At 38.2% G+C, this 72,089-nt stretch overlaps 4 protein-coding genes across 5 annotated transcripts; 2 read left to right on the forward strand and 2 right to left on the reverse strand.

The window, feature by feature from the left end:
* Positions 1 to 6,213: 6,213 nt before the first annotated feature.
* On the reverse strand, positions 6,214 to 15,861 carry LOC134752872 (LHFPL tetraspan subfamily member 2a protein). Its single transcript, XM_063688641.1, has 5 exons — positions 15,547 to 15,861; positions 14,026 to 14,144; positions 10,853 to 10,963; positions 9,084 to 9,197; positions 6,214 to 7,703 (listed from the first exon to the last, which is right to left on the reverse strand). The coding sequence occupies exons 1-5, from the start codon at positions 15,720 to 15,722 to the stop codon at positions 7,561 to 7,563; spliced, it is 663 nt and encodes a 220-aa protein (XP_063544711.1). The 5' UTR covers positions 15,723 to 15,861; the 3' UTR covers positions 6,214 to 7,560.
* A 509-nt stretch (positions 15,862 to 16,370) lies between these two features.
* Positions 16,371 to 46,301, forward strand: LOC134752797 (cullin-1). Of its 2 annotated transcripts, none has more exons than XM_063688514.1 (21): positions 16,371 to 16,593; positions 19,677 to 19,861; positions 21,870 to 21,952; positions 24,586 to 24,712; positions 26,735 to 26,830; positions 27,074 to 27,220; positions 27,622 to 27,768; positions 29,361 to 29,540; positions 31,574 to 31,708; positions 32,861 to 33,019; positions 35,299 to 35,428; positions 36,025 to 36,158; positions 36,890 to 36,997; positions 37,954 to 38,025; positions 38,643 to 38,795; positions 39,997 to 40,115; positions 40,428 to 40,548; positions 41,120 to 41,220; positions 43,636 to 43,741; positions 44,398 to 44,511; positions 46,172 to 46,301. In XM_063688514.1, the coding sequence occupies exons 2-21, from the start codon at positions 19,805 to 19,807 to the stop codon at positions 46,250 to 46,252; spliced, it is 2,370 nt and encodes a 789-aa protein (XP_063544584.1). In that variant the 5' UTR covers positions 16,371 to 16,593; positions 19,677 to 19,804; the 3' UTR covers positions 46,253 to 46,301. The 2 variants fall into 2 exon arrangements, with proteins under 2 accessions (XP_063544584.1, XP_063544585.1); XM_063688515.1 differs by lacking the exon at positions 16,371 to 16,593 and adding an exon at positions 16,667 to 16,844.
* Positions 46,302 to 47,784: 1,483 nt separating this feature from the next.
* Positions 47,785 to 48,828, forward strand: LOC134752577 (uncharacterized). Its single transcript, XM_063688245.1, has 2 exons — positions 47,785 to 48,063; positions 48,605 to 48,828. Exons 1-2 carry the CDS (start codon positions 47,785 to 47,787, stop codon positions 48,797 to 48,799), a joined length of 474 nt encoding a protein of 157 aa, XP_063544315.1. The 3' UTR covers positions 48,800 to 48,828.
* A 12,115-nt stretch (positions 48,829 to 60,943) lies between these two features.
* LOC134752713 (uncharacterized) lies at positions 60,944 to 64,244 on the reverse strand. The gene is made up of 2 exons (XM_063688398.1): positions 61,956 to 64,244; positions 60,944 to 61,028 (listed from the first exon to the last, which is right to left on the reverse strand). Exon 1 carries the CDS (start codon positions 64,114 to 64,116, stop codon positions 62,035 to 62,037), a length of 2,082 nt encoding a protein of 693 aa, XP_063544468.1. The 5' UTR covers positions 64,117 to 64,244; the 3' UTR covers positions 60,944 to 61,028; positions 61,956 to 62,034.
* Positions 64,245 to 72,089: the final 7,845 nt, after the last annotated feature.

Here is a 72,089-nt window from a genome sequence, read left to right on the forward strand (position 1 = left end):
ACGGTGATTTGTTAGCTCTTGTAAATCGATAGCTAGACTTTACAAGAAGCACGTGGACCACCGGCCGCCGACTCCAAGATGGTGGTTAAACGCGCTTCAAAATTAATTCTCCATTCACTGCACACTACCACATTAGTTTACTGTATAATAAGCTATCGATATTACACTTTAAACAATATTAATGAGCAAAAAACAAAGTAATTAATCACGATGCTAACTATCAAGATGGCGCTCGAACCGGAAGTCCCATGTGTGAGTTTAATAAAATCAAATTCAATTCAAATTCTCGGACTGTCAAGGAATGAGGGCTAGCGTTTTTCTGCTCACCAGTTGTCACGGTTGATGGTGGTCCAGAAAAACAGATCTCAAAATTCTTCTATGCATATTTTTATAAAATCTATACGTTGTAAAATACGCAAAGGTATTTTAACGTCTAAATTAGCCGTTTTTTCAACATGTTTGTTGTTGTTGGCACTTGGCACTTTTAGACCTCCATCTACACTAGCGCCGCTAGCGGCGAAATTGAGCGCGATAGCGACAGCCCTCATTTAGTTCATTTTAGTACCATTTAATACTAGCGGTACTAGGAGGATATAACCAAACGGAGTAGCCATTAACAGGCGTTCTCCTCTTTCGAAAATAGTCACAATGTATGGACTGACGTTTATCTGACATGGCTATTTTTACGTTACGTATACATTCGACGTTCCGTACATAACTTAAAAGTATTAGTTACATATACACTTTCTTTATCTATATGTCTGTCTTTCTTTATCTGTTGTGACGTTAAATATAGTACATTTCGATGCTAGTGCGGAAAGTATGTCATTACCGCCGTAGGCGAGTGGCAAGACTCGGGACGAGTGAAGAATGACATTTCCGCACGTGTATCGAACGACGTTTTTTAATACAGTTGCGAAAAAATAAGAAAAGCAACAAATAAGGAACGGAATTCGAATTATATTATTCATTCTGTGACATCATTGACATTGACATTATGAAGAAGTGTTTTTCTAGCTTTTATTCGACTAGAATAGATTTGGTTATCCTATTGAACCCACTTCAATGAAAGATTTTTGTTTTAAATGCATGTTCTATAAGACAAAAACAATTGTAAATATTAAAACATTTTACTATTATTACCTAAATATCGATATTTATGATTATTTGTGTATCGTATATTTATAAAAACAATATCGAATGTTGCCTTTGGAAACTTAAAACATTTTTGCAGTAAGAAAATACGCCTCTTCTTTGACAGGCGTTCCGTTCCATTCAGACAACTTATTAAGAACGGTTTTTCAACATTAAAAAATAAACGTGTTATAATACTTATAATGATGAAGAGGTAAGTAATAAAATATGAAATACGCATATTTTTCGTATTCTTACATTAACAGTAGGTTTTTATGTTGATTACGACGTTTAAAGGAAACTAATATTAACACTCATCAATAAGTAGTCATGAATTGGAACAAGTAAAAATTTTAAAAAATTGGCAAAGTAAAAAGCACTAGTTCGCGAAAACCAACTTTCCGCAAGCTAAACAGCCACGAAAAGTAGCACTTTTTGAGCAACTGTATTAAAACATGTATTTTCATTCTTTCTTTTTTTTCACTTTCTTTAGAAGTAGTTTCTGAAGAAAGTGTATCTGTAACTACTTTTAAGTTATTTCGCTTTTACTGAACTGTGACGCGGTGGGCAAAGTTATGTTGAACGGGCAATGTTATAGTGTTTTACATATAAAAAAGTGTTTCCTTTCTTTCTTTCAACAGTGGGCTACTACATGCAGTTTTTAGGTACGATTGACGAATACCAGCAACGGTACAAGCGCTTCCAAAAGTACAGTAGGACGTGGGAGATACAAGATTACGTCCAAAGATACCTTTTATCAGGAAACATCACGCAGCATCCTTACCACTATACTAGTACTTACGCATCGCGAGAAGAGTAAAGGATTGAAATGAAATGAAAATATTTATTTCTAGGCGACTATTGACCCTACCTTAAAACTAGCATACCTACATATTATTATAAAATATACCTTAAAACCACCTTAAAACTAAAAACTCGCTCGTACAGCGTCGTCGTAGCTCGGAAAGCGGCTAAGTTGAAATGGGAATGGGCTGGTCATGTCTGCCGAATGCCGGACGACTTGAGGGCCAAGTTAACCATGGAGTGGGAGCCCCACGAGTCTAACTGGGGACCCGGCAGACCTCGTCGGCGATGGCGGGATAACTTGGACTCCTTTTTGAGAGACTGACCAGATATAGCACTAAACAGAGACGAGTGGAAAAAAGGGGGGAGGCCTTTGCACAGCAGTGGGACACAGTGGGCTCTGAATAACAATAATAAAACTAAAAACACAATTATGGCTGCGATACAGTTCCCAACCCCGGAGCCGGCCGCTGAACCGCCGAAACTTGACACTTCGGCCAAAACTCCTTCTTGGTGAAGGTCGCTATGTTCAGCAAATTCCCACTGTGTCGACTTCCAAATTCCAACTTCACGACCCTCTGGATATATGTAATCCTAATCATTAACTTAACTCAACTTAATCAAAAAAACGACCAAGTGCGAGTCGGACTCGCGCACGAAGGGTTCCGTACCATTACGCAAAAAACGCCAAAAAATCACGTTTGTTGTTTGGGTACTTAAATATTTATAACTAGTATTTGTAGTTATAGCGCCAACAGAAATACATCATGTGTAAAAATTTGAACTGTCTAGCCATCACGGTTCATGAGATTCAGCCTGGTGACAGACGGACAGACAGACAGCGGAATCTTAGTAATAGGGGTCCCGTTTTTACCCTTTGGGTACGGAACTAAAAACGGTGAGGCCATTTAATTTGTTTTACGAGCACGGTTGTTCCCGAGTTACCGGATATTCGGTTACTATCCGGTGTACGGCCTATCCGACCCTTATTTTAATATCCGGCCGGATACCGGATAGTAACTTTGCTTGATTTCGGAGTAAATAAATTGGATTTAAGAAACAGTCACGGCCATAATTGTACTCGTTTATTATTTTAAAACAATTTAAACATTCCACTCACTTGCACGCGCACTCATTTCGAACCAAAAAATGGGTGCGCGCGAACGTTCACTACGAAACAGGTCAAAACCTGCACAATGCGCACCTAAAAAACCGAAATGTAGAAATAGTTCCGTCAATATTCGGCCGATGGTGAGGGCGAACATCCGGTATCCGGCCAAACAACTATCCGTTGCATCTCTAGTCAAACTGTATTCCGTCTATTATGACCCCTTGTTTGCCACCGACGTGGTATAAAAAAAAGTTGAAGAAAACAATTTGCTCAGTCCACAAAAGTATATATTTTGTAAATTATGTATAGACAATAATATTTTGGATTACAAAATTCCATATAAAAATATATTCATAAATCTAGACGTACATATTACTTAATTCAATTGTTAAACACAACATTTATTACTTATAACATATATTTTGTGATTATGTAGACGTTTTGTGCCATTCTACGGATAAAGGTATCTTATGGCGCTTGGCGCTTACGCTATTATGAACAACGCTCCAATACTGAAGCGGTGTTACGCGAGTTACGCAACGTAAGTGCCGATTGCCACAAGGTACCCATGGAATTTCACATGTTATTTTATGTCTATAATTACACAGTAAATCTAGGTCATAAATGCTGTTTCATACTACAATCAGGTTTAATTACCTACCTATATGTAAAAATACATATTGTAAATATATGGGGCATTTTCTATGAAAAGGGACCATTGTCGATGGCGCTTACGCCGCACAGCATCGCGCGGCATTGTATTTATATCGTAGCATCGTTTGGCGTAAGCGCCATCGACAATAAGGTCCCTTTTTATAGAAAATACCACATTAGGTATACCGTAAAACACTATAACTTTGCCCACCGCGTCACAGTTCAGTAAAAGCGAAATAACTTAAAAGTACCCAACTAGGGAACAAATCAAATGATTTTTATGAAATATTTAGATTTGTGTTTATTAAGTAATCAATAATCATACTACTATGTATACAGGATGGCTAAAAAATAAGTGCAATCCCGTTGCCAGGGAGGTTTTGGGATTTTACTAAGCAACTTTTACTATTGGACCAACCACGAAACCGAGAAAAAAAAACCCTCCCATAGAAAATGGACCAGCCAAAATCTGAAACAGCAAAACTTTTTTTCGCGATTTCGGGGTTGGTCTCATAGTAAAAGTTGCTCAGTATAATCCCAAAACCTCCCTGGCAACGAGAATGCACTTATTTTTTAGCCACCGTGTATATCTGGATGACCCCAGGAGCCATGTCTGTGAGTGATCGATGAAATGCCAATCTGCCATTGGATTATACAACCATTGCAGTCTATCGACTGCAATGGTTGTAAGATACTACTAGGAAAATGCTGTGGTTAATGATGATGATATTGAGGTATGAGGGTTTCTATTGTTTCCCCGCATTGTTTGTCTGCATATTCGTGAGTCATAATTTGGTTTTTCTCAGAAACGCGTAACTTTTCAGGATTACCATAAAACAAACCTAACCTAGCCTATCTATAGGATAACCTTAATACAAAAATCCAGAAAAGTTAACGGTTTCAGAATTATGACTAATGACAATCTGACATCGTTACATTATGACACATATGACTATCAATAATTATGTCAAACAAAGGGATCCGGATGTGTGTATCTACAGTTATTTGAATGTATAATAAGTAACAATAATCAAAAATTTATTGAAACACGCTTAAAAAAAAGAGATTTCTCATTCTTTAGTCACGATTAAAATACAGAACCAAAAGTTTCTGAAAAGGAACTAAAAATAATACTTATTTTAATTCAATAGCCGAATTAATTTCCCTGCCTGACGCCTGTCGTCTACCAAGCTGCCAAAAAAAAGCACCCCTATCTACCCAGGCCGGAGATTACCGGCCAGTAGGGAATATTACGCAAAACTCTGCGTAGAGGGCGTCACTAGCACAATCACAGGGCCTGCCGCGAAACACGAAAATCGAAAGTTCGGTTTATGCCTATCACTTGCATATTCGATCGATAGAGACTATAGAGTATAGAGAGGCAGATGACGAAATTTCGATTTTCGCGCTTCGCGGTAGGCCACCTGTAAACAAACCGCCTTGATGCATCAATGTCATAGTGAAAACTTGCCAAAAAACTGTTTAAGGCATAGTATGTATAAGTTAATGTATGGTTTAGGATGTGCACTAGTGCTGCACTCTGGCGGCAGATTATTGCAGTAATATTCCCTATTGTTTGTTGCCCTTGTCTCCACTCGCGTGGGCAACCCCGGTGTGGCTACCACCACTTTGGCGCTGACATAAAATCGATCGAGAACGTAACTTACTTTCTATGCATCTTGCTCGAACTTATATTAGTGCGAGCGAGATGTATAGCAAGTAAAGTACGTAGACGTTTTGACACTGTCAGTGACTCGTGGTACGGGTACAGATTTGTTATAACGGATTTTTTGAACCTGAGCAAATTCGCAGTCGAAAAGCAGCTTTATTTTGATTTTAATAAAACTGCTTTTCGACTGGGCTTAAAATGGCCGGAGATCTCCGTACGTAACAAATACGGGGCACAAAAATTTTGGCCTTTTTTAAATTTGCCGATCTTTTCTACTGACGGTAATACCTACTATAGTTTATCAAAAAAATATATGGCGCAGTACAAAGCTATCTATAGTGCGACATAAAATAGTAGAAATTAAATAAAATTGAACTAAAAAAATTCCATACTAAATTGTTGCCATGTTACATTTAAATTGTTGCATTTTACGTCAAAAATGACGGTTCGGTACAAAGTGGCGCCCTTTCTTGTCGGACTATCGAAGTCGGAGTCGGATCGGAGTTTTCGAACTAGAGCGTACATTTTTTCTTAAACTTTACTTCTCTTTTACAAACAATTTTTAATAATACAGCTTAAGAGTCCCCGGCAAGCTCGGCCGAATTTTACCTTCCCATACAAACGGAGTTTCGTTCTCATTTCAAAACTACGTGTTGGATTGTAATTAAACTTTGCACATACAATGACATGAGATATATATATATATATGCCTGTAATTAGTTTATATAGCTCAAGCTTATATACCTAAACGAAATAGAGCAAAAACAAGTTTTGTATGAAATCGCTGTATTTTTTTTAACTATGGTATCTGAAGCTACATAAATTACAGACATAGATATACCTTATCCTATTGTAAGTACAAAGTTTCAGAGCAATCTAGCTAGTCGTTTTAAAATGAGAGCGGAACTACGTTTCTATGGAGAACCGAGCTTAGCGGGGACCCTTAACTATTTCGATACAATTATAGGTAAACTTAAAAATAATTTTCAAAATTGTTAATACTGCAATTTTAAATATAAAATTTGATTAAAAAAAAAATTATGACACACATGGATATTGAAACCCGTTGACTTACTTCAATTTAAAATATAATCTAAATATTAATAACACAATATTATGAGTATTAAGACACATCTTTGTTTCCTTAAATATAATTTATTTTTCATTATTTACTACAATTAAATGTATATAGTTCCACCCATTTCCAAACCACATGTAAAAAAATATGTATAAAATATAAATACAGTTTGGAAGTTAGTTTCAGTCTATAGTTTCACATGGGAAATATATTTTAACTATACTGTGATTCTTATATATTCTAGTTACAGAAATGACAGTTCTATTGACCTAACTTGCAAACAGTTTGTCATTTTAATACAACATTGACAAAAAAGCAGGATGATTGAGTAATAATATTACATTACGATACAAGTGCGAAAAACAGTTAATTCGAAACAAGCGGCGATAAATTGCGAATTAATTATTCGCACGTGTATCGTGCAACGTTTTACAGTACACAATAGCCCTTTGGCCCAACGTTTTACAGTACATAATCGACAAAGGCACGAAAAGTGCTTATTTAAGTGTGTATAGTGAGGGAAAGTAGAACCATATATTATGTACTGTAAAAGAAATATCATTGCACACGATGTAGAAAGATCATATTGAAAACCAGATCTCCCTAGCGTTTTATAGAGCGCAATAAGTATTTTTTTAATCCTCTGAGCTGCAAAAATGGCACTAAAGCTGGCTTTAGAAGTGATCAGGTCAAGCAAATAAGTTGTTTCCCCTCGTCGATAAAGCACTTGCTAGGAACACTTACGCCATGCCCAGCGTTTCTACTTAGGAAAAACAGCCCTATTTTGCCTTAGTCTCGTTTTTGTCGTTTTGAACTACCTTTGTTGTAAATACAAATTAGTTCCTAACCAAAATATAACATGACTAAATGAAATGTTTTGTATTCTTTGAATGCTTTCAAACGCGTGTAATGTTCCTCTCTCACGCGCAAAATACACAAAAATATTGTAAAATAGTGGTTAAAGCTACGAAGTATATGTCGATAGTGTAAAAGTAATAAAACAAAATCATTGTAAAGCAATTAAATAGTCAGTTAGTTCGTCGTGTATGCACGACATTGGCGTTATTTCCGTTTTTGATTGACTTCTATAGCAGTCTAAGGCGTCAGAAGTCAGGCCAAGCAAATGAGTTGTTTCCCCTCGTCTATCTGGAACTGTACCTTCTCTGAGCCGGCGGCGCGGTCCGCGCTGCGGGACGCGGCACTCGCGAGGAACACCTGCGCCACGCCCAGCGTCGTCACGTACAGGGACCAACCTGGATTATAAACAGTACATATGGTACATACATACATACGTTTAACAGTACATATGGCCCTTTAAATTTTCTACATAGGCACATAATTGCTAATTATCGCATGCGGTAAAGTAGCACCATATGTACTGTAAAATGTATTTATTTATTTAGGCATCAACCCATTACATAGTAACCACCGACTACGCTCCAGCTCCGATCTTTCCCTCTCCTTCCCGATTCACAAACACCGATCATATAACAAATCATTCACCGTATATTCTGCTAAGCTTTGGAACGCGCTACCACCTCCTTTGAGACAGTGACAGTGTCAAACAGTGGCATCGCTAAAATATAAACTAAAAAAACTATGGCTCTTAGACGAGGAACCCACTGACAGGTAGGAAGATGTGTGCGGTCATAATATATATTTATATTTATTTATGTATTTATACAAAGATATTTATTTATATATAGGTAGTTTATAGTATTTAATATTATATATCTAATTACTTTAGGTCTAGATTTTAATAACTTCTTTAAGTTAACTGGAAGAGATCCCTCTTAGGGATAAGTTCGCTTTTGTACTACTTTTATTTTTCGTACAATAAAGTGTTTACTTACTTACATTAAAATAATATACACGGTATTTCATGACCCACTGAAAACCTATAATCAGTTTGATCAGAATCGAAAAAACTAAAAATAAATGTCTGAAATAGGACAACCGATCGCGCTGTTTTAATGGGGGTAATTTTTTTTATTTTTTTACATGCCCATTTTACAGGTTTGTAATGCAACAATATCATTAACTAGCATTTGACACGTTATTTATTTTGTCAAAGAGCAACACCCTTAACTGGCCATTGGTAAACCTTATCTCGTTGGAGTAAGGTATGCATATGGTCTGTTAACAGTGTTTACAATGGTAACTAGCAATTGTTTGATGTCACTAAAACGACGAAGCATCTTGTGTAGAATTACCAATCGAACAGAATTGTTAAAAGAACGAAACAACTAATATTTTTTTAAATATTTATCGGATTAAAGAACAAATACTCAAGATGAGTTCAAAATAAATAAATAAACTGTTGGGGTGTTCAGGTATTCAGTGGCTCAAGTAACACCGTGTATATATACCTATATACTCGTACATATGTCAGATCTTCAGTTAACAATTGTTTCAATACATGATATTATATATATACTTAAATAAACAGATAAATCATCCATATCCATCCATCCAAACAGAATATATGATAAACGCACAAATAAATGCCCTACTCGGGAATTGAACCAACGACCTCCAGCTTCGTTCACTACTGACTAAGTAAATAAGGTGACATTTGTAAATCGAGAAAAGGGGTTTTAAAGGTGAAATATTGTCTGTAATTTAATATTTACCAATAGAACAGTCTCCTGGTATGTAAGGCTCCGAGTTTTCCCCGCAAAGCTGTCGGACGCGCTGGGTTCCCCAACCCCAAGGGTACAGCAAAAGGCCTAACACTCCGAATAACCCTGGAAATAAAGACCATAAAAACTGTAAGCATACTTCTAGCTTGTGATTGGTAAATACTTTGTACCGAAAGGTACAGTCGCCAACCGATATATCGGTCAGGATGTTCACAAATATCTAGAATAGAATAGAAAACAACACATAACAACTTAGGGTCCCTTTGTTTGACATAATTATTGAAAGTCATAATATTATTAGTATTCGTGTTAGTATTGTGTATAATATTATTAGTACTATTAGTATTGTTGACGACCGGTCTGGCCTAGTGGGTAGTGAGCTAGTGACCCTGTCTGTGAAGCCAATGGTCCTGGGTTCGAATCCCGGTAAGGGCATTTATTTGTGTGATGAGCACAGATATTTGTTCCTGAGCCATGGGTGTTTTCTATGTATTTAAGTATTTTTATATTATATATATCGTTGCCTGAGTACCCATAACACAAGCTTCCTTGGGCTTACCGTGGGTTTAGTCAATCTGTCTGTGTGTGTGTATGTGTGTGTGTGTGTGTGTGTGTGTTGTGTGTTATTTATGTAATGATTGTCAGATTATCATTAGTCATAATTCTGAAACCGTAAATTTTTTAGGATTTTCGTAAAGTTATCCTATAGGTAGATTAAGTTAGGTTTGTTTTATGGCAATCCTGAAAAGTTGCGCGTTTATGAGAAAACCCAAATTATGACTAAGGAAAATGTGGATAAACAATACATTATGACTTAAAACTTTATGGGAAACAATAGAGACCCCAACTTAACATATAACTATATAAGCCACAGCGCTGGTTTTCCGTGGCCATGATCTTGTGCAGCACGAAGTGTAACACAACACAATACACACACAACACAATCTGAACAACGTCTTCGTTATCAAAACTAAATTGTAGATTTGTATTGATTTAATACAATACTTAAGAAAGGGCAAATGACATAAAAAAAATTCACTCGTAAACTAGACTATATTTGCGAGGGTAGACTCTATGCTTTGCCCTAATATTGCATGCGCGGTGATTCTAAAATATAATGTTGAGCGTAGTGCCCTAAAACACTACAACATTGCCTTTTCAATATAACTTTGCCCTCCGCGTCACAGTTCAGTATAAGCGAAATAACTTAAAAGTAGTTACAGATACACTTTCTTCAGAAACTATTTCTAAAGAAAGTGTATATGTAACTAATACTTTTAAGTTATTTCGCTTTTAGTGAACTGACGCGGTGGGCAAAGTTATGTTGAAAGGGCAATGTTATAGTGTTTGTGATTCAAGTGTTAAAACCCAAGTTGGTTTTTTTCTACAATGTGACACATACTGCTTTTCACATCACCTACGGGAAATTATTGTTTCAAACTATTAGGTATTTAAGGTAAAAAAAAATGTCCTAGAACTGCAACCTTGATCCCTATTAGTAGGGAAGAAAAAGCGCTTATCCGAATCGGTGCCGTGAAAAGAAATCTATAACATTTTAAGTATAATAGATAGCCTAATAAAACTTGGTGTTTTTGATAAGTCCACTGTGTGCATGGTATACTAAAAATTTCAGCTCTCTAGCATTATCAAAGCTGAAACTACGAGGGTTCGAAAATAAGACGAAACGTGCCGAGAAAAAATAGGCACTGCCTTTTGCCCTTTGTCTCGTCTTGGCGGAGGCACGGCCGTGCAGATTTTACCTCCCAAAGCTTGAGTAGCGCCAGCCAATGATATAACACTCTTCTTGAACACGGACTGAACACAGCACGCCATCACGCCGGCTAGCACCGTCGAGAATTGTATGGCTGCACCTGTAATTGATAATTATTATGATCTACACGGGCCTCACTACTTAGTGCCAGTTGCACCATCCGCACTTGACAGACTGATCAACGACACCCGGCGCGCCGCGGCAGTTTACTATGAAACTTTTCATACAATACAATTTAGCGAACTCTTTAACGATGACAAACAGTTGGTGCAACCGGCCCTTATACTAACCGGGATATGGACCGCGATTACCTTTTGTATTGTTTTTGAGCTCCCGATATTAGACCAACGAGTGTGAATGCGACCGGTGGTAACGTTGAAAGCGAACGCAGCCAACGCGCACGAACGAGGGTAGACCGAGCGCGGTCTACATAACTTTGACACCCACCCGCTATCTTCAGTCACCCGTGAACAAGATGCATGTAACTGCGTCGAAATATTGGGAGCTCAAAAACAATTCAAAAGTCCGTATCCCGGGCAATATAAGTCTAGTGAAATTAACCGTTTAAAACTCCTACACGGGCCTGTTTAACCAAGGTAATAATTGTCACCTAAGGCCGCGGACTGGCTGGTCAATATCCAGAGAGGAAAAGGAGTACTACGTTTGTATGAAAAGGAGTCCTTCACTTTCGCCTCGCGAGATTGACCATCTTGTCTGACCAATGTAACGTAGTGGCATCAATGACCGACAGGGAAAAAAATTCCGAACGTCATCCACCCAACGAGCCAACGGACGGCAGTACAGGAGTGTGCAGTAGCTGCGCAGTACCGTAAAACACTATAACATTGCCCTTTCAACATAACTTTGCCCACCGCGTCACAGTTCAGTAAAAGCGAAATAACTTAAAAGTATTAGTTACATATACACTTTCTTTAGTAGTAGTTCCTGAAGAAACTGTATCTGTAACTACTTTTAAGTTACCTATTTCGCTTTTACTGAACTGTGACGCGGTGGGCAAAGTTATATTGAAAAGGCAATGTTGTAGTGTTTTAAGGTAGTGCAGTAGATCGGTCGGTCGGCTTGTAATTACATAATAAAAATATTATTATACAATAGGCCCCAGGTTTGGAATGAGGATAGACAATTTATTTGGTAAGTGTAAGACAAATTTTACAAGCATGGTAATTGAAATATCTAAATAAACTAAACAGTCACGTCATACAAATAATGTTAACAGGCACGTCGGAAATACTATTTATATAATATATTAGAAATTAGAACCAGTAAGACTTGGGAGTACATTTTTACTTAAACGCTAGCTTTTGCCAGCGACTTCATCTGCGTGAAATCACATGATGATGATGATTGATAAAAAACCGGCCAAGTGCAAGTCGAACTCGCGCACCGAGGGTTGCATCTGTGAAAATTTCAACTGTCTAGCTATCACGGATCATGAGATACAGCCTGGTGACAGACAGACAGACAGCGGAGTCTTAGTAATAGGGTCCCGTTTTTACCCCTTGGGTACGGAACCCTAAAAACTATCCTGTGTCCTTCTCTGGGCCACAAATTATGTCCATACTAAATTTTATCTAAATCGGTTCAGCAGTTTAGGCGTGGAGAGGTGACAGACAGTTAGAGAGAGTTACTTTCGTATTTACAATACATTAAAATTAGTCAGGGTTGAATCTTATCTTATCTTACACCTTTAAACTAAACGAAGATACTTGTACATATATTTATATATTTCGGGGATCTCGGAAACGGCTCTTAGGATTTCGATGAAATTTGCTATAAATATAGGGGTTTTCGGGGGCGAAAAATCGATCTAGCTAGGTCTTATCTCTGAGAAAACTCGCATTTTTAAGTTTTTATATGTTTACCGAGCTCTCCCAGATATTTACGTTTATCGGAACACAATTATTTTCGGAAATTCAATCTTTGAGGGCGAAAATGGGGTGGAAAACCCTACTCAATATTATAACTACGAGTTACTCCGTCTGTCTGTTACTCTTCACTAAAAGCTCTATAAATATCTATTTCTATTATATAAGGCTAGCATACACTGGGCCCAAAATAGAGCGGCTTGGACAGCACTGGTGAAGAGTGTCCACACTAAAGATGCCACGAATATTCGGCAGCTGTTCGGTATTCGGCCACTTTGTCGAATATTCGGTATTCGGCCGAATTTTACACATAAATACATACAATACATATAAACTATTAAATATACCTAGTTTTTGATTACTTTTATCGTGTAATTTTTCTTTTTAGGTAGGTATAGACCTAAAAAGAAAAATTTCACAGTAAAAGTAATCAAAAACTAGGTATATTTAATATTTAAAATGTATTCCTGGAAAGTTGTTAAATACGAAGACCCTTTTTAAGCACCTGTTGATTAAATGATTACAAATAATTTTTTCACCTCAGCAGCTCGAACAAGCCTACTTTCGTCACTCCCTGGAGTGAGGAAAGTGCGACTTTCCTCACTCTAGGGAGTGAAACAATGTAGCTTTTTAATTTAGTGAAGGCCATGAACTTCATACTTTTATTACATTTTTTTTATGGTATGGTACGGTACGGTACGGTACGGTACGGTACGATCCGGTCCGGTCCGGTCCGGTCCGGTCCGGTCTCGTATCGTATCGTTTCGTATCGTATCTTATCGTATCGTACATATTATAATACTTTTTTTCTGTTTATTCTGTGTAATTCGAAATACATTTTAACCTTTAATATGTTCTCACTACTGAGGTGAAAAATTATGTGTGCAACACGAGAGCAAAGTTATTTTACATCTCGTGTTTTTGAGTCCCTCGCTACGCTCAAGATTCTACCTTAGAATCACTCGCTTCGCTCGTGATTTAATTATAGAATCTTTCGCTTTCTCGGGACTCAAAATAAACACTCGCAAGAAAAACCAACTTTCCTCTCTTGTTGCACAAATAACTATTTCTCTATCATAGCAAACATGCTTTGTTGGCGAACAGTTTTCATAATAAATGTGACTCTAAATGTTCGCGTGTCATGCCGAATATTCAGCGCTTCGGCCGTGACGGGCCGAATATTCGGTATTCAGCCAAAACCACTATTCGGGCCATCCACAGTCGTGATGTCAGGATGATACGACAAGGAAGAGAAGACTTAAAAAAAAGTACTTACATAAAGATAAGAAGAACAATGCTGCTTTCCACGGGGTAGGGTAGCGGCTCGGATCAGTGGCGAAGCCATAGAAGGAGAAAGAGCCACAGTCATCGCGGCTGTCCTTTATACGCAAGCATCTGAAATATGTGAATTATTTGTTTTATATAAGGTACTTTTGTGTATGATTTTGTGTTTGTAGCCATACAATTAAACAAATAAATTGTTTCCTGGTTTAAAATATGGAACAGTCGTCCCATTAAAATTTAAAGTGCCAGTCTTCTCTGCATTGATTTTATAAGTCTTTCTGTGTGCATTGTCGGCTTCGTTCGGCCCAGCATTGCTACGAGCAATTATTAGAGAACTTTTAATAGATTTTTTTTACATTTTTGTGAATCAACATAGGTAGCTTATTAATTATTGTCATATTTATCGTATATCTTTATTACTTATATAGCTTTAGTAACTTAATTTTACAGTGTATTGGCGCCCCTTAGCTGTAATGCTGTAAAATTTTATTTCAATAAAATATCAATATCAATTAGGGTTGGCACAACTTGACGTCACAACTTTATCCCTAAATGTGACGCTTTCAACCAAAAGGTACCACATTGTCGGTTGTCAATAAGGTTGATTTCTAATTGAAGCTATATAATACTAAACATATATTTAAGCTTTATGTGTACTAACAACAAATTTAAATTAATATATGGAAAAAGCGCCTTACTGACAAGCGACAACAAGTACCCTTTTGGTTGAAACTGGCACAAATTGTTAAACTTGAATGCACTAGTACAGTCAAGACAAGTGTGACAATCATCATAGTCACATACATCACACATCATACTGAAAAATATGTCCCATACCTCTTATGTCAGTGAATTAAGAACTATGGGACATATTTTTGAGTAAGTTGTATGCACCCATATTCTTACACTTGACTGTACATACTAATTCCAACTGGCACCCACTCGCTAAGGAAGGAGGAATAAAGAGATTAAGTGATTGAAAAATTGCTTACAAATCACATGAGTTCAATAAACGTACAGTTACGTTTAAGTATGATTTATTGTATCAGTTGGTCTATTAATCTTTTATTAGAAACGAGTCGGACTCGCGCACCGAGGGTTCCGTACTTTTTAGTATTTGTTGTTATAGCGGCAACAGAAATACATCATCTGTGAAGATTTCAACTGTCTAGCTATCACGGTTCATAAGATACAGCCTGGTGACAGACAGACGGACAGTCGGACCGACGGACAGCGGTGTCTTCTTGTTAATTTATTTCCAAATAGGCCACATTTATGTCTGTGTTTTATATCTTAGTAATAGGGTCCCGTTTTTACCCTTTGGGTACGGAAAACTAAACACTAATGACGGTTGAAACAAATATTAACAGCTTCCTTGATTAAGCTAGACTTGACCAACTTCATTACTCGTCAGTTTGCAAGGATTCTCCATAAAAACTTACTGAGAAACTATATTTTACTATATAGTTTGTTCTGAACCGAAACTAAGTTTAAAATAAGTTTAGACGCTTACCTATTGTATATCCCGACACTAGGCACGTAGAATCCCGTAATATTATCCCTATTTTGCACCATAGGCTGCCCTAACAACCACTTGGGAGTCATTATGCCGGAAAGAATTAGCATAAAGGCTACCAAACTCAGCAGGAGCCAAGCCAAACTCCGCCCTGTGATGATCACGTAGCACATTTTATGTGTAATGTGAGATAAAAACTGTAGTTTAAGTTATTGTGTGTGTGCTAATAAGGAAAATAAAGCGTAGAAACTGGGCCAGCACCAGCACAAAGTTACGAAAACAAAAACTTGTGAGATGAAGCGAGATGGGTAACCGGATGGAAGAGCTCGAGTTCAGACTCGAGTCAGTCCGTCAGTCATCCGTCAGTCGAGCTGAAAATGGACATTTGACAGGTTTGTTAAAAAAAAATGACAGCTGTTCTAGTGTTGCTGGTGTGAATATGGTCATTCCTTTTTAATCCAACAAATGTATAGCTGGTCAAGCAAATCTTGTCAGTAGAAAAAGGCGGCAAATTTAAAAAATGTAGGCGCGAAGGGATATCGTCCCATAGAAAATTTGAATTTCGCGCCTTTTTCTAGTGACAAGATTTGCTTGACCAACTATATTTTAACGCACGGTTTTTTTTTCTGTAAATTTAAAAATTATCTTATTGAAAACTTATTAAATGAAATAGCCGTTCTTGCGTGTGGTAACAGATTTGATTTTCTATTCGTTCGAAGTTACAAAAGAAATCGTCTGAATGACAATGAAAACGGTACGCCCTTTCACTTTCTTTAAACGGTATTGAACCACATTGAACGCATCCTGTAGGGCGTCACCTGGCGGAAAATAAACAAAACCCGGAAATCTGTCTGTTCGTGTTCTTTTTTCTCTACGTGCGTGAAATGGTCAATCGAAAGACCAAACTTTATTTGCAATATTGTATATTTGTATCAATTAGTGCTTAAATATATATAGTTAATAATAATAAACCTCGCATTTAATTGTGTTGTGTGCTAGATCTGAAGTGAAGTGAAATGTGGTCGATGACAGTGTAAAACTAATGTAAGTATTACCTGACTAAATTATCATACACGTCTGCCTATTGCGCACCTTGTTAATCAGACATCTGTTAAATTTTGTAGTATAATATAGCTTGTCATTGTAATGTTCACATCTCTGTAAAAAGGAATCGAATCGACGTATTTGTACAGTTATTTTAGTCTAAGTCATTGTTTTAGTCTAATATGAAGTGTATATCAATAGTGCCATGAGATATTTCGACATACAAAGAAGTGGTGTCGAATCGAGAATAGGTAAGGAAGAAATAAAAAAACATGTTACCATTCCCTTCTTTGGTTGCTAAATCTCAATCCTTTGTGAGACTGAGACGTACTTTTACTTTTTGTCATTAACTTCTGATTCTGTATTTCTTAACTCAATTTAAAGTTATATTTAAGTAGGTAGATTCGAAAGTAGAATTACGTATCAAAACCTATTTTTTTACGACTTGTTTAGAGACAAGACAATATGATAAACAGCCAATGCATTATGTAGGCTAAATAAAAAATGCTACCTGACTAGATCTTTATCCTGTTTTACTGTTATGCTGTAGATTGATTAACTTATACGTTTATATAACTGGTGTTTATTGGTGCACTTTAAGTGGGAAAGTTTTTTAAACCCCTTTTACTTGGTTATAGCCCAGTGGTTCAGTTAATCATGTTTATTTTTTTTATATTTTTTTTTTAATGGCATCGCGCTCCTGGCGCATTCAGCCAAACAAGTAAAACGGGGAAACGGAACATGTAGTAGTAGTAGTAGTAAAACTTTTTATTGTACAAAAATAAACATAAAACAAGAGAAAAACGCATCATTTGTACAAAGGCGAACTTATCCCTTTCAGCACATGCACATGTCTATTTAAGCAGTATGTCATCAAAGACTAAGGTATTTTTTTATTTGTGTAGAATAGAACTGATGCAATATGAATGTTGCAATGTATTGTCATAAGAAGTACTCACAAATTGCAAAATAAAATCGTGTAACTAAGATGGCAATCATATTATACAACATTTCGAGCATTGTAATGTTTATCAAAGTAATACAGTATGTAAAAGTTATTCAAATGTTATTCATTGTCTGCCACAAAGATTCCAAGTTTATTGTTTATATTACAATGTCTTAGAGATTTAGTGGAAAATTGTGGGCTCGGGCCTCAGTCATTCTTTAAAAAATGCATAAAGATTCTAGCATGCCTACCAGTAGGACCGGTTCCTGCCCATAGTTAATTATTTTAATGTAATATAAACAATATGCTTCAAGCAACACCGGCTTCCGACATGTCGGAACTCGGAAGGGAGTAGCCCAAGGGATACCTTAATGTACAAATCATTCTGCAATTTTTTGCAGGGAGAAACGTGCAAACAGTTGCACTTCTCACTCACTACATACAAAATCCAATGTAATAATGACACAAATACCTACATAGAAAATTACACGCGTCAAAGACAAATCTTGCACCCCTCAATCTCTTTTTGTGTACGGACGAGTCACAAGACGCACCACCATAGGTACAGTTGTAGGTGAATATAGTATGAATGCCGTCTCCCTTTCCCAGTGGCGATATTTTTACTTGAAAATAGTTGGATTGCATAACTACTAGCCTTATGAACCGATTTTGCATGTATAACCAGCCTTAAAGTTTATAGTCTATGATGGTTCATTATTATTTGTAGTATGTGGGTATTTTTGCACTTTGTACTTTTTCCTCAGTCACCCTGTTGACCACGAACGCTGTAAAGGGTTCGAAACATCTGGACGTATTATAAATTCAGTATACGCGATATAATCTGCTTTCATAGTTTTATTTCATGAAATATATATTCACAATGATAGGACTTAATCGCGTAAACTTAAGTTTTAAATTTACCTACGTTTCGAGGACGGCGTTGTCCCCGTGGTCCCAGAGAAGGCTGGCTAAAGTTGAGTTTAATTTAGGTGCGCAAAACGTTCAATTTAATAAACAAAATCAGAACAGGTGCGGGTGGTTCGAAAAACTCGCGCCTAGAAGATGTTGATGTCATCTTTAGCCAGTCTTCTCCGAGACCACGGGGACAACGCGTCCTCTAAACGGAGGTAAATTGAAAACTTAATTTTACGCGATTAAGTCCCGTCGTTCTGACTGAGTAAAAATCGTGAAAGTTTAAACTAGTTTTAATTGAAATTGACACCAAAATTACTGAAAGTATCTGATAAAATATAACTTTAATAATAAATAGGATTTGTATCACAGTAACACATACGGACATACCTAGTATTAGGGCCTTTTCTAATGACAAAAACCGACCAAGTGCGAGTCGGACTCGCGCACGAAGGGTTCCGTACCATTACGCAAAAAACGGCAAAAAATCACGTTTGTTGTATGAGAGCCCTACTTTATTTTATTCTGTTTTTAGTATTTGTTGTTATAGCGGCAACAGAAATACAACATCTGTGAAAATTTTAACTGTCTAGCTATCATGGTTCAGGGATGTTGCGGATGCCGATGTTTTGACATCCGCGGACGCGGATGCGGATGCGGATTTTTAAAGGATGTCGAGATTAGGCTCATAAAAAACGTCTTATATTACACTTTAGTAATTTTTATTAAAAAAAATGAAACTTGTTATTTAAACAAGAATATAGGTGCCCCACAATCGCATTAGTATACTAAAGTTCAAATAAAACAAATTATTCACTTCTTGTCGCTGTCTGCCATAGGCTAGTGCTCGATCGACGATCACAACAACGAAACGAGATTCCTATTGGCTAATGACGAAATTACCTAGCACTTACGCCGCCGCTAAGACATTCCTGTACCTAACTGTTCCACATCCGCATCCGCATTAAGCTCAGCATCGATTTTATGCAGATGCGGATGTTGAAAATAATGCGGAAGTTCCGCGGTTGCGGATGCGCAAGCGAATATTCGCAAACATCCCTGTTTTCTTGATTTCCGAGGCACGTTTTTTCATTAGACTGTATTTATCTTATACGGAGTTACATAGGTCTTTGGTTCTTACTTATTAAAGTATAAGCATAGGTGTATCTCCATAAAAATATTTATAACTTTTTACCAAATTAACATTATTTTTTCTTTGTTCCAGAAAACCCCAGCAATTAAATTATGTTATTGTAAATAACAATATATCTGTGATCTCTTGTGTATAGCCGCTAGTTTATTGTACACGTTAATCAGTGTTAATTAATTATTTAGTTTGTTTATGAGTCTACGATGAGTGGTGTTAGCTTGAAACCGCCGCCGCCGCTAAAGCAAATTGATTTGGATCAGGTAAGATTTATTTTAATATTTTAAACTAAGAGCTCTTTCACACTGACGTACAGTTTCTTTGCGGGTACGGTTTTTTGCAGGATCCAGTTTTCTGTAGTATGCGTCTAACAATTGCACACAATGGCCGACCGCTCGCATAAAAGGAACAATGGCTTTAGTTGAACAGATTACCGTCTTAGGCGTAAACTCTAAAAAAACCGGCCAAGTGCGAGTCGGACTCGCGCACGAAGGGTTCCGTACCATTACGGAAAAAACAGAAAAATCATGTTTGTTGTATGGGAGCCCCATTAAAATATTTATATTATTCTGTTTTTAGTATTTGTTGTTATAGCGGCAACAGAAATACATCATCTGTAAAAATTTCAACTGTCTAGCTATCACGGTTCATGAGATACAGCCTGGTGACAAACAGACAGACGGACAGCGGAGTCTCAGTAATAGGGTCCCGTTTTTACCCTTTGGGTACGGAACCCTAAAAACATTTGAAAAGATGCAGACTAAACCATCCTTTGCGACGCGATGTTGGGTTAAAAGTCTAATAAGCTGTTCTCAATTTGCTAAAACTACAATACAAGCAGACGGCACTGTTGACACACTTTCCACAGTTTCGTCATCACAACTGTTCTTTGCTAATTTAAATACGAACTGTGCAATTATTGATTTTAAGTCTGGATCGATATTGTAAAATCGGAACATGGCTTGTGGGTGACCTAGATCGCGTTTCGTAAAAGAAAATCGCGTCTATAAAAAAGTTTTAGTCTTTGTATTTATTTATATTTGCATAATCATGTACAATTATAGCGGCAACAGAAATACATCATCTGTTAAAATTACATCTTTCTAGCTATCACGGTACATGAGATACAGCCTGGTGACAGACAGACGAACAGTGGAGTCTTAGTAATAGGGTACCGTTTTTACCCTTTGGGTACGGAAACCTAAAAATTTTAGTGAAATTCCACAAAAAGGTCTACTATGTCGGGGACGTGGCGCGTATAGCCCGGTTCACATTTGTCTGTCGTTGTGTCGTGTCGTGTTGTGTTGTCGTCTTATGGCAGCTACCTTAATTACCTACAGAAATCTGTATTTTATACGTTCAATTTACTGCTAACTTATCAAACGTTATCATGCCGAATATCGGCTTCTTAGCTTTATCAGGTGATCAGAAGTGTTAAAATAGTAACGTCACGTACACCGTACACGTACCTACCTGACACTTTTCGGGAATGCCCCTGTAGTATCAGCAATGTACGCTTGATTTATGCTCAATTAGAACTATTTCATATCGTATCGTATTTCATATCGTAGAGAGTATCATTTCGTTCCATTTGGAGTTGAAACTCTAGGTCCATGGGGTCCCAGCGCGCACAAGATGTTTGCAGAAATCGCGAAGCGTCTGGTTGACGTAACTGGTGACCGAAGAGCTGGCGGCTTCCTCGCACAACGTATCAGCATTGCGATACAGCGAGGAACGCCGCCAGCGTCCTCGGTACAATGCCTCAAGGGCCCATTTTAGATTTAAGCTAGTTATTAATTTTGTTTACGTAGTACCACTGTATATATCTTGTATTTCATATAATTTTATTTTATATTGAGCATAGATAAATCGTTCGTCTCAGACATGCCGAGGTCTTCTTAGCCATGCCTTGGCTTCTAAGATGAAGGAGTGATTAGTTATTAGCATGCCTAAGAACGCATGAGGAATGCCGAGGCATTCCTAAGCACACCTCGGCATTCATGTGATGCCTCGGCAATAATATATGCCGAATGATCCCTTGCCGTGCCATACCGATAGTGGGCGCCGGCCCTTAGAATAATATTAAATTAAATTAAATATAAATTATTATCAGGCAACGAAGGCCCATAGCTACATACATACAATAATAAAAAGCCAAAAATTATATTAAAGCTGTAGTGCTTCACTGTGGTTAGTTTTATTTTAACAAAATTTAATCGCGTCACCTTTTTGTGTGTGTTTTTGTCACAGTTTTTTTTCACCGTTTTTCAGATATGGGGCGACCTGCGCGAGGGCATAGAACATGTCTACAGGAAACAACACATGGAGAGGAAGAGATACATGGAGCTGTATACGTATCCTTTATTATTACGAGTTTTTATTTAAGGCCCCGTAGGTTCGTGGTCTTCTATCACTCTCCCTGAGCGTAAGCGTGAGCGAGATGAATGTGCGTGCTGAGGATTTTCGTACACTTACCCGTCAGTTGCCATCTCTATTGCACACGCATAGTTACATTTCTATCACGCTCAGAGCGTTTTCACGTTGTCCGATCCGATATCGGATGTAGGATCCTACATCCGCGTAGTCAGGCCGCGGGTGACGGACAGCGATTTTGGACTTTAGTATAGTAATACGATTGTAGGGCACCATACACCGTGTTTTTATTGAATTCCGTTAACTTGGGGGTATGGTTAAGTACGTTTAAGAAAATTAAATGGCAGTTTTTTTTTTTTTTTTTTTTTTTTTTTTTATAAAAAGTAATTAAATGTTGCATATAGCGTTGTTGTATCATGGGCATTACATTTCACTCAACCAAACAATTGAATACTGTGACATATCAATGTCATTTCGAACATCGATCGTCCGAGATAGTACTTATTTAAGTTTAGTAGCAAATGTATGAACTCATACTAAACACTAAACAATATGTAAACAAGCCCTAAGGCAAGTGTACTCGCTCGTAGGGCCTAATCAGAAAAAAAAATTGATTATCTCCGAAATGGAGTTAATTAGAATACCGGTGTTTTTAAGAAAGTTACTTGATTTATGCTCAGCCGGGCTAGCACATGATTGGCGCGAGAGTATCTCGCCGCGACATAGACTACCCGTCCACCTTTAATTCATACATACATATAATCATACATACATATAATCACGCCTATTTCCCGGAGGGGTAGGCAGAGACCACGGATTTCCACTTGCTACGATCCTGACATACCTCTTTCGCTTCCTTCACTTTCATAACATTCCTCATACACGCTCGCTGGTTTAGGGTGCTCTTGACCTGGCCTTTCTTCAGGATTTCCCCGATCTGATCAGAGAAAGTCCGCCGAGGTCTGCCCCTTCCAACTCCCGTTTCTACCTCTCCCTTATACACTCTCTTTGTTAGCCTTCTTTCACTCATTCTTTCCACGTGTCCAAACCATCTCAACATACCTTTCTCAATTTTTGTCACTACATCTTCGCTCAGGCCACACTTTTCCCTTATCACACTGTTCCTAATTCTATCTTGTAATCTCACACCACACACACTTCTCAACGCTCTCATTTCCACTGCATTCACTTGGCTCTGATGCCTCTTCTGCCATACCCAACTTTCGCTACCATACATAAGTGTAGGCACCAGCACCCCTCTATGCACAGCCAACCGTGCCTTTTGCGACACCTTCTGGCTGCTCATAAAAGCGTTAAGTGCCCCATTCACGCGATTTCCAGCACTCACTCTCCTTTCAATATCTTTATCATGCTTACCGTTCCTAGTGAATAATGTTCCCAGATACACAAACTCTTTCACTTGTTCTACTCTTTCTTGACCAATCAAAATTTCACAGTTTGTCATATATTCCTCCTTTTCAAATACCATAACTTTCGTCTTACTTACATTTATTTTCATTCCTTTCCTTTCAAAAGATCCATGCATTCTAGTTACCATCTCCTGCAACTCTTCACCCGACCCTTTAATTCATACAGTTAGTAAAAGACGGGTAGTCTATCTCGCGGCGAGATACTGTCGCGTCAATCATGTGCTCGGCCTACAGGTCCCTACCCTTGAAATTAACGGAAAAAAAACACGGTTCAAATACTTAGTTTCGTTATTAGGGTTCCGTAGCCAAATGGCAAAAAACGGAACCCTTATAGATTCGTCATGTCTGTCTGTCCGTCCGTCAGTATGTCACAGCCACTTTTCTCTGAAACTATAAGAACTATACTGTTGAAACTTGGCAAGTAGATGTATTCTGTGAACCGCATTAAGATTTTCACACAAAAATAGAAAAAAAAAACAATAAATTTTGGGGGTTCCCCATACTTGAAACTGAAACTCAAAAATAATTTTTTTTATCAAACCCGTTACGTGTGGGGCATCTATGGATAGGTCTTCAAAAATGATATTGAGGTTTCTAATATAATTTTTTTCTAAACTGAATAGTTTGCGCGAGAGACACTTCCAAAGTGGTAAAATGTGTATGGGGGGGACACACATTACACATTTTACTGTAACTTCTAAAATAAGAGAATGATAAAACTGAACAAAATATATTATGATGTACATTACCATGCAAACTTCCACCGAAAATTGGTTTGAACGAGATCTAGTAAGTAGTTTTTTTTTAATACGTCATAAATCGTAAACCGCAATTTACCTTTCATTCAATCAACTCAAATATAAAAATAAATAAAAAGTACGGAACCCTCGGTGCGCGAGTCCGACTCGCACTTGGCCGGTTTTTATAATAAAAGAATACTAAAATGTAATATTTGACGTTTTTTATGTGCCTAATCTTGACATCCGCGTCCGCGGATGTGAGCCTTTAAATATTCGCCTCCGCATCCGCGGATGTCAAAAAATCGGCATCCGCAACATCCCTGATAAATATAACAACCAGAATCCTTGTGGTAAGCGTCTGTTCTTTACTAACAGGTGGTCTTATCGCTAAAAAGCGATATCTTCCGGATGTATGTACTTTTCGTTTCCTTAACAAAAACGCAGTCATGTATACAACTACTGCACCTCGGTGCATCAGAACACGTTCACCGGAAGCGGGTCGTCGCACAGCCGCCCGCAGGGCAGCTACGCGAGGCAGACCCAGGGCACTAGCCTTGTCAATAAGAAACAGGTTAGTAAAACACGGAATTTCGCCATAAAAACCTTTTAAAACCACTTGCTATGCTCAAGATTCTTCTCTAAAAATCGTCGCTACGCTCTAGATTCTCTAAAAACCGCCGCTTCTCTCCAGAGTCTACTTAAGGAACCCTTACTGCAGTTACTGCGCTCAAGATTATTCACTAGAATTTCTAGCTACGCTCAATATTCTTATACATACTTAAATAGAACAAAAGAAAACATCAAATTTGTCGCATCAAATTTTACATTTTCGCGACTAAAATCGACACCGGCCTCTTAACTTCAAAACTCGGGTAAATCAATTTTTTTTTATGATGAATAGGCAGGCGTTTGACCACGATCCCACCTGATGGTAAGTGATGATGTGGTCTACGGTTTAGCACGCTTACCTATGAGATACCTATTAACTCTTGCCTTGAAGAGTCCCAAATTGTACTCATGCGGAAACAGACCCGGGCAGGGCGTTCCGCTCCTTGGCAGTTCGCATAAGGAATGTGGAAGCAAAACGCTTCGTGCGTATTTTTGGAGTTCCTACCATGAAGCGATGCCGGAGTGCCGTTTGTCTTGTGGTCCGATACTAAAAACGGGACGGAGGAATAAGGTTGTGCAAGTTCCTCGGCACACTCCGAAATGTATCCTATAAAAGATCGACAGGCTGGCAACCTTGCGACGATGCTCCAGACTTTGGAGTCGAGCATTCGTCAGATTGCTGTCATTGATGATTCTCTTGGCCCTCCTCTCAACTGACTCGAGCGCCTCAAGCTGGTACTTATTCGCCCATCTACCCTATTACCTTTTCTTAATACCAAAATCGCATAATCTGACAGATGAATTTTCCCGAGTATGAAATTAAGCGACTCAAATATTCGTCATGTACTGGTGAAAAGATGAATCATTATTTTACAGCACATATGGTGCTACTTTCTCGCACTAGTGCGTAAAAGAGCACTTTTCGTGCATATGTCGAAAGAGCCATATGTACTGTAATAGTATTTTATACAATCGTGATATAATAGAGAGCTTTTCAGTCGAGTACCGTGTTTAAGCAACGAAGCTTGCTGAGTTGCTTAAGTTAAGGTACGAGATTGAAAAGCTTGATTATATCACTATTGTATACAATACTTTGTCTACGAGACGAAAAAATAATACTTTCAACTAGTAGAATCATATACTTAGTTAAACAAACCAAAAGTATACAGCTAAGATACGCGAGCTGCCGCAGCCCGCGATACCTTCATACTCGTACGCGCCCCGGCCGCCGGGCCCGGCGCCCCCGGCGGGTTGGTCAACGACACCTTCTCGTAACTCATGAGGCCCTGGTACCTGCTCCGCGCTAAATTCAATTTTAAGACAGTTTTTTTCTCGATTTTGGCCACCGTAGCCTATGGAGACTAACAAGCAACGCTAAGCGGTTTTCGTAGGATATGGATGTTGCTATATGAAGGGTGTCACATGCGCGTTTATGACTTATGAAGCAATTGTTGGCCAACCAATCGCAAAGCAGATGCGACGCAGCAGCGTGTTAAAGTAGGCTAATTTGCATTAAATCGAGTCTCCTTAAACAAGAAATATTTTACTGAAATGTATGTAGTTCTATTTTCAAAATTTTTATAATTGACTAAACCGTATCGATAAAATTCTTATGCTTAAGTCGGAAGTGCCATAGACTATCCAACGTTGAAAAGAGTAAGGTTGTAGTGTCGCATATGAAGTCGTAATACACAGATTATACTCGACGAGTAGAAAAAAATAGTATTGTGTGTTGCATGTCATACTGGCATGTGCCCGCCAGTCCGACCAATTAAGAAGGCTCCCTTTCCATGCATATTATTAGCAATCAGTTACCTTCTTAACTCAGTCGGATAAAATAATGAAAAAGCAAGAGTGGAATAATACACTGAAAGAGCACGCGTGTTTAATATCTAGGATTATGAGCCAAAAATCGGTGGAATAAAAACGTCGTTTTGAGCAAGTGTGTTGAAAACAACTATTACTGTCTTGTTTAATGTTACAGAGTCCAGCGACGACCGGCGGCGCTCAGCTGGTCGGCTTGGAGCTCTATAAGCGCCTTAGGGAGTTCCTCAGGAACTATCTCGTCAATCTCCTTAAGGTAAACAGTTGTAGTTTTTATGCACTTTACAAGTCAATCAAGGGCAATGATCATAAAAAAAAAACACGGAAACTTAGTAGTTTCCGTTAGACTAGACTATAATTATTTGCAAGGGCAGACTCCAACCAAAACCTTAAAGGTTGGCTCGATAAAAAAAACACGAAAACTTGTCTAATTTTCATTTATTTTATTCAAATTTGCCGCCTATTCTAGAATGAAGTGTAATGTGACATTTTTCTTCAGAACGGAGCCGATCTGATGGGTGAAGATGTCCTCGCGTTCTACACCAACCAGTGGGAAGAATACCAGTTCAGCTCGCGCGTGCTTAACGGAGTCTGCGCTTACCTCAACCGGCATTGGGTTAAGCGTGAGTGCGAGGAGGGCAGGAAGGTGAGTGTTTTTATTAAAACCTTGTTTTCAAACATGATACGGGTTATTTGCATAATCGTAAACGTTTGAGAGGTTATTTCCATCAATTAGGAATAGTATCGGACCTAGTATACCACCTTGTGGAACACCAACTCTATTATAAGCTTTTTTTTTGTTCAGGTAGTTATAATAGCAAAAATATTTTTCACACATTTTCTATTCATTATTTTCTGTCATTAAGATGTCATTTTAACTCATTATCATTAATCCAAACGTCCATATAGTTCCTGTCTATGCTATCAAAAGCTTTTAACAGTTCCTTATTATACTATTTGTTTTGTCCAGTCCAATTCTTTGGAGGCATTAAGTACAGTCGGCAAAAATGAGTTTTTTTTGTATAAACATTCGAATCTCTTTTTCAGGGGATTTACGAGATTTATCAGCTGGCATTGGTCACGTGGCGCGACAATTTGTTCAAATGTTTGAACAAGCAGGTCACCAACGCTGTGCTGAAGCTGATCGAGCGAGAACGCAACGGAGAGACTATTAACACGAGACTTGTTTCTGGGGTGAGTTGAACTATTCACCCTTTTCTTGGCTTCGCTTGCCTTAAGGCCAAGCGCGCACTACTTACATTTTTGCGACACGATTTTAGAATCGCACTGTAATACATATTTTTTGGTTGTATACTCGTATGCCCGCACTGACATGTAAAGACATACTTTGCATTTCTGCGACAAAATTATCGCACGACAAAAAATCGTAGTGCTCGCTTGGCCTAATAGAGCAAATGATCAACGACAAAAATACAAAAATCAAATAAAAGATTATGTATTTTGTGCAGAGGGCGGAATTGCTCATGGCAAAAATCAAACGTTAATAGAGTTGGAACGTTGAATTTTATCGACTTTTTCAGCTATCGATAAGTTCAGTCACCTTATAAAATTCCAGAAATGTGGATTATTAATTTTTTTCATGGAATCTTGCAACAAACGAGAAATATTATCAAATCTAGATAAAAACTATTATCGTTCTTTACCTCTTTAAACTGTGAATGTGTTTTGCTCGTTATGTGAGTTTCAACGCAATATTTTTTAGTTGCTTTAAGTGAACCTTACATTTAGAGCAGTATATTGTTGAGTTGTTTTCGTTGTAAGTAAGACAAGGATACTTCTTTATCAATTTGGTAATTCTCTAAGAACAAATTAAATTATTTTCTATGAAAATATTTTAATTTGTGGTTTTTCTTTGGTCATTTTTTCCTTCGTATATGATATTTATTTCAGTTTATAATTTGGTAATTGTTTTTCTTTTTGGATTAACCATTTTTTACAAACGTGAATTAGTTGCAAAAAGACTAGTGGCAGAAATGACTTTACTTTTAATCTAATCAAAGAGGTCAAATGTTCAACTAGCTAATCAAAGAGGTTAATGTTAAAGTCAAAAATGTAAAAGGTGACTGGACTTATCGATAGCTGAAAAAGTCAATAAAATTCAACGTTCCAACTCTATTACCGATTTTTGCCATGAGCAACTCCGCCCTCTGATTTTGTGAAATACTTTGACAAGAAAGGAGTGCAGTGCCACTAAGCTGTGAATATACTTATATACCAGACATTGAATATTTACTACCAAATCAAAGTTCAAAGTTCAAAGTGGTGGTCAATCATCATGGTTTTGTAGGATCTTTTATAGGATACATTTCGGAGAATGTGCCGAGGAACTGCACAACCTTATTCCTCCGTCCCATTTTTACCATCGGACCACAAAACAAACGGCACTCCGGCATCGCTTCATGGTAGGAACTCCAAAAATACGCACAAAGCGTTTTGCTTCCACATTTCTTATGCGAACTGCCAAGGAGTGGAACGCCCTGCCCGAGTTTGTGTTTCCGCATGAGTACAATTTGGAGCTCTTCAAGGCAAGAGTAAATAGGTATCTCATAGGTAAGCGTGCTCCACCGTAGACCACATCATCACTTACCATCAGGTGGGATCGTGGTCAAACGCCTGCCTATTTCATCATAAAAAAAAAAAAAAAATTGTACCAATCTTTTTCTAAAACGAGAGAGCAGTTGGGCAAATTGGGATAACGGAACTGTCATTCATCGTTCTGTCGAGTCAGATTGTACTTATATTTATTTATTTTATTATATTTGCAGGTGATCAACTGCTACGTAGCCCTGGGCCTGAATGAGGAGGACCCGAGCGCCCGCGGACAGAACCTCGCCATCTACAAGGATACATTCGAGGCGGTATTCTTGGAAGATACGGAGAGGTTCTACACTCGAGAAAGTACTGAATTCCTGAGGAATAACCCGGTCACTGAGTACATGATCAAGGTAAGACATATAACACTAAAAACGCTAGCTACACTCTAGATTCTTCTCATTAAACCCTCACTACGCTCGAGATTCCTCTCATGAAACCCTCACTACGCTCAAGATTCTACTTTAAGATAAGTGAAAGGTTCTACACTCGAGAAAGTACTGAAGTCTTGAGGACCCAGTCACTGAGTACATGATCAAAGTAAAGAATCTTTACTATGGTCAAGGTACTATTTATAATAATAATAATAATAAAAGACGTTTATTCAAGAAGTTGTAACATAGGTACATAATAAAAGTACACGATAATGCTTACAAACTAATTGAAAGGGAAGGTGGCTCAGCTGATGTCTGTGCCAAAAAGGCTTCGGGGCACAGCAGCCCCAAAGGTTTTCAGCAACGGACGCTGTTATTCTGCCACCGCCGTAATTGTATCTAGCTAAGGACAGTATAAACATTTACACTATTACATATAGGACATGATAGCAAAACCGAGCAATGCGCAGTGGACAAAGAAGTGCTAACTAAAGTGCTAAATTTAAATATCTATTGAGCAGGTCACTCAACCAAAAGTGTACGTTACTTCCTTTTGGAGGTCCAGTAAATAAGCCTTGCAACGTAGTTTGAAAACCGCCAGGGACTTACAGTTAACTACTGGTGGCGGCAAATTGTTCCAGCATTTAGACGCAGCATAACGAAAACTGCCTCCAAATGACTGAAGCCGGAGTAGTGGAAGAGAGATACGCTCTTGTTGCTCACGCAAACCTTTCAACTTTCGGTTAGGCTTCCATTCAAGTTTACGCGCGAGATAGGGTGGAATACCAGATTGTTTAAGCGTAAATACCATTGCCGCAAGCTTTAATATTCTTCTGTGTGACATATTCCTATTTGTCCCTTAGAAACCCCTCTTCGCTCAGATTTTACAATAGAAACTCTTAATGTTACGCTCTAGTTACTTTTCTAATAACACTCACTGCAGGGGTGTATAAAGTAAGATTATTAAAAAGCCTCACGACGCTCAAAATTCTACTTTAGAAATCCTTATTACGCTCAAAATTCTGCTTAGAAACCATAGCAATGGTCAAGATTTTTTCTAAAAACCGCTCACTACACTCGAGATTTTGCTCTAAAAGTCTGCGCTTCGCTCGAGATTCTATTTTGGAAACCATCGCTGCGTCCTAGATATTCTCAAAAAATAAATAAAATAAAAATGTTATTTATCAAAAGTTGCTCAGTATGATCTTTATATGTGGCGTTTTCAACCAAAAGGTACCACATTGTCGCTTGTTGATAAGGTTGATTTCTAATTGAAGCTATATGGAAATAGCGCCCTACTGACAAGCGACAATAAGTACCCTTTTGGTTGAAAATGGCACATACATTTACATACATCTGTATGTAATCTTAGCCTTGTCCGTATGTGTCCTTAGCCATTGGACAAAGCCGAAATGTACATATGCATTAGGGTATTTAGAATCAGTATACAAAGTATCATAACTACCGGTGTAGCGGTTACGAAGAAATTAACAAATTACGTAGTAAGTGTTAATAGCTCCAGGCGGTCTAGCATAAGTTGCGTTCTCGCCCGCGACTCCATACATTTAGCGCGACTTCAAGTATGGACTCGCGCGCGAGAACGCAACTTATGCTAGACCGCCTGAGGTAATAAATAGTATGAAACCTTCTTCGACTTTATTGATTATCTGTTTTATTTATGACATTTATGATATTAGATTCTGACGTTTCTGACTTTTGACAAATGTCATCATTGCCGCACATTTTCGAACAAATTGCCAAAAACACTGCCAATGATTAATACAGTTATGATTCTTTTTGTTGTCGATCATTGGAATTAATTTTTGTTTGGAATTTTTTTTATTTTAATTTTTGTTCTAATTAAAAAAATATTAATGTTATAGCATTCCTGGGTTTCCTACGTGGGATTCCAGGGTTTGTCCAAAGGCTAAGGTCACCCTGTATACCGGCGCGGCGTGCGATTCCGCATCCAATGTGACGTCCGTCTAACCCTTCCATATATTTGTTCGCAGGCCGAGCAGCGTTTACAAGAGGAACAGCGACGTGTACAAGTATACTTGCACGAGACGACAATGGAGCGACTCGCCAAAACTTGCGACAGAGTGCTCATAGAGAAACACCTCGAGATATTTCACGCCGAGTTCCAGGTGAAACACTAGCGATGATCTAGATTCTAATTTTAAAACTAACACTGGACTTAGGGTCGGTTGCACCAAACTGTTTGTCATCGTTAAAGAGTTCGCAAAATTTAATGTATGGAAAGTTTCATACTAAACCGCAGCGGCGCCCCAGGTGACGTTGATCAGTCTGTCAAGCGCGGATGGTGCAACTGGCACTAAATCGCGTACAAACTTACGTTTATTTATCTTAGGCTTTAGGCACTCAACCACAGTCTCGTCAGGTCCGCCTGTGACCACGAACGTAACGTCACGTTCGAAACGTCAGGCCATAAATAAACGTAAGTTTGTACGCGATTAAGTCCCGTGTTAGTTTTAAAATTATGAGTGAAAATCGTGTTTTATTATTATTATTATTTAGCTTTATCCCACATTAGTGGTCCCCAAGGGTATAAGCCTCCTCCATCTGTCTCCACCTCTCTTTGTCGGTGGCAACATCCATCCATCTTTTTCTTTGCCTTCCCGCTCTTCTCTTTCCAGCTGGGCCTGGCCATTTTGTTACAAGATTTGTCCACCTTTGATCCTGATATCTTGCTACATGACCTGCCCACCTCCACTTTTGTTTCAGACTAAACTGCAGGGCATCTGTTATCTTTGTTCTCTTGCGGATGTCTATATTTCTTGTTTTTTGTATTCTTCTTAAATTTAAAATACTTCTTTCCATTGCAAATTGTGTTAGTTTAAATCAATATATCCAGATTCTACTTTGAAACTCCCCGCGTTTCTACTTTAGAAACCCCCGCTACGATATGCTCAAGATTCTTCTACAAAAGTCCTAGCTTCGCTTGAGATTTCCACTTTAGAAACCTACGGTGTGGTCAAGACTACATAACTAACTACGCTCATGATTCCAGCTCTGAAATCGTATATACACTGAGAATTCTACTTTAGAATTCCCCACTACGCTCGAGATGTACTCTTGTTATATTTACTCATGATTCTAATTTAGAAATTCTCACAACGCTCAAAAGTTCTTATCTAAGAGTGCAGTACACCAGCCAACAACAATAGCAACACAGACACCACCACTGTCACCACACACAGCACACACATCAACAGATGCAATCTGTCCACTGCTTGCCATACGAATAAATAAAACTGAAGTGTTGTCTTTATTTTCAGAAACTCCTAGATGGCGATAAGAACACCGACTTAGGTCGGATGTACAGCCTTCTCGCTCGCATCCCGGACGGCCTCACCGAGCTGCGTCGTCTGCTTGAACAACACATTCACGCCCAAGGGCTCCACGCTATCGACAAGTGCGGGGAACCCGCGCATACGGTTAGTACTGGTCAGCTGCCGCTCCGTCGGCGGATGAGAAATACGGCTATTAGCCGCTCAAACACGTAGAAAACACTCTCATTTCTTCTCGGCTGAGTCGCCATACCATACAGCCTCCCCTCCCTCCTAGAAAACACTCTCATTTCTTCCCGACTGAGATAACATACCAAAGGTATATCCTTCTCGCTCTGACGGGCTCATCGAGCTGCGACGCCTGCTTGAGCAACACATCCACGCGCAAGGGCTCCACGCTATCGACAAGTGCGGGGAACCCGCGCATACGGTTAGTACTGGTCAGCTGCCGCTCCGTCGGCCGATGAGAAATACGACTATTAGCCGCTCAAACTTGAAAAACACTCATTTCTTCCCGACTGAGTTAACATACCAGAGTTTTGAATGATTCACGGTTAGTTTCACTAGACTTATATTGACCGGGATATAGACCGTGATTACCTTTTGTATTATTTGTGAGCTCCCGATATTTCGACGCAGTTACATGCATCATGTTCACGGGTGACCGAAGATAGCGGGTGGGTGTCAAAGTTGTGTAGACAGCGCTCTGTCTACCCTCATTCTTGCGCGTCGGCTGCGTTCACTTTCAACGTTACCAACGGTCGCATTCACACTTGTTGGTCCGGTCGCGTTCACACTCGTTGGTCTGTCCAAACACACTACACTCACGGTGTCACTACGCGTGTTTGATTCGGATATCACTGGTTTTTTACACAAACAAATCACAGGATTCCACACATTTGACAGTTTAAACCCATCTTCACGATTAAAATTTTTGTATTTGTGAATTTCAACGGCTTCTCTTACCAATCTTGGTATATAGTGGCGTTCTGTCGAAATGACCTTGGGACTATGCAACTCGATCCAGTGATTTGTACCCGACTCAAGGAGATGCTGAGCAATAGCTGACTTGCGAACGTCATTGTTCTTGACCGCAGCAATGTGTTCTTTAATTCTGCAGGCAATAGTGCGTTTGGTCTGCCCAATGTACGAACTACCGCAGCTGCACTCAACTTTGTATACACCAGGTTTTTCCAGGGGAAAATTGTCTTTGGGCGACCGCAGAAATTGTGCAATTTTTCTGTGCGGGGTGAAGATAGTTTTTACAGAGTAGTTATTTAGTATTTTTGATATCTTGTCTGTCACACCCTTGACGTACGGCATAAACGCTGGCTGTCTCTCAACGCGATGAGTAAGGCGCTTGGTTTTTGTGTCCCGCTTGTCCATGTTAACTCTGTAGCCATTCATACACAACAACCAACAAGTGTGAATGCGACCGTTGGTAACGTTGAAAGTGAACGCAGCCGACGCGCAAGAATGAGGGTAGACAGAGCGCTGTCTACACAACTTTGACACCCACCCGCTATCTTCGGTCACCCGTGAACATGATGCATGTAACTGCGTCGAAATATCGGGAGCTCACAAATAATACAAAAGGTAATCACGGTCTATATCCCGGTCAATATAAGTCTAACATACCAGAGGTATAGCCTTCTCGCTCTGACGGGCTCACCGAGCTGCGTCGTCTGCTTGATTAACACATTCATGCCCAAGGGCTCCACGCTATCGACAAGTGCGGGGAACCCGCGCATACGGTTAGTACTGGTCAGCTGCCGCTCCGTCGGCGGATGAGAAATACGGCTATTAGCCGCTCAAACACGTAGAAAACACTCTCATTTCTTCCCGAGTTAACATACCAAAGGTATAGCCTTCTCGCTCTGACGGTCTCACCGAGCTCCGTCGTCTGCTTGAACAACACGGCCACATCCAAAACTCCACGCTATCGACAAGTGCGGGGAACCCGCGCATACGGTTAGTACTGGTCAGCTGCCGCTCCGTCGGCGGATTGTAAAACTGTAGCCTAAACACATGGGAAAATTATGCTTTTGGTCATGCGGCAGTTAATTTATTTCAACCATAATACAGAGTCAGCTGCTGGTCTGTCGGTGGATTTACACCGATTAAAACCTGTAGAAAATAGAACAATTTCATTAGAATGTCGCTTGTCAATGAAGCAAAGGTAGAGAAAATCATGCTGTCTTTTTCTCCTGGATGTAAAAGGGATGAGTATATTTTTACTGATACTGACAAAACTTGTTTGCCAGACTCGTAAGAAAATAATAGGTACCATTTACCATCGCCCACAGTTAACTGAGAGTTCGTAAGTCTTATTACAAAAGGCATAATGTCCAAAGTAATGGACAAAGAGTGGTGCTGTTTGTACTCGTCTTGAAATAAATCTATTCAAAATTGCACCTTATTTCCAGGACCCGAAGGTGTACGTTTCAACGATACTGGAAGTGCACAAGAAATACAACGCGCTCGTGTTGGTCGCATTCAACAACGATTCCGGCTTCGTGGCCGCCTTGGACAAGGCTTGCGGACGATTCATTAACAGTTAGTGCCATTTTGAACCTTGTGTATAGTATTTATAGCTCATTTTTAAGTGGCAGCACCTTACCCCGCCGGGCTACATTGATAAAATGAGCTAAACATTGAAATATGGACCGTAACTCCTGCATAGAAAGTTCAAATTTGTTGGTCGCATTCAATGACGATTCCGGCTCCGTGGCCGCCCTGGACAAGGCTTGCGGACGATTAATTAACAGTAAGTGCTATTTTGAACCTTGTATACAGTATTTATAGCTCATTTTTAAGTTGCAGCACCCTACCCCGCCGGGCTACATTGATAAAATACGCTAAACATTGAAATATGGACCGTAACTCCTGCATAGAAAGTTCAAATTTCTTGTAAGAGTTTTGAATGATTCACGGTTAGTTTCACTACTTATAAACATACAAAAAAAGAAAACAATACAAAAGGTAATCACTGTCTATATCCCAGTCAATATAAGTCTAGTTCAAATTTGTTGGTCTAATTCTTTATCCTTGTTCTAATAACATACTTTTCAATCACATGAAAAATTAGAAAACTCACCGCTTCTAAAATCGCTTGCAGAAATTAATCTAACAACATATGTTTTCGTCAAAAGGCAACGCCGTCACTCGCGCCGCAAACTCCTCGTCCAAGAGTCCCGAGTTGCTGGCCAAGTACTGCGACCTGTTGCTGAAGAAATCCAGCAAAAATCCCGAGGAGGCGGAGCTGGAAGACACGCTCAACCAAGTGGTAAGTCATATAAGTGGTATGTGGTAGTGGTGACATCTCGCTTCGTGTGGTAGGGCACAGGACAGCGAATGTCATTCCAGATCTAGAGCAGAGCCCAACTGGGGAGGTACCTCCACCTTACAGAAAACCGCAGCCAAATATCACTAGACCCTACTCATAGTGTTGTGTTCCTGCCGCTGAGTAAGGTTGCCAGAGCTCGAGGGATAGGAGTGTTAGGGTCGGCAACGCACATGTAACTCTTCTGGAGTTGCAGGCGTACATAGGCTCGACGGAGGCTGCTTAACATCAGGCGGGCCGTATGCTTGTTTGCCACCGACGTAGTATAAAAATATATATATATAGAAATGTCAGAGCAAAATCTTAAACTCTATCCTCTATCCGCCCAGAGGCCTATAAAAAGGTCTCCAATTCCATTCTATTTTGGATCACTATTTAGACAAAGCAAAGTTACATTTGTCTTTTTGCTAAGGCGGTTAGAGGTTGAAAAAAAAATTAACCCGATTAAACATTGTTCATTAATTAACCAATGGAGCGACAGCTGACCTTCACGAAGCTTCTACGCAATGCCATTGCCGGTGTAGATTAACGAAACCGACGGAGCGGCAGCTGACGTTCACAAAAATATTCACAGCTTTTACCGAGCCGCCACCCGCGAAGAACTAGGCAAATATGGCTCACAAAATGTATTAAAAAGTTCACTTTTTAATACAATGAAACCTTTTTGTTCACAGATGGTTGTGTTTAAATACATAGAAGACAAGGATGTGTTCCAGAAATTCTACAGTAAGATGCTCGCCAAGCGGCTCGTCCAGCACATGTCGGCCAGCGATGACGCCGAAGTAAGTGCCTAATGAGTCATTTTATCCTAGTAAGGCCCAATAGGGTAATTGGGCGATGGGCGTTTTCTAATAGCTATTTATGCAACAAGTGCGGAAATCATCTTTACGCACGTGTATCATACAATGTTTTACTATGCATTGTGCGAGTAAATAAAAAAACATATCATGGCAAATAAGTTTAATTATTAAAAGGAGTGTTTTAAATCGACACGAGTTGCAAATTACCTATTCGCACGTGTATCGTACAACGTTTTACAGTACATATGGCCCTTTAAACTTTCGACATATGCACGAAAAGTGCTCTTTTCCGCACTAGTGCGAAAAAGTAGCACCATATGTACTGTAACAAATAAAATAAAAACAAAAAGCATTAGTGCGGAAAAGTAGTACTTTCCGCATGATATGGCTCCGTAGGAAACGCACTTTTCGAGCACATGCATTGTAATATAAATATTGAAAACCTGATCCCTTAAAGGGGCCCACTGACTATCAGTCCGCCGGACGATATCGGCCTGTCAGTTGTTCGGAACTGTCAAATTTTTGTTCTAACTGACAGGCCTATATCGTCCGGCGGACTGATAGTCAGTGGGCCCCTTAAAATCTGGACATTCTTGGGCTCATTCGATTCTGCCATTAAAAAAACGTTCCAAAATGTCCATTCCATTACGTCACGTTTTACTGTGAATTTTTTTTTACTTGTACGTGCGTGACGTAGTGGAATGTACAATTTTCGTACAAATTTTTGGGACATTTTTTTTACTATCAGGATTGAATATGCTACTGATTCCGAGTTGAAAGAACCCAAACACATCAGGATCTGTGAAACTCAAATTTTCAATATTTATTTTTGCGTAATGGTACGGAACCCTTCGTGCGCGAGTCCGCGCTTGGCCTTTTTTTTAATTATTCCATAAACTATTCATTATTAGAGTTTTCATTTCTTCATTTATTTTCAGGCATCAATGATCTCAAAACTGAAGCAGGCATGCGGGTTCGAATACACGAGTAAGCTGCAGAGGATGTTCCAGGTGTGTAGATATTTATGAACAATCAAACAAAGGCTGGTAAGAACAGGGGTGCGAAACTCCTATCTTCGGGAAAACTCGGCTCCGTTCGGCTCAGCATTGTTCCGAGCAATTATTAGGGTTGGCACAACTTGACGTCCCTTTGCGTGCACGACCACAGATAAGATAATGACTTGAATTTTGCCCTAAATATCCGAAAGGGATAGTGCCATACATTAGAAAGGGACAGCATGATTCGTCCCTCAATCGCTGTCTAACTTCGGTTTTGAAGGAAGTTTAGGTAGTACTATTATTTATACTGTGGTAAACACTCTCTGGTGTCTCTGTAGTGTAGACACTAGATGTCACATGTGTCGCGACTGACGAAAAGTGTATTGCTCAACCATTTACAACTAATATTATAAGCAGAAGGAGTTGAAAATAGAGTTCCGGTCATAATATTAGCTAAAAATCGTTGAGCATTAGACTTTGAGCAGTACTGATAATTCCGCTACTAGACGCTAGATGTCGACTACGAAAATAATAGTCGTATTGGTAACAAAACTGGTGTATGGAGTGAGCACTATATGTCTACTTAATTCTCTTTGATAATACCTATTGTTCTCTCTTTCTTTCATCAGGACATCGGCGTATCAAAAGACTTGAACGAGAACTTCCGAAAGCACATGTCGAACAGCTCGGAGCCGTCCCTGCACATCGACTTCAGCATCCAGGTGCTCTCTTCGGGTTCCTGGCCCTTCCAGCAATCATCTTCCTTCCAACTGCCCACAGAAGTAAGTGGAAATCCTTGTTTTTAAAGAAAAACACATTTATAGGGGATTGCCTGCCTCGTGTTACTAAACGGCCTCGCCTCCGCGTCCCTCAAGTCATACACGACTAAAAAAATTCTTTATTTTTATATGAGGGATGCGTTTAGATAGAATATTTCATTATATTGATGTATATTGTAGTTAGAAACGGACAGGTACACGTGTCTAACTTCGAGGCGTCCCTGCACATCGACTTCAGCATCCAGGTGCTCTCGTGAGGCTCTTGGCCCTTTCAGCAATATTCTTTCTTCCAACTGATTATATAATAAAACATTTATTGGGGATTGTCAGCCTCGCCTTGCTAAACGACCTCTCTTTATCGCCCTTTAAATTCCATTGTTCTTGTGACAATCGCACATTTCTGGCGGGTACACAGGAATTGCCAGACTGTGTCACTAAACTCAAACTCAAAATATTCTTTATTCAAATAGGCCTAGCAACAAGCACTTTTAAATTGTCAAGTTTTAAATATTACCTTAATCTAAATATCAGAGCAATTTATTGATGCAGTTATTATTATTTTTAAAAACATTGAATTATTATAGATATGTCAAACGGTTTCTTCGCCCCTTTACCGTACTTAGACCAGAATAGATATTGCTAGCCTCGTGTTACTTACACAGGAATTGCCAGACTGTGTCACTAAACTCAAACTCAAAATATTCTTTATTCAAATAGGCCTAGCAACAAGCACTTTTAAATTGTCAAGTTTTAAATATTACCTTAATCTAAATATCAGAGCAATTTATTGATGCAGTTATTATTATTTTTAAAAACATTGAATTATTATAGATATGTCAAACGGTTTCTTCGCCCCTTTACCGTACTTAGACCAGAATAGATATTGCTAGCCTCGTGTTACTAAACGGCCTTGCATCCTCGGCCTCGCCCCTTTATTACAAGCTTTTATTTAACTTGCAATGTTTGTATGTATGTTCGTACGTTCGTAAACTTCACGTACATAATGTAAGTTGGGTGTAAATTATTGTGCTATCGCGCTGATTTGACGATGGACACAGGAGGTGGCCGTAGGAGACGCAATCTCATTGAGTTTGAGTTTGGTAAGAAAAGTACAGTCAGCGATAAAAGCTTGTACCAAAAATGAAATTTTTGACAAACACTTTTGTTTTTGTCTATCTATGATTAATGTTCGTTTGTTCGTCAGCTCGAGCGTTCAGTGAGCCGCTTCACGACGTTCTACTCGTCTCAACACTCGGGCCGCAAGCTCAACTGGCTGTACAACATGAGCAAGGGCGAGCTCGTCACCAACTGCTTCAAGAACAGGTCAGTCTCAACACGTCACAACGCGAATTGTTAAAAAAAAAGCATTTATCTCGGCCAGAATTGGTATTGTCAGCCTCGTGTTGCTAAACGACCTGACTTCCTCGCCCTTTAAGTTATACTCGACCGACAATTGTTTTGACGATTTGTGACTTTTTCAACCAAAAGGTACCACATGTTGCTTGTTGATAAGGTTCATTTCTGATTGAAGCTATACGGAAATAGCGCCTTACTAACAAGCGGCAATAAGTACCCTTTTGATTGAAAATGGCACATTTTATTAAGGGGTAAAGTAAATATTTCCATGTATTTCAGATACACGCTTCAAGCCAGCACGTTTCAAATGGCGGTGTTGTTACAATACAACGAGAATACAGCGTGGAGCGTGCGCCAGCTAGAACAACATACAGGCATTAAGGGAGATTTTCTCGTTCAGGTAACATTCAGCTAAATTTCTTAATATGTATGCAAAATAATTCTAAATAAATTTCATAAACGAAGGAAAAAAATACCAAGGCCTTAAACAATTAATGCCCAAAACAAGGATTGCCAGCCTCGTGTTACTTAACGACCTCGCATCCTCGTCCTTTAAGTCATACCAAAGATAGATATAACTCCGTAATAGATGGATACAGTCTAAGGAAAAAACGTGCCTCGAAAATCAAGAAAATTTGATTCTCGTTCAGAGGGCGCTACTAGTTTTGGCCTACAGTCGTATAGATGGCGTTGACGGTTTCGTTTGTTATTTAACAATTTTAACGCATATCAGTGAAAGAACATGGGTCAAAATCATCAAAATATTTAATGCAAATAAAAAAAATCATTTATCTATATTTAAATACATTTTATCGTATTTTTACAAATCTTCAATTTTAGTTTTAAAGTGTGACAGATGGCAGTGAATTTACTGGGGTTACAAAATTTACTATGACAGTACCGTTCTAGTATAAGTTACTCTATGGTCATACTCAACTGAAATTTTCTTATTTCTTCCGTGCTCTGTTCAGGTGCTGCAAATCCTGCTGAAGGCCAAGCTGCTGGTGTGCCAGGAAGACGAGACCGAGCTGACAGAGTCATCCATAGTGGAACTCTACGTAGGATATAAGAAGTAAGTCTGGCCTATACTCGGGTAGATGGCGACACCGTTTGATATATAACAATTTTAACAAATATCAGTGAAATAACCTGGGTCAATGTCATATGGCCTTAAAAAAACATTTATCCATACATGTATATCAGTTTTTTTGATATTTTTATTCATTTTTAGTTTTAATCCTGTGTCGAAAGATGTCAGTAAATTTACTTACTACAAAATTTTCTGGATCAACTTTTTGACTTACAAGCTTTTATTTAGTTTACCTGTCCCATTGTCTGTCTGTCTGCAGTCAAATCATGCAAGTTAAATTTGACCGGTTTTGGATGAAGCTAAAAATTTTCATACACATGTAAATTGGATGACAATGCGATATTATGGTACCATCTACCTGATCTGATGATGGAGACAGGAGGTGGTCATAGGAACTTTGTGATAAAACAGCGAAACCTGATTGTGTTTGGGGTTTTTAGAATTTTCTCGATGAGTATTAGTTGCCTGTGGAATGAAAAGTACAGTTAGCGATAAAAGATTGCACCAAAAATGAATTTTTTGAAGAAAAAAAATTGTAACGGCTTTTTCTAAAATACCTAGTCGGCTCATAAGTTCTGTCATATACATAGTATCAAATAAAATCAAAAGTTTAAGTTTATTCCGTATAATTTGTACAGCGTTTGAAAGCTTATAAACTAGAGAATCTAAATGTATAACATTTATTCAAAATGACCGCCATAATTATCTACACAGGCTTGAAGTCTTCGTGGCCAGTCGTCAATGGATTCACGCACCACTTTCATGTCGATATTGGCCACTGCCGTAGCAAGAGATTTTTTCAGCGAGTCTAGATTTGCATGAGGTTTTGAGCACACCTTTTCCTCTAAATACTGCCATATTTTATAGTCTAAAGGATTAAGATCTGGGCTAGAGGAGGGCCAATCTTCATGCCGTATAAAGTCGATTTTATTGGAGGCGAGCCAGGCTTGTGTAGACTTTGCCTTATGGGCTGGAGCAGAGTCCTGCTGGAAAACCCAATGCTGGTTTAGAAACATCGTATGGGATAGTGGTTTCACAATATTAGTCAACACCGTGTCTTGGTACACTTTGGCACTAGTTTTTACTCCTCTCTCACAAAAATGCATACTAGTGACGCCCGCATAAGAAACTCCCAGCCAAACCATCACAGATGAAGGGTGATGACCTCTTTGAATACGGGGAATGCTATTAGACGCTTCTTTACTATTGCGAGCGTACACTCTATCATTTTGTTTATTACAGTTTTCTTCTATGTCAAAAATTTTCTCGTCCGAAAACAGTATACAACGGTGCTTATTTTTAGCGTACTTCTTCAATAAAGCTTTAGATCTTTTAAGCCTTAAAGCTTTAAGCCGACCATTGAGAAGATGGCCAGTTTTTCGTTTATAAGCACGAAGTCTCAGGTCTTGATTAAGCACTCTTTTCACCGTGTTTTTGCTCAAACCCATCTGGAGGGCCATAACTTTTTGTTTCCTAGCGGGATTTCTGGCAATGCGTGCCCTAATTGCTTGTACAACCGCTGGAGTCCTAGCTGTACGCGGACGACCGCTTCTTTTCTTGTCATTTAAACTAGAGACCTCACTGTATCTTTCTATGGTACGATACACAAATCTTAGAGAGAATTTTAAATTTTCAAGTAGCTTAAAAATTTTAGTCGGCTAGTGACCACAACGATATAGTGCAATTATTGCGGTACGGCTATCTTTAAGCGTCCACTCCATGTTGAAGAAAACAGAAAATTGCAAAATTATACTACTCAAATATTTAATAAAGATTCGAAATTCAAATGCAGAACGGTTTTTGTTTTAGGAGTTCCAAATTTAAATTTTAAAGGTCAGTGACAGAACTTATGAGCCGACTAGGTAAATATTGAAAACTTGATTCTCCCAGATCCTGGTGTTTTTGGGTTCTTTCAACTCAGAATCACTAGCTAATTTAATCCTGATGATAAAAAAAATGTCCCAAAAATTTGTATGAAAATTGTACATCACGTCACGCATATACAAATGAAATATTTTTACACTAAAACGTGACGTAATGGAATGGACCTTTTTGAACGTCTTTTTTTAATGGCAGGATGGAGATGAATGCTGTCGATTCTGAGTAGAATGAGCTCAAGAATGTCCAGATTTGAAAGAATGAGGTTTTCAAAATATTTAGATCAGTACAGTTTCACTCACTATTGTTTTTATCGCTTTTGGCGACAACCGACATGTTTCGGATTCGTCGGGAATCCTTTCTCAAACATGTCGCCAAAAGCGATTAAAAACAATAGCGAGTGAAACCGTACTGATCTAAATATTTTGAAATATGTCTCACGATAGTTTAATTTCAATCAGATTTTCAATATTTATTTAAGAAAACGCCCAACTACATAGTATTACTTTAATATTGCAGCAAGAAACTAAGGGTGAATATCAACATCCCGCTGAAGACGGAACTGAAGGTGGAACAGGAGGCCACACACAAACACATCGAGGAGGACCGGAAGATGCTTATACAGGTATGTCACCGTAGACACAGGGCGGACACGCTATACATCAATAAAAACCGGCCAAGTGCGAGTCGGACTCGCGCACGAAGGGTTCCGTACCATTACGGAAAAAAACAGCAAAAAAATCACGTTTGTTGTATGGGAGCCCCATTTAAATATTTATATTATTCTGTTTTTAGTATTTGTTGTTATAGCGGCAACGGAAATACATCATCTGTGAAAATTTCAACTGTCTAGCTATCACGGTTCATGAGATACAGCCTGGTGACAGACGGACAGCGGTGTCTTAGTAGTAGGGTCCCGTTTTTACCCTTTGGGTACGGAACCCTAAAAATGAGTAGAGGTGCAAGTGGTGCTTATTCAGCCTACGAAATGTATCAATTAAACCCGTGTAAAGTGCGAATTTTGCCCACGAAAAGTGTAAATTAAGCCTGCGAAAATATATATATATATATAAATAAATAAATAAATAAAATCATTTATTATATATATGTCTTAGAAAAAAATCTTGCTCCATTGGCGAATTATTTTACGGAATCTCGGAAGAAGACGCCGGTTCAATTCTAGGCATTTGTCAATTTTTCTTTCGTATAGATCCTATACTATAGATCTATAGGATATCTATTTCATTTTATAGATATTAATTTATTGAATTTTGTTCTCAGGCGGCGATCGTACGGATAATGAAGACCAGAAAGACGCTGAAACACCAACATCTGGTAGTGGAGGTGCTCAACCAGCTCTCGTCGCGGTTCAAGCCGCGCGTTCCCGTCATTAAGGTAATAAACGTAAGATATCCCAGCCTGTAGTGAAAGTGTCACACTACGCTTCGTCCACCCTGTAGTGAAAGGTAGCTAGGACACCGTCATATGACACTACGCTTCGTCCACTCTGTAGTGAAAGGAAGGACACCGTCATATGACACTACGCTTCGTCCACTCTGTAGTGAAAGATAGGACACCGTCATATGACACTACGCTTCGTCCACTCTGTAGTGAAAGATAGGACACCGTCATATGACACTACGCTTCGTTTACTCTGTAGTGAAAGGAAGGACACCGTCATATAACACTACGCTTCGTTTACTCTGTAGTGAACTTCGTCCACTCTGTAGTGAAAGATAGGACACCGTCATATAACACTATGCTTCGTCTACTGTGTAGTGAAAGGAAGGACACCGTCATATGACACTACGCTTCGTCCACTCTGTAGTGAAAGATAGGACACCGTCATATAACACTACGCTTCGTCTACTGTGTAGTGAAAGTAAGGACACCGTCATATGACACTACGCTTCGTCCACTCTGTAATGAAAGATAGGACACCGTCATATGACACTACGCTTCGTTTACTCTGTAGTGAAAGGAAGGACACCGTCATATGACACTACGCTTCGTTTACTCTGTAGTGAAAGGAAGGACACCGTCATATAAAATAAATAAATAAATAAATAAATAAACGTTTATTCAAAGATCTTACTTACAACTAAATACCTATTTTCTTCTGCCAAACCACACAGTGGTTTGTTGGCAGACGAGGCTCCTTTGCGTTTGTGTTAGCTGTTGATATGCAACTTAACTTTATCTTAAACCTAAACTTACCTACTTAACCCTTTACTGCACGCGCAGCCTTATATGGTTGTTATGTTTTTAGCTATTAAAGTTTACTTTTAACCAAATACTTATTTTATTTTTGACATGAAGTAAGGGGTTAACTTTCCAATCTGAGCGTACAGTTTACAAATGTAATGTATTATAAGGGTTATGTATTGTAATGTATTTGACCCTTTATTTTATTTAATAAAAAGTAACTTAATTTCTTTTTAAATGTTTGTTTTGTCATCCTTGTGGTCTTTAAATATGACAATACGCTTCGTCCACTCTGTAGTGAAAGATAGGACACCGTCATATAACACTACGCTTCGTCTACTGTGTAGTGAAAGTAAGGACACCGTCAAATGATACTACGCTTCGTCCACCCTGTCCATACTAATATTATAAATGCGAAAGTGTGTCTGTCTGTTACCTCTTCACACTCAAACCGCTAACCCGAATTCGTTAAAATTTGGTATAGAGATAGTTTGAGTCCCGGGTAAAGGACATAGGGTAGATTTTATCTCAGAAGTCATCCTTTAAGGGGGTGGAAGTTTGTATGGGGAATCGATAAAAAGCAGGATAAAAAATAAGCTACCCAAATTACTAACCACGCAGACCAAGTCGCGGGCTAAAGCTAGTTAGTTAATAACACCAATACATCCCTTAAACCCTGTTAAGCAAACTCATAACTAAGTTTTGTAAGGGTTCAGGGTCCTAAATTTGCCAGCCAAAAAACTATCTTGAGGTTTGAAATTTAGAATCCATTTTTCCTTGTCTATTCGAACGCCAAAAATTTACGGAAAGTAAAATTAACGCAATATTTTATCTATTTTTTTATTTTCAGAAATGCATCGACATCCTGATAGAGAAGGAATATCTGGAGCGCACCGAGGGAGAGAAGGACACATATAGCTACTTGGCGTGATTGAACCAGACAATGTATATGAATTAATGAATATAACAATATTAATGTATGTGGATTTATTATTTTATATACCCTTTCATTACTAGCCTATTTAAAGTGGAGTTCAATAGATAAGACAAATAATGTAACAGTTATTTGTGCCATTCTCAACCAAAAGGGTACTTATTGTCGGTTGTCAATAAGGCGCTATTTCCATATAGCTTCAATTTGAAATCAACCTTATTGACTAGCGACAATGTGGAAAACGTCACATTTGTTTTACAAGGGGGCAAAGTTGTTGTTTAGCCTCTCGTGCTAATATCGATACCCGAGCAAGCGAGGGATTCCAAAATTGGAATTTTAGCGTTGCGACGGTTTCAAGGCACGAGGGTTAAATAAATTTTGACACTGAGTGAAACACACAATTTTTTACCACACCAACACAAGGAAAATACTAACTAAAATATCAAAGGAAATCGATTCAAAATTTATGTTATTAAATATTTAACATTCAAAATCATCATTGGGGCATTTTCTATGAAAAGGGACCTTATTGTCGATGGCGCTTACGCCGGACAGCGTCGCGCGGCATTGTATTTATATCGGAGCATCGTTAATAATGGCGTAAGCGCCATCGACAATAAGGTCCCTTTTTATATAAAATACCACATATTGATACAAAAATCAAATGCCTTGAAACTAACTTAACATTCTCCATCTACTTGAAATTCTACGTTTTACTTTACCCCAAAACGTGCAATCGAGTATCCACAGTAAATCACTTACCATCTTAACAAGCATCTGTCACAGTACATTAATAATACATTAAAGTACCACTACTCATAAGAGGTTCCCTCCGTCCACGCCGACGGCCGCTGTTCCTGGTCCCTTACGCCAAAATAAATCTAAGCAACTCTCCTCTGTACGTGGCCCTGAACCACATCAACAATATACTGCTCTTTGACCCAACCCTGGACTTGTTCTCGCAGTCGGAGTCGAGATTTCTGGCCACAGCCACTCGCTATTTGGAGTCAATTAACACTCCTACCACAATACAGTATTAGATAACTTGTTTTGTATATTACCTACGTCGAAATGTGTACTAAAATTAATGTATACTTAAATTGACACCTACCTTTAAATCCTGCTGTAAATGTAAGTTGGTTAAATAAATAAACAAAATAAACAAAAATTTACAGTAAATTAGCTTTTTGTTTGTTTCCCTCAATTGTATTCTTATTTTGTAGTTTCACAGTGCCTTAGTTTTTACTGTAATGCTGTGCCACTTATTTGAGTAACTAATCAATAAAGGGATCTCTTCCAGCTAACCTTTCACTACCTTAACCTTTTTAGTTATTCATTCTTCACTGAAAAACCTCTCTTCCATAGCCCTAGGAAATATTTTTTTGTTTCATTCCAAACTTCAAATCAAAATTGACAAGAATCAATACCACAACACACCTATCCGTCAGACTAAAAATCATATCCATCCCAAATTTTTTTGTCACTTTATAGCAATATTACAATATTTTCTTAATTTTTTTGTATATTTTATGTGTCTATCAAGACTGTTCAGCGCTGCAAAAGTAGCGCTGCAAGGGGTAACACCAAGTTTCTTGAAAAGGAAGCCAGAGCCCCTGTTTCGGGTGCCAGCACGCCAGATCGGCCTGGTTCCTGAAAACCAGTACGAAAATAATAAAATACCGAAGAGGCTTCAGATCGGCTACGCAATGCTGCACTATTGGGAGACCATTCCACTATTCATATGCGTGGCTTTTGATATGATTTTCGTCCTGGGCTATGTCGGATTATATGGAGGCATAATGCACAGGGTATGATTTAGTTTTACGCATAAGTATCGGTAGAAGGTAGCCTTTGACAGTAATAATAGCTAACCCAAATCCTTTTGTTGCAATTGTAGGATAAGCCCGGTTGACTAGGACTTTAGCTTAAATGGAAATAGGTATCCCGTTCGTAAGTATCAAGCGCGCGTACACTTTTTAAAACATACCATTTTGCTTTTCCTTAGGTAGACACCCAGTTCTCGAAGCACTGGTGGAACAGTGCATAATTTAAATTAAATTAAAATTAAAAAGCTTTTATTTCGGATTCATTACATCCATAGAATTACATATTATTTGAATTAAAATTAAAACAATTAAATTAATGTTAAACTTAAAACTAACTTAAACTAAACATATTTTAAATAATGCACAGGGTATGAGTTGGTAGCTAACCCAAATCCTTTTATCGTATTGTAGGTAAGGGATAAGCCCGGTTGACTAGGAATTTAGCTTAAATGGAAACAGGTATCCCGTTCGTAAGTATCAAGCGTGTACACTTTTTAAAACATACTATTTTGCTTTTCCTTAGGTAGACACCCAGTTCTCTAAGCACTGTTGGAACAGTATCTCGAGAAATATGGATTTACGCAACCCTACGATTCACAAGTTCCTTGTGTTTTATCAGCGCTACGAACCCTGGCCCGAAATGCAGAATGTTCTGGACAAAATGACACAGGCTGAACGCCGTAAACAGACGCACCTAGACACTTGCGGGAGCCCCTAGGTCCTTAAATACCTGGACTTTTTATACCCATCCTTTGCTGGGGAGGAATTCATAGGAAATTTGGCTATTGCTTTTGCATATTGGAGCGATAGAGGCAAATAGATGAACGAAAAAACGTAGCGGTGGAACAAAAATCGTACATTTTTTATCCGCCTCCCTATTGCTCGAATATGCATGAGCCGTAGAGAGCCAGATAGCGAAATTTCGTTTTTCTCGATAGACCCTCTGAATCGAGCGCGGAGATGGATATAAAAAGTGAGTCATGCAAAATAAGAAAAAACCTAGTAATCTTATAAGAAAATCTGTGATTCACTTTTTCCAACGTAGATAAGTGTACCTAAGTATAATAATATGTGCGCACATTGACATAAAATATTTGCTGTTGCAGTAAAAACTACTATGTCAATTTGCACTGTGCAGTGTTCTTTGGTGTGTATACCTAGTTTAAGTGAACTCAATTGTGTTAATATAGGTACATTAATTAATGCAAAATTGTAGGTTTATGGGTTTTGTTGTACATTGGCTTAAATAACAGCCCTGAAATGGTGAAACTATATTGCCAATCTGCTCGGAACTTGACCACGGCGTTCCCTGTCCCTCCTTACCCAAGCCACCCCAAGGTCACGTAAAAGCTTCCTTTACTCTATGCTTTTAGCAGTTAATTTAACCTTCTTGGACTCTGGGTAACTCAGTGGACAGAGAATTGGATAAGTTTGTATTAATTTTGTATTTATTATGGATTTTTAGATCGCAAATACATAATTTGTTGCGTACGTCAGCTTTTTTATTTCACTGACAAAGTGAAATGTCCCCGAAGGCAGCAAATATCATGCCGGCTGTGTACATACTCGTCGAGACAACCCGAGACATGCCAAGAACTAGGAGGATATAAAAAAGTCTGCTAATTTTTGCGGGGGAGGGGCATGTCAAATGATATACGTAACGTCAAAATAGCCATGTCAGATAAACGTCAGGCCATACATTGTGCATGACCATTGGCCGACTATTTTCGACAGAGGGGAACGCCTGTTAATGGCTACTCCGTTTAGTTATATCCTCCGGGCCGCGAACGAGTAGTTTAAATGTGACGTTTTCAACTAAAAGGTACCACATAAATAATAATAAATAAATTCATTTATTAAGGACCAACTTGGATCAATTTGTGTTAGTGACAGTTTTATCTTAAGGCTAATGTTAGTATATAGGTATACATAATTATTTACTGACTAGCTAACTATATAAAATTCTAGTTTCTAAAATAAATAAGTAAGCAGATTTTCTCAAAAACCACTTTAAACAAAATCTGCCCACCTACCCATTCCTGCGCACATGAATCATGCAGCAGTTATTTATATACAGGCTATCAACCCTGTCCGCAATCATGGTCAGGATGCTGTTGGAGCTGGCCCGTACTCTGCGCACCAGGGATGTGGCTCGTTTGCGCATCGTGGTGTAGAAGCAGTCTACCCGCGCCTCCGCGAACATCCCTGACGCGCTACAGAATCTGGGCAGCCCCATCAGCACCCTGTACGCGTTGTTATATTGAACGCGCAGAGCGTTGTACCGTTTATACGTATAGTCCGCCCACAGGCTCCTTGTGTAGAAACTAGTACAGTAGGCTCTGAACAAACAGATTTTGACTTCCTTAGAGCACTGAGCAAACCTGCGGGCTATCATATTCGCTCTGACGGACAACGCTCTGCGCTCGCGCTCAATATCGGCATCATCCTTAAGGTCAGCGTCGGTTGTCATAGTCGGTTGTCGATTAGATTTAATTTTGAAACTTTATGGAAATAGCGTATTATTGATAACCGACAATAAGTACCCGTTTGGTTGAAAATGCCACAAATAACCCCAGAGGGTCTAACCAAGATGCCAATTGTTTGCGCCGTAGCGAACGAAACGCTAATTCAATTCAATTCAATTAATTTATTTCAGAATAAAAATTCCATATCCAATTACATTTACATTTAAAATAAAATAAAATAACTAATCCTAAATTAAAACTAAATATGTTAGTAACAATAGGTAATACTTAGAACTATGTTAGTACACAGGAAATAATTTGTTAATAAAATACATTAAAATAAATAAATAAAATTACAATTTTAATAACAAATTCATTACAATTAAAAATCCTTCAAATTTTTATTTCCCACTGTGGAATGGAGTTCAATCCATCGCCGCAGTATCGGGGAGTCCCACCTCTCGGCCAGTGTTTGTAAGATGGTGTTCGTGGAGCCGCGCACACGCCTCATCATCTCTCTCTGTCGCACTTATATGGCAGAGTGATAGAGATACATTGCGGTTTTGCTACGGCGCAAACGATTGGCATCTTGGCTAGGCCCTCTGGAGTCCTAAGCATACCCGACGCAAAAAAAATAATGCCAGTGGTATTTGACTTCTCATACATTTTGTATGGAATTTCTTGTTCTATTTACGCATACATGGCACTAGAAGGGTCAAACCTCTTTCTGTACATTAAGCATCCTATCTGGAGTGGAACAAAGTCGGGACATCGGCAGGGTTTCTTCTTTTACCTTTCTTAGATCTGGTCTCCAAAAGAATTTTAGGAACTGAACCAGCCAACAGCAGCTGGAAACGAACCAGCGTACCCCGTTTACCGGACAGGTGCCTGAACTGCTCGGCTATCCGGCCACGGTGGCATGGGTCGAAATTTCCAAGTATATGACAATTCCCGAAGGCTTGTGGCGCCCCCTGCCACAAGTCTTCTTCTGCTTGTTCCAGCTCTGGACACTGGAGGCTTTGGTCATTTTTTCCTTCGTATATGATATTTATTTCAGTTTATAGTTTAAATAGCAGTGTGTCTACTTGAAAAACCACAAATTAAAATATTTTCATAGAAAATAATTTAATTTGTTCTTAGAATTTTAGGAACCTTTCGAAAACTTACTAAACCTATTTTATTTCGGTACCTACTGCTGTTTCCATACGTACTTCACATTTAATAAATAGAGTCAGACCAAGCTAAGTCGGCAGCGATTTTGATAGCAATTAATCGTATGGGATAAATAGAAAAATAGGCAATTAGTTATATTAACATTATTCTTTAGTATATTAAACATTAAACATCAACGTTCAGGGTGCTGAGCCAAGCAGCTGCGTCGGGTGTGAGATGCAGCAGATATTCTGGTGGCCCTTTATATGAGTACCAGGGGACAGCGCTGGATAATGTGCTCCATGGTCTGGTCCTCCCTTCCGCAGTCACACAGAGATGAGTCCCTCCACCTGTGCAAAAAGTAGTTACATCAGATCAGCCGTGACCCGTTCTGAGCCTATTAAGCCATTGTTTTCTCGGGAGGTCAAACCCTTGGGAGTCTACGTGTAGAGTTTGCAATTCTTGAGTTTGCATTGGCTAAGTAAAGGTAAGCCTTTACTACTAATATGACCTTTACTAGTAGTATTATATGATCTGTGCCTTTACTTAACCCTTCCACAGTCTGTCTTGCACTATCAAAATCGCTGCCAAATTAGCTTGGACTGAATCTATACCTTTCAAGATTTACACACCCGTAAAGTTTTACCATTTTTTGATTTACGATACTGATTAGATCTTTAAACTGTGGTCTAGGCATCCTATCTCCAGAACAAAGACGTGACGCCGCCAAGGTCCCCCGTTCTAACGATCTTGACCTATTGCAGTTGAGCCGCCTTTGGACCTTGGAGCACTCCATAGACATGACCAAGGTGCGTAGCCAACGTGCAATCGTTAACGCTCCGTAGCGAACGAAACGCAACTGTCACTGTCGCACTTCATCACTACATAGTATAAAACAAAGTCGCTTTCCGCTGTCTGTATGTCTGTCCCTATGTATGCTTAGATTTTTAAAACTACGCAACGGATTTTGATGCAGTTTTTTTTAATAGATAGAGTGATTCAAGAGGAAGGTTTATATATGTATAACTTGTAAAGGTTTTGTGTAAATTAGCGAAGCCGGGGCTCGGGGCTGGTCGCTAGTAGAGGATATAACAAAACGGAGTTCCCCTCTGTCGAAAATAGGCGGCCAATGGTCATACACATTGTACGGACTGACGTTTATTTGACATGGCTGTTTTTACGTTACGTATACATTTGACGTGCCCCTCCCCTGCATAAATCGGCAGACTGTTTTGTACAGAAAATTACAGACAAGGCGTCTCCGTTTGGTTATATTCTCTGAGCTGTCGCACTAGTGTGGAAGAGCGATCGCTACGGAGTGTGAAATACTCGAAAATTAAGGTTTTGTAAGTAACCTTTATAGATTGAGATTTTCTTTATTTGCAAGAATACCTATTATACCTAGGTCACAGTATTCAGTCTTAGAGGATATAACCAAAAGTTCGATTCCCGGGCGAGACAAGCGGATTAAAAAAATATATCTTTGAATGCAGTTTTGTTTCTTTTAAAAATAAAAGAAGCTAACTTAAGGTTTTAAGATACTTTCCTTGGGCCCATAATTTTTTTTCCACACTGTATAAGTAGGTACCTATATTCCTAGTTTCTAGTGTCCTAGTGTAGTGCGAAAAGAAAGAGCAATACCTACATTCAGTAGCTAGAGTCAGACCAAGCTAACTCGGCAGCGATTTTGATGGCACAGACTGTGTAAGTGTTATTTTAAACGTCAGAATTTCATAGAAGTTCTAAAATCATCTCTAAGTTAGCTTGGTCTGACTAGCTCGAATCCTAATACCTTTCCCCGTACCTGTACCAATTGCTACATTAATAAATTAACATAAAACGTAACAGAAATGCTCCGTTAAAAGACGAAACAAAATTAAAACTATTAAAACCCTGTCGTTACCTTGTTAAGTTTAAAAAATAATGCCCGTATTACCGCCGCCATTTTCCATCCAAGATGGCGGCCGCTTGTCAATTAAATATTAAAACCCTACGACGTTCTCAACCTATTATAGACTGTCCTATTTTACAATAATTATGCACGATTCTTACTGTATAATTTCCTTAAGGAAAGATATGTAGGTATTTTGTTAGGTATGCATCAGGGACGTAGGTATAGGTACCTCCCTAGCTCCGTACCTAATTATTGCATACCTAATAATAACAAAGTACAAAATTGTACCCTTAAGCAATTAATTAGGTAGATATAGTCGGACCAAGACAAGTCTGCAACGATTTTGATAGCACACGCAGTTTAAATGTTATTTAAAACGTCAAACTTCTATGAAATTATGTTGTAAATAACATTTGCACTGCGTGAGCTATAAAAATCTTTGCAGACTTGTCTTGTGCCCTGTTTATCAAAAGCTTGTAGCTTGTAATACAAATGGGAGTCCCTTTCTAACAAAAGCTGTCAAAAAGTGACATCCGCTTGTATTACAAGTTACAAGCTTTTGAGAAACGGGCCTCTGTGCCCTGTTTATCAACATCTTGTAGCTTGTAATACAAGCGGAACTCACTTTTTGACAGCTTCTGTTAGAAAGGGACTTCCACTTGTATTACAAGCTACAAGCTTTTGATAAACAGGACACAGGGGCCCGTTTATCAAAAGCTTGTAGCTTATAATACAAGTGGAAGTCCCTTTCTAACAAAAGCTGTCAAAAAGGGACTTCCACTTATATTACAAGCTTTTGATAAACGGGCCCCTGGTCTGACTCTATGTATTGTATACCTTCATGAGGCCTTTAACATTTTGACACATGGTTTATGCAGCGTTTGTATGAGAGAAAAACTAGGGACACCGACACCCACTTGCACGGTGCGGTGCGATATGCATTGTGGTATGACAGTTGATAAATAAAGGGGCCCACTGACTATCAGTCCGCCGGACGATATCGGCCTGTTAGTTGTTCGGAACTGTCAAATTTTTGTTCTAACTGACAGGCTGACATCGTCCGGCGGACTGATAGTCAGTAGGCCCCTTAAGGGGAGGTTTTTATCATCAGAATTGAATATGCTAGTGATTCTGAGTTGAAAGAACCCAAAAACACCAGGATCTGTGAGAATCGAGTTTTATTTATTTTAGAAAATGCCCAAGGGCCCGTTTCTCAAAAGGTTGTAAATTGTAATACAAGCGGATGTCACTTTTTGACAGCTTTTGTTAGAAAGGGACTTCCACTTGTATTACAAGCTACAAGCTTTTGAAAAACGGGCCCCAGGTAATAGTTTTCGTTGCTGAAAATTGCTATACGTTATTAACGATATACAAAGAAAATAGACCGAGTAGAAGTTTTCTCTGTGAAACTCCTCCTGTGTCTAATTTCTTAGTATTACAATTTCTGTCTCTGTCAGATCACACGATAAAGAGGGAGATAAAGAAATTTATATTTTCGTTTTTCCCGGTAGGGAGTTAGGGACTCAGACATAGATAGGTAGGTATATGTTTCTTGAATGTTCATGTCAAATTTCATATTATGTCAAAATGTCGTTTCAAAATAAGAGCGTAACGATCTGGATAAGTTATGGATCTGATCCGTCAGATCATGATATGACAGATCAGATAATTATATGACTAATCCAGATCTAGTTCATAACCTGTTATTAAAATCAGAATACGACTTTACCTACGAAGGGGCACACCGACCTGAACAAAATATCACACCGAAGATACAACTGCAGTAAATATATACTTATGTACAGATACATTCGGGCTGTAGGTGTATTCGGTACCTCCCCTTATATATCAACTGTCAGTTTGAAAAAGGAACAAATATTATTTTCAAATATGGAGCCGCCGAATCGTGACCGGCCGGCGGCGGGCTGCGATTGGTCGATGGCTCTGTTCTTATTGCTCAAGCGCAATGGGGCTAGCCATGACAATCGTACATCGACAATAGGACATACACATTTTATAGCAAACTCATTCGTTCTTTCCTGTAGACATCGCAAATTTAAGGCAAAGATAGATATAACTCCGTAATAGATGGATACAGTCTAAGGAAAAAACGTGCCTCGAAAATCATGAAAATTTGATTCTCGTTCAGAGGGCGCTACTAGTTTTGGCCTACAGTCGTATAGATGGCGTTGACGGTTTCGTTTGTTATTTAACAATTTTAACGCATATCAGTGAAAGAACATGGGTAAAAATCATAAAAATAATTAATGCAAATAAAAAAAGTCATTTATCCATATTGAAATACATTTTATCGTATTTTTATAAATATTTATTTTTAGTTTTAAAGTGTGTCGACAGATGGCAGTGAATTTACTGGGGTTACAAAATTTACTATGACAGTACCGCTCTAGTATAAGTTACTCTATGTTTAAGGGAATCTGAAGCTAATTTTGATGCGGCAGGCACAGGCGGGATACATTTTTTCAGTACTTGAGACAAGAAAAACGGGATATAGTTGGTCAAGCAAATCTTGGCAGTAGAAAAAGGCGCGAAATTAAAATTTTCTATGGCACGATATCCCTTCGCGCCTACATTTTTAGGGTTCCGTACCAAAAGGGTAAGAATACATATGTATTTTATGTATTTTAATGTATAGTGTTATTTGATTTATAAATATTAATTTGTACATCCTGTAAGTTTGTCTATCTGACCTGGCTATAGTTTTCCACTCATCTACTCGAAGGTTAGCTGGAAGAGATCCCTTATAGGGATAAGTTCGCCTTTGTACTTCCGTTACTTTAATTTATTTTTGTAAACCTGTGTTGTGTACAATAAAGTTATTACTACTAGTACTACAAAGGGTAAGAATGGGACCCTATTACTAAGACTCCGCTGTCCGTCTGTCTGTCTGTCCGTCTGTCTGTCACCAGGCTGTATCTCATAAACCGTGATAGCTAGACAGTTGAAATTTTCACAGATGATGTATTTCTGTTGCCGCTACAACAATAAATACTAAAAAGTAAGGAACCCTCGGTGGGCGAGTCCGAGTCGCACTTGTCCGGTTTTATTTATTTATTTCAGAACTTGAGACTCAAGAAAAACGGGATATAGATGGTCAAGCAAATCTTGTCAGTAGAAAAAGGCGCGAAATTAAAATTTTCTATGGGACGATATCACTTCGCGCCTACATTTTTTTAAATTTACCGCCTTTTTCTACTGACAACATTTGCTTGACCAACTATATCTATGTGTGGAAGTCGAGAATGCAATTACAAAACATAAGAATTGTAAAGTCATATTGATAAAGAAAGAGTGGACTGTATTTCGAAAAAAGTGGCGAGAGAAAATATGGGAATACGTAAGTCCCGGTAAGGGCATTCATTTGTGTGATGAACAAAAATATTTGTTCCCGAGTTATGGGTGTCTTCTATGTATATAAGTATGTATTTATATATTGTATGTAAGTATGTATATTGTCGTCTAGCACCCATAACCGTTCTTCAAACTTGACAGCTTTTTATTTTCCTTCATGTACCAGAGCCGACACTTTAATTGTCTTGTAACAGAAGACACCTTTTTCTCAAATGTGTTTGACCATGTTCTATCAAAATCGCTGCCAACTTAGCTTGGTCTAACCACAGGGCGGACTATACATCTAAAATCACTCGCGTTTCTATGTGTGAACGGCACGTCCGTACACGCATCATGCGTCATAGTGTGAGTAAGTTGCTTAAAAATAGTACTGAGAGCACGCCAGAAGTCCATCAGATTTCTGTCGCGGGGCGAGGTAATTCGAGTCGGGGCGGGGCGGTGCGTGGCCGTTCTGTATGATAATACTATTACGTATTCTGTGGTCTAACTCTACATCATTGTTATTTTGTGGTTACTTTTGCCACCCGCTTAGTTTAACTTTACGAGTTTAACTATTCCTTAATTCACTTTTAATCTCCTCCAATAATCCTTTCATCCCGAATTAAAACGATCGTAAATGTAACACTATGTCAAAAACATCGAAAATATGTTAAACGCAACAATTTAACACATTAAAACAAAAAACATTTACAATATCGGAATAAAATTCTTCGAATTCATCAATAATCCCTTATCTTTAATACTTTGTCTTAAAGTTTAAATTCTTTTAGCAAAAGTGGGTGAATGTATAAAAGTATAAATCAATCAAAGCGCGCAAACCAGTGATTACGAGTCAGTTGGTGCGGGTTCGGTGCCAGACGGGCATCAATCAAAACTTCTCTATTTTGCGTTGTGATTTACAAATGGGACTTGTTATATGGTTGTTATTAATGTTGGGGATGGTATAATAAATTGTGTGTTTATGTAAGTTTTAGCATATAGAAAGGTTTAGGTTTGAAGGGGTATATAGCTTATTATAAATAGGTAATAGTCGGGCTGGGTATTTTTTTCTGTAGTGCACTGGACTTTTTTTTAGGATATGTAAATTTAATGTTATTTGTGCCTAGAATCATGAGCTGATTCCATGCTCCTAGGAAAGAAACAATGTCCCAAAATGTTCATACATTTTACGTACTTTCCATTTCGTTACCGCCGTACTCGGCCGTGCAAAATGTTTGAAAAATGGTAACAGACTGGAAAAATAAAACTTGGGACGCTTTTTCCTCCTTAAAGGAACGAAGGTCAGGAGCTCGTGAGTGTTTTGAGTAGGAAAAACATTAAATTTACCTATTTTGGAAAAAAGTCCAGTACATCATTACAGAAAAAAATGCCCGGCTAACAAATTTGTCAGTAGGGTCAAATCGCGAACAGTGGATCACTTAACCTAATTTCAACACGAGAGAGTCTATTTGCTTCCCTGCTACTCTTAATACAGCAGACACATTTAATAGTCGAACAAATTGAAATGGGCAAGCATGGTTATTCTAACACTCGAGGGTGCCACAGTATAGAGCGAAATTTGGGCGACTGAGCCACTGTTCGAGCTGAGCCATTTTTCCCACCTTGACCCTAATAACAGTAGAATTAAAATGAACTACACACACATCTTTTCATTGAAGTTATAATATGTACAAGCCTAATAATATTTTGTATTACACTAACAGGAGAAATTAACCAAAGGTAATGAAAAAGCTTAAAATACTCGTAAAATGTGTAAAATGTACTTATATATTTCAATTAAATATCATGGTATTGTCCTATTACCTACCAGCAGCATCTACATTTAATATTTTTCAAAATGCCATAATTTTTACTCTAAATCGTTTTCATCAATAATTGACAGGTTAGAAAATGAAAGAAAATTCAACGTCAATCTCTTTATAACATAATGACAATAATTATTGATGACATGGCGATCGCCGATCGTTATTCAATATCGTCATATCGTCATATGATCAAATCGAGGTGTCAAAGACAGATGCTCCGCTCAATTAAATTAAATGGCGTTGGTGACCATTATTTACCAAGTTTCGCGGACAGTAAATATGGACACACCCATTAAATTTCCATTTCAAAACATCTATAAAACTGTTCTTGTGAGCTGTAGGTATTTCTAGCGATTTAAAAAAAAAATGTAGAAATTAAAAATACTTTCGTTGCGTCATAAGCGCTGGTGGCCTAGCGGTAAGAGCGTGCGACTTTCAATCCGGAGGTCGCGGGTTCAAAACCCCCGGCTCGTACCAATGAGTTTTTCGGAACTTATGTACGAAATATCATTTGATATTTATACCAGTCGCTTTTCGGTGAAGGAAAACATCGTGAGGAAACCGGACTAATCCTAACAAGGCCTAGTTTCCCCCTCTGGGTTGGAAGGTCAGATGGCAATCGCTTTCATAAAAACTAGTGCCTACGTCAATTCTTAGGATTAGTTGTCAAGCGGACCCCAGGCTCCCATGAGCCGTGGCAAAATGCCGGGATAACGCGAGGAAGATGACTTTCGTTGCGTCATTATCATAGCGAACTCACAATAATCTTAAATGTCATAGATTTCATAGAGCATACTGGCGCTTTAGGCATTTATGCCAATTTCCGCCATTTTCGAGAAAAAACGGATCGAGGGAAAAAATCTTACTATCGGGACTGCTCACATTTCTCTAGAATCAGTTGAGAAATGCGATCTGCAGAGAAGAACAAAAGCGATTCTCCAGCTGAAACGAAGACCTTAGCTAACGCTCTGTCAATAATTTTAATCGCCATCTAGTGTGCTGAAAGCTATCTCAAAACCATATCGCTCGTGTACCTGTCACGATTATCACAAATTATTTACCAAAAAGACGGGCCCCGCTCTAGAACATATCCAGTAAAAATTAAATTCAACCTTTCAAGTAATTTTTAGACTTGTTAGTAGAAGACTAAGTGTAATAAAAATTCCTTTTTACATAATTAACAACAATAGTTTTTGATCACAATATTCCGTTACAGTTCAACATCTAATCACCTCTCTTCTCAATCGTCCTCCCTTCACCTCTTTTCACGCATTTTTTTATTTATTTAAAATACCTTCCATTTACAAAATGTCAACTTTACTTCTAAATTTATTAAATTATGGATTGACAATGATTATTCAACTCTTTATTTCGTTAAATCTTTTTCGAATAATTATTAGGTAATTTTAAAGAATTTTACGAGTAGGGATGTCTGCATGCTTTTTCGAATAATTAGGAGGTAATTTTAAAGAATCTTACATAAGGATGTCGGCGTGTGCGTGTCATACTTTGTTTACCCCGTCGGTTGTAGTCAATCTTGCGGCCCAAGCTTGCGGTAAGCGCAATTAATGGACTGTAGTGGTATCAAAACCGCGTTGTTGACCCTTCGATGTAACTATAAGGTATAAGTATAGTCAGCTGCAGAGAAAAGGTACCCCACGGCCATACTACTCCATACTAATTTACAGAACTTTGTATGCAAGGGGGTGCCTTTTCTCTGCAGCTGACTGCTGAAGGATTTATTGTCTTTTATGATAAAGTAGGCAAACTAACAGACGAATTCCCTGATGGTAAGCGATTACCGTCGCCCATGGACGCCCGCAACACCAGAGCTGTTGTAAGTTCATTGTCGGCCTTTGAGATAAGGCCTCTCACAGTTAATACAATGAATGCATTTTTGGGAGCTATGTATCAGAATACATATCTGTTAGCGTTTATAATAAGCGTATCTTATTACTAAGAATTGATCGAGCCAAGGCCTCCAGTGCCCAAGCCGGGGATCAAGCCAGCGTTGTGCCCATCGCTGGGGAAAGTACGATAGCCACAAAATGTATATCTTGCCTAGATTCATCTGATGTAACTCAACTATCTTAACATCACTAATAAGGAATCTATTTACTTCTATTATTATGCTGATATGTGTCAGTTCAGTAGCAAAAGGACATGACTCATACCTGATAATTTTACTTCCACGGCTGCAATCTCCATGTGCGCTCCTCTTTGTACTTTGTGATGACCATATTAGTAGAACAGCTGGGCCTGTATTGTAAAAGGTACACATTGACTCCTCAATAGTCACTAAGTACATCACGATTTTATATTTATAGATGTCTCAGAATTTATTATTATACCAAAGCACATGTATTAACAGTTTATGTATGTACATGACTCAATCAGGCACCTTAGTAGTGCGTGACCCATTCATGTATTTGATTATTGTAATATACACAGTAACTTGTTTGTTACAATGTCCCATTTATTGTGCTGGACTCCACACATCGTCTGTTCATAGCTCGTCAGCCATGAGGAGTAGCGCTAGCTCCTAACAGAAACTATTATCATTAACCTCTCCTCAGAGCAGGTTACCACCATTGAATTAACTTTCTTATAGTCGGCGGACTTCTATGCCCCTTACCCGACAAAACCTCGCAAGGCATCTCTGATCTAACGCTGTCAAGACCGACCGAATCTTTATGTCTTCGACCCCGACAGCGCTAGCAACAGCATCTCTGGTCGAGCGTTCTTATGGCCGGCATGCTTTTCCTCCGACCGCAACAGCGCCCGACCCAGAGGAAATCAGTAAAATATTGACTTGAGTCTGTCCACAACCAGACTCCTTTATTTGATATAAGCAAGATTATCATGACAGCCTTCCCGCAGACAAGGCGTCTTATGCTAGTACATGGCTTTATCATTCGATTTTATTGAAACTATAATGTACTTGTATATCAACGTCAAATCTTTCATAGGGAATCATATTTGTTTTATTTCCCTTGTGACTTATATTATTATCTTTTTTACTAATTATACTTAGCTCTCAATTTGCAGTGTAGCGTCTTGTACTTTACTATATATTTATTGACACACTCAAAGAAATACTTTTTCATAACAGCAAGTAGTTGTACACCAGTCGCAACAGGAAAAAGCGTCCTTTATCATAGATAATATAACAGAAGGAAGTCTTACCATAGACAGTGTGAAACGGAAGGAAGGTTTTTTATAGTAGGTGATTCGCGATATGTCGCGACACACCCGTCGAGGAAAATTAATGTTGAGTTAAGGTGAGCATTAAGTGGCGCGTCCAATCTTTTATTCTTTTCATTGCTTGAACCGCCGCTGCCCTCTTATGGTTTCCCTTTCCAGTCATCGACTCTTCCTGTATTTCCTTTTGCTCATGGTCTTCCATCACTTCGTTTACTTCTGTTGAACTTTCTATCATTTCATCTGAGATGTCCATGTGGCTTATCTCATCTGAACCATCCATTATTTCATCATCATTTAACATATCTATGTCCTCATGCCTCTCTGTATCGTCCATTACTTCTTTATGCTTCGTTACATCCATTTCGTTAATTATAGCTCTATCTATTTCATTCTCTGATGAAATCATAGGTTCTCTTATTTTTAATGACAATTCTTGATCTAGGTTATTGCTACCATATGGTGAGTTTAACGATTGTTTGATACACGATTGATCTTTCATGAGGTCTTCAGATAACAGAGACTCTTCTGCTTCTAGGGGATACAAATGTGCAATAGACCTTGTGAATATTGCCTCACCCACTTTTACTTTTGCTACTCTACATAATCCGTCTATTCCTTTAAGTAGCTCTGTTATACGACCCACTTTCCAATTTCCCCTGTTTTTACTTTCTCCTTTGATCTGTACAATGTCACCAATGCATGGCGCAATTTTTGCTTTTACTCTAGCTTGTTTTGGTGAATGATTATATCGTTCTCTTAAACTCAGTAGGTATTGATTTATAAACATGTCTTTATATTCATTCATAATCATTTCACCTCTCTTCCAACCTTCTAACAGTTGTTGCTTAGTAGAGGTACTTGAAGATGAGATCCTTTCTTCTAAATTGTCAATATTAATACACCTTCCAGGTGTCAGAAAATCCGCCGGTTTTAAAATATGTCCTTGATCATTTCCTACATAAGTCAAAGGTCTAGTATTTACTATGGCCTGTACTTCTTTGATGATTGTTAACAGCTGATTGTCTCCTAGTAAATGTTTTTCAAGGGTTCGCTTAAGACAATGTTTCACTATCGCTACTAAGCGTTCATACACTCCCCCATGCCAGGGTGCTAATTGAGGAATAAATTTCCATTGTACTCCTTTTGATGATGAATTAATTCCAGTCACTACTTCCGACAGTAGTTTAAATTGAAGTGCATTATCCGACACTATTATTGAAGGAGTTCCTCTAGCTGCAACAAATCTTCGAAACGCCAAAGAACATTCATCCGTAGACATATCTTTTACTATCTCAAGGTGAATGGCACGTACCACTAAACAAGTGAATAAACAGACCCAACGTTTTTCTTGACTTTTATCTGATTTGACTACCATAGGTCCGAAGTAATCCATTCCAACATAAGTAAAAGGTGTCTCATATTTTACTCTCTCTGGAGGTAAAGCAGGTGTGTTGGGTAAAGTGTAAGCTCCTCCTCCGTGTTTTACACATTGTGGACATTTATTTATGATTTTCTGAACTTGTGCTCTACCTTGTGGAATCCAAAACCGTTGTCTCACTTTACTTAATGTATGTGGTACTCCTACATGATAATTTTCTTCATGTATTCTTTTTATGACCTTATTGGTAAATTCACAATTTTTAGGTAATAAGATTGGATGTTTTGTTTCATATGACAAGTCTGAATGTGTCAAACGTCCTTCAGATCTAAGTACTCCATCTATGTCGGTAAATAGTCCTAAGTTTCTAGTGAGGTGTGTTCTTTTGCCACCACTTTCCTCCGGGAAGTATTGTTTTTGGACTTTTATTATCTCTTGTACTTCTGACTTTATTTTATTATTTATATTCGTTTGTGCAAGATGATCTTTATCTGATATTTCTGTCATTATGTCTTCTTTATTTGATGTAACTATTTCCTTTTCACTTGCTAATTCTGTAATCTTCTCTTCAGATGCTTGTGTGTTATGATTCGAGAGACCCTCCCGCGTCAAAAGAGTATTCTCTACTACGGGTGAACTTGGCCACGTAGTTGGATCTTGTAACAAAAATGCTGGACCGTTTAGCCATTTGGTTAATTCTTCTTTTGACTTGAGAGGCCTCGTTGCCACATCCGCTGGATTTAATGTAGATGGAATGTACCTCATATCCAAATCTTTATTACGTTTGATTTCTTCTATCCTTCGTGCTACAAACGGTACTAACAGCTTATTCGATTTGTACCAGCTTAATACGATTTGACTGTCACACCATAGCACTTGCTTAGTTACCTTTATTGGGAGATATTTCGCCACCTATTGTAGTAATCTATTTCCAATGACAACTCCTAGTAATTCCAATCGTGCTATTTTCAAGTTTTCTTGATCTTTTATAGGAGTTAGTCTGGATTTTCCAATTACAAACTTTAAATTGTTTTCTTGTAATAAATAAACCACTGCTGAATATGCCACGACTGAAGCGTCTGTGAAACAATGAAGTTCACAATCTTTGTTGTTCGACATAAGTCTTGGTAGACATATATCTTTCACTGTGTCAAGATCTTTCAAGATAATTTCCCATTTTTCCGTTACTTCATTTGACACAGGTGAATCCCATTTCTTATTTTCTTTCCACAAAGATTGTAAAAGCAGCTTTGCCGGTAAGACTATGGGTGCTGCAAATCCGCATGGGTCATAAATTGACGCTATTGTCTTCAACCATCCTCTTTTGGTAAATGCATTATTCTTGAGCTTTACTTTCATCTGCAGTGTGTCTTTATTCAGATTCCAGTCTAATCCTAATGTTTTTACTGTATCATCTTTATTACAGTCGGTGATGATATTTTTCAGATCCTTGCAGTTTGAATTCCATTCACGAATGTTCATTGAGATTTGCTTAAATGTTGATTTACAATCCTCGTATATTTGTGTAGCTTCCTGAATGTTATTTGCTCCGGTAAGCAAATTGTCAACATAGATGTCGTTTGCTAATTTTCTCATGTGTTCTGAATCGGAATTCATTAAATGATGTCGTATCGTCGCATTCAGTAAGTACGGTGAAGAAATTATGCCAAAAGGTACTCGTGTGAACCTATAAATTATTAGATTTTCCTTTGTGGCTGGTTTAGATATGTCCTTAATCCACAGGAATCGAGTAACATCCCTATCTTTGTCATGCAGTCCCACCTGTAAAAATGCCTTTTCGACATCTGCTGTCATTCCAATCTTGTGACATCTAAATTTGATTAAAAGTCCTGTTAGATCTTCTAACATTATTGGACCTCTATATAGACATTCATTTAAGCTTTTATTGTCTTTTACTTTTGCAGAAGCATCGTATACGATCCTAAGAGCTTTCCCGGGTGCCGAAATTCCATGATGGGCCAGAAAATGTACTGGATGATCCACTTCAACATTGTTAGGGACAATTTCTATCACACCTTTATCTACCTGATCCTTTAGTGTTTGTTCGTAAACCACTAATGTTTCCTTATCCATTCTATTCAATAGACTTACCAAACGACCGTAAGCTAAACCGAAGTTTGAAGGTAAGTCTGGAGGATATTCATTCCATGGCCAACTTACTACATACCTATTATCTTCGACCACTGTCGTTTCATTAAATGTTTTTATAGCTTCTTCATCCCTATTAGAATTTGGCGAATCTGTTATTCCAATAGATTCCAATTCCCATAAATTCTTAACACTACCCATATCTAAAGGTGGATCGGGCTTATTCAGTTTATTTCCATAGGAAGTTTGGAAATATGTGAGAACCGTCAGCTCATCATTCTTTCCTTCATTCGGTTTGCCAGAGAGGATCCATCCGAATACAGAGTCCACAAGATACAAGTTTTCTTCGAGTTCTATTTTCTCAGTACGCATAAGTGAATAATAGTAATCATTCCCAATTAAAATGTCTACCCGTTCGGACAAAGAATTGTCATCGGCCAAGACGATATTTTGATCATATCTGTTAACATGTTTTAATAATTCTTTTCTTGGATAAGAAACGCCTTGTGTAATCACCGGTACAACATTTGCAAAGAGTATTTTTAATTTGTCATCCTTTGTTTTTAAACATATCCTAACTAGGTCGCTTTTTATTTCTTTCGGTTTGTCTGATCCAAAGGTAAACACGAAGAGATGATCCTCTTCTTCCACAGCCAATTCTAATTCCTTGGCAACTTTCTTTGTTACATAGCTTCTTTGTGATCCACAGTCTAATAGTAGACGACATTTTTTAATAACTCTGTTTCTTCCGACAGCATCAATGACTGCTGTTTGTAAAACAGTTGAACCTTCTCCATGTACATGTAATGTGTTAACTGGTTTAATGTTAGTATGTGATGAGAACATCTTGGGGCATAATGCTCTATTATGTTTTCCTCTTGTTTTACAGTGAACACAGATGAGATTTCCTTTTCGACAATTAGCTTGTTTATGTCCTTTCCATAAACAACAGAAACAGTGACCCTTTAATCGTTTCTTTCTGTCTTCAACAGTTTTATATTCAGTACACTGGTCATTATAATGACTATTTTGACAAAAGATACATTGTAACTTTCTTTTCTTTAGATCTGATTGGGTTTCATCGTCTTCTTTTTTAGTCTCATAGGGTCTCTTCTTTGGGGTAAACGTTCCTGTACTTCCAGTAAATGCTACCGTACTAGATTGGTTCTTATTAAATTTCTTAAAGTTCTTATTGTGTTGAAATTTGAGTTTATTGAAAGTCCTTTTCTTTTTCATATCTCTGACATGTAAAACTTCTGTGGTATATTTATTTTCTTCTGTTTTATCCTTTTCTTTATAACCCTTTGCTTCTTCCCTTGCTGATATGACTACCTTAAGCTGACTTCTCAAGTCTTGAATGGATTCTGTAGCTCCTTTTAATTTAACTTCATACACAATGTCTTCTGGAAATTTCTCCATTATTGAAAATCTTAAATGATTATGGTTGATATCTTCTCCGAAGGATTGCAGCACTCTGAGATGTCTTTCAATCTCATCTAGAGTCTTACGGCAGTCTTCGAATTTAAGCGCTGGCTTAATTTTGTTAAGTGTTGCATAGTGAGCGTCTACTATTTGCTCCTGTTTACCATATCTTTCCTTAAGAATGTCGACAGCAATTTGATAACTATTATTGGTTGTTTCCAAACCGTCAATCATAACTTTGGGCTTCCCTTCCAAGGAAGCTTTCAAATATAATAATTTGTCCACATTACATAAGTCACGACGACCTATGGTCGATTGAAATTGGTCCCAAAATGGGAACCAGCTCAATACGTCTCCTTTGAAAATTTGTAAATTGAGTTCGGGCAATTTGCTTCGCTTTGCTGGAATATTTATTTCACCGCCTTTATTCTCTTTATTAAATTGTGCAATGCGTGCATTGATTTCTGCTAAGATCTCCTCTCCCTCTAACTGGGACGTGGTCAAATTGGATATTTCATCGGCATTAGGATCTTGTGATATGTTAAAATACTGATATAAGTCAGAGCTAAATCTATTAATAATGGATTGTAACTTTGAAGCAACAACATTACTTTCTTCTAATTCGACACTGGTCCATGGACGTTGCTCACACAGAGCTTGGGCATTTTTTGTCAACCTTTCAACATTGTTGGCAAATTTGGTTAATCTTATAAGTAAAATCTCTTCCATTTTAGAGACTATTCTGAAAATTTTACCAATACATGTTGTTATTACTTAACAAGAATTGTGAGTATTTAAATAAGGGTACTCATAAAACAGTTTCATGGTTAACGTTAACAACATTCATAAATGAACCATTATATTTTAATTTTGATCATAATTGTAAGTAATTTTGATGAGGTATTATCATGAGTTCATTGTTCATAGTAAGTCATGACAAAATTTACTCTAGGTATAGGAATTAGTAAGCGTTTGTTATCAATAGCATAAAGTTTAAAATTTAACTAGCCTTTCAATGTTATTTCATGATACTCATACCTGCAACATAACTGTGCTATGTAAGTATAGCAGTATTTAAACGTTAAAGAAAGAAAATGAACTTTACAACATCACTCTTCTATCAAATGTATGTAAGTATTGTAAGTACTTATTTAAGCATTATTTACTTCTCTCTTTTTTTTATAAATGCATACTCATCACTATTAAGTCATTTACATTAGTCGTCACATACCTGGAATTATGTAAAGATGAAATTCCTCGTTTTTAAAGTTAGCTTTCTTGTTGCTAAGAAATACAACGACCAATCTTGCTGATTCCTAAGAAACAACAAAGAAATTCCCTAATGTACAATTTCATTCATAATTGCATGATATTGGTTAATGATTTCAATGTTAAACCCATACCGGCATAATATTTATGTAAACCATCGACTACAAGTCCAGTTTGTCGTATAAGTTCCTTTTAGGATTATGAATAAATAAATTCCTTGTTTTAATGTTAGAAGTATACATAAAGAGTGTAAATGGGTATAATACAACCCACTTACTAGGTTAGTAACTTGGAAACTCTTATAAAGCGTAAATAAACATCCGCCATTATTCCAACAATAATCTTTGTGAATTTTACTCACATGTACAATTGAATATATTTCACAATCTCTTACCAGAACCGCTATTCACTTATTTCTGGATACTCTTGCCTTCCACCATAATTTTCCTTAAGAATTAATTAAATCCGTTTACTAATAAAGAAGCTTGCTTATATTTTAATTTTCCGTTCCTTGAACTTGACGACATGACGACTTACGACAATAGATATATAATTACGATGGATGGATGGAGCTAAAGCTCGCTGTGAGCGTCGTCTCACTCTTTCCTTGAACGTCTTACTCTCACCGAAATGCTAGTATGAGATGTCAGATTTCTTATAGCCGTAACAAATAATCGACCGCCATCGAACCAATCGATCAAATGAACGAGTCCATTCTCTATGTAAAGGTTGTACGCACGACACAATTTCAACAAAATCGTATGCGATTTATTGTGAATGTCGTAAGTCCTCTCCAGACTACGCTCCCGAGTGTGGAGGAGACTTTAGACCATTACGTTTGTTCCGTGTCTTTTGCAATTGTTTTGAACATGATCATTAGCTTTTAAACGATTACCATGTAGTATAAAATATTAAGTTATATATTTATTCATCACATGAACACATTCGAGAACATTTTATAACAGATAGGAGTGACCAAGACTTCATTTGATCACCAACACTTCCTTACCTATTTCCGTTCACCATTTCGCTTCCTTTTAATTTAATTAACTTTATTTAGTCATAAGTAACACTTAAAATCATAACAGAGAAATTTTATTTTAGTTATATTGTTTTTTATGAAGTTGATTTTCAAATACAAGTACTATATATCATTAAAAGATCACAACTGTATCGATCTGACACCTGTGATTCCACTTACCGCCAACAGATGGTGCCACCATCCTATTAAATCATGAAAAATTTCTATAATATTTATTTTTATTATTTGCACAGACAAGAGTTAATAATAGTTAACAGCTTATATAAAAACAGCCGTATGAATCACGTCTCCCTGACTCCGAACCTGACACCTTTGTTCAAACACGGTTTTAAGTAAATTATGGTATTTAGTATGATCAAACTATATTTTTGAGTTTAATTTTACAACCAGCAATCCTGACAACACCTTCCCCAAAGTGCTGCCAAGATCCCTGCATCCTCACACCAATTTGTGCCCATCGCTGGGGAAAGTACGATAGCCACAAAATGTATATCTTGCCTAGATTCATCTGATGTAACTCAACTATCTTAACATCACTAATAAGGAATCTATTTACTTCTATTATTATGCTGATATGTGTCAGTTCAGTAGCAAAAGGACATGACTCATACCTGATAATTTTACTTCCACGGCTGCAATCTCCATGTGCGCTCCTCTTTGTACTTTGTGATGACCATATTAGTAGAACAGCTGGGCCTGTATTGTAAAAGGTACACATTGACTCCTCAATAGTCACTAAGTACATCACGATTTTATATTTATAGATGTCTCAGAATTTATTATTATACCAAAGCACATGTATTAACAGTTTATGTATGTACATGACTCAATCAGGCACCTTAGTAGTGCGTGACCCATTCATGTATTTGATTATTGTAATATACACAGTAACTTGTTTGTTACAATGTCCCATTTATTGTGCTGGACTCCACACATCGTCTGTTCATAGCTCGTCAGCCATGAGGAGTAGCGCTAGCTCCTAACAGAAACTATTATCATTAACCTCTCCTCAGAGCAGGTTACCACCATTGAATTAACTTTCTTATAGTCGGCGGACTTCTATGCCCCTTACCCGACAAAACCTCGCAAGGCATCTCTGATCTAACGCTGTCAAGACCGACCGAATCTTTATGTCTTCGACCCCGACAGCGCTAGCAACAGCATCTCTGGTCGAGCGTTCTTATGGCCGGCATGCTTTTCCTCCGACCGCAACAGCGCCCGACCCAGAGGAAATCAGTAAAATATTGACTTGAGTCTGTCCACAACCAGACTCCTTTATTTGATATAAGCAAGATTATCATGACAGCCTTCCCGCAGACAAGGCGTCTTATGCTAGTACATGGCTTTATCATTCGATTTTATTGAAACTATAATGTACTTGTATATCAACGTCAAATCTTTCATAGGGAATCATATTTGTTTTATTTCCCTTGTGACTTATATTATTATCTTTTTTACTAATTATACTTAGCTCTCAATTTGCAGTGTAGCGTCTTGTACTTTACTATATATTTATTGACACACTCAAAGAAATACTTTTTCATAACAGCAAGTAGTTGTACACCAGTCGCAACAGGAAAAAGCGTCCTTTATCATAGATAATATAACAGAAGGAAGTCTTACCATAGACAGTGTGAAACGGAAGGAAGGTTTTTTATAGTAGGTGATTCGCGATATGTCGCGACAAGCGTCCTTCCTTTGCATTCGCGGCAGATGCCTAAACCGCTTTGCCACCTGGGTCACGGCGGCATGGGCAACTTAAAATGTGATTTAATTTAAGTACTTGACGATTTATTAAAAAATACCCACACAAATTGTACCATTCGATAGAAAATACATATATATATATATATATATATATATATAAACTTTATTGCACAAGCAAAGAAAAAATAAATAAATAAAATAATAGTAGATTTTGTATGATACAATTTGTGTGGTTATTAAGAAATTGTCAGGTAAATAAGCTTTTAAGTTTAGTCCCTGTTCACCCCAGCCATCCCTATTCACCTCGGTTGACGGTATATCCTATGTCGCCACTAACTTGTGGTCACCCTACCGCGATGACACTAATTGATCGTCCACCTGATCAAATTTGCATCTTAATTGTCCCTGTAATGCCTGATTTTATCGCCGGCCGCATACGATAATGTCATTTGTCAAACCTGGCCATTTATCCAGGGATTCCAAGGTTTTCAATTAATAAATTAATATAGGGAATACCAGTAGCCGTAAGTTGCGTATACTTTGGCTAGCCGTTTAAACTTGTCTCATGGTCAGGTAGAAGTACTTATACAGGAGCAAAAACCTATAGGGACACTTCTTCTTCTTATCGTGCCATATCGTATCGGGCTATCGAATGTCGGCTATCATGCGAAAGTTTTGTCTACTTTTTGCCGTTCCAGAAAGTGTCGGCGTCCTTGGTACCGGTCCAATCCCTAATATTGTTACTCCATGTTGTTCTAGGTTTTCCTGTACCACTTTTACCTTCTATTATTCTTCTCAATATTTGGTATTTACTATCTCTATAGATATGTCCGAAGTAAGCTGTTTTTCTTCTTTTTATTGTTAGCACTACTTCCATTTTCTTTTTGTTTAATATCTCTTTATTGGATACTTTATGTACCCAAGATATTTTTAACATCCATAATTAATATTATAAATGCGAAAGTCTGTCTGTCTGTCTGTGTGTTCCCTCTTCACGCTTAAACCGCTGAATCGATTTAGATGAAATTTGGCATAGAGATAAGAGTCCCTGAGAAGGACATAGGATAGTTTTTATCCCGAAAATCATCCCTTAAGAAAGTAAAAAGCGGGGTGGATTTGAGATAAATAATGAAGTGCCTGCTAATTTGTGTGCATAATATGCTCAAACTGAATAATTGCTATGAGAATT

This window comes from Cydia strobilella, chromosome 25 (assembly GCF_947568885.1).
Source record: "Cydia strobilella chromosome 25, ilCydStro3.1, whole genome shotgun sequence".
Lineage (NCBI taxonomy): Eukaryota > Metazoa > Arthropoda > Insecta > Lepidoptera > Tortricidae > Cydia > Cydia strobilella.

Coding starts and splice junctions, on each gene's coding strand:
- LOC134752797 (XM_063688514.1), top strand. CDS start 19,805: ATGAGTGGTGTTAGCTTGAAACCGCCGCCGCCGCTAAAGCAAATTGAT. Junction 24,713..26,734: donor GCCTTGTCAATAAGAAACAG/GTTAGTAAAACA, acceptor TTAATGTTACAG/AGTCCAGCGACGACCGGCGG. Junction 40,116..40,427: donor ACCAACTGCTTCAAGAACAG/GTCAGTCTCAAC, acceptor CATGTATTTCAG/ATACACGCTTCAAGCCAGCA.
- LOC134752577 (XM_063688245.1), top strand. CDS start 47,785: ATGTGTCTATCAAGACTGTTCAGCGCTGCAAAAGTAGCGCTGCAAGGG. Junction 48,064..48,604: donor ATGGAGGCATAATGCACAGG/GTATGATTTAGT, acceptor GCTTTTCCTTAG/GTAGACACCCAGTTCTCTAA.
- LOC134752872 (XM_063688641.1), bottom strand. CDS start 15,722: ATGTGCTACGTGATCATCACAGGGCGGAGTTTGGCTTGGCTCCTGCTG. Junction 10,964..14,025: donor ATTGTTCTTCTTATCTTTAT/GTAAGTACTTTT, acceptor TATCAATTACAG/GTGCAGCCATACAATTCTCG. Junction 9,198..10,852: donor CGCTACTCAAGCTTTGGGAG/GTAAAATCTGCA, acceptor CTTTATTTCCAG/GGTTATTCGGAGTGTTAGGC.
- LOC134752713 (XM_063688398.1), bottom strand. CDS start 64,116: ATGAGGTACATTCCATCTACATTAAATCCAGCGGATGTGGCAACGAGG.